The sequence below is a fragment of the Solanum verrucosum genome, unplaced genomic scaffold, assembly GCF_900185275.1.
Source record: "Solanum verrucosum unplaced genomic scaffold, falcon-dt-bn FXZP01000017.1, whole genome shotgun sequence".
NCBI classification, from domain to species: Eukaryota; Viridiplantae; Streptophyta; class Magnoliopsida; order Solanales; family Solanaceae; genus Solanum; species Solanum verrucosum.
In genome coordinates this window covers 40,765-112,853 of record NW_026020078.1, presented here as the reverse complement: position 1 = coordinate 112,853, position 72,089 = coordinate 40,765, and the positions used below count along the sequence as shown (strand labels likewise).

The window sequence follows — 72,089 nt, the reverse complement described above, 5'->3', positions numbered from 1 at the left end:
GAGGAAAGCAATCCAACACTTCAAACTAGCTAGGAGGGATCACTTGCCGGAACCTACACTTATAGTAAAAATATGAAGAATATGGGTTAGTACACAAAATGTACTAAGCATGATGACCATGCAAAACATGCTTAAAAAGGGACATTTTAGTTAGAAACCATGCATTATGCCACCTTTTTGAAATATCATGAACAATAGCATAAAAGACATACAAGACAAGCATAACATCAAGTAAGTCATAATATCACCTTTAAACAATATCAACATGAAAACCTTTACCTTGGACCTTCACCTCAAGAAACCCTTATGCTATACCTCGTGCAATGTATGGATGACGTCCCATACCACCATCCATACTAAGGCACCACATTTAGGTCACTTAAAGTAACTTATCATTCCTTTCTTTCACCTTTGCACAATATTCATACATAAGAGGTATATCATTAATTAAGACATGACAAGGGAAAATAACTTGTAATATAACCCAAGTATAACATGCATAACATATTAAGCATTTAAGAACCAACATTCTTTAATAACCTCATTTAGGGTACATTCATATCACAGTCATTAGGATTTAGAGAAACTCACTATGACCCTCTCCAAGCCTACTCGTGCAATGTATAGGTAGCATCCCATACTACTACCTACACTTTGTAGAATCTGTCAAGAAACCATAATGAAATCTCACATGATGGGAAGTAAGCGTTTAACCGACATAGACCATGAGAGCTTGTCATGGAATCCGGTGTCATGAATCCCCACACCGAAAAGAGATGGTCTACTTGCCTAAGGAAGATCGGTATATATAGCTTAATGGATCCACTAGCTTCCTAAGCGGGCACATAATTTATGGGATAAGGTAGACGATCATTGAAACTCATGCCTAACTGTCGGGGGAGTTTCCATCTAACCAAATCCGCTCGGTGCTTAGCCTACATTCCCATAGAATAGTTCATTACTTTGACATCATCACACATGAAAGGGTGCCATAAGCCTACCGATTCAAGGTACATTTAGGAAAGCTCATTAACTCCTCTTGAAAGGGTGCCATGGGCCTACCGATTCAAGTCTCATCATTAACCTTTATGGAAAGGTGCCATAGGCCTACCGAATCCAAGGTTCATTACTTATCATTAATGGAAGGGTGCCATTAGCCTACCGATCCAAGGTTCATTATAAGCATGTGTGGAAGGGTGCCATAAGCCTACCGATCCAAGGATTCAACAATCAACAATATAATCATTTATACAAGAAAATGATGCATAAGCCCTACCAATTCAAGGTATACTTTATATTGAAGAATCCTTCATATTATATCATCAACATTCATGAGTGTCATCAACACGTCTCTGGATTTCCATACATCTCATAACTCAAACTTTAAAGCATCGATTCATCAATTCTCCATAGTTGGACATTTTGTCAAACACCTTGAAGGCATGTAATGGAATCAAAGAGCATGGAAAATAGGGTAGTAATTATGCAACCAAACCAGTGAACAACCTACAACAACACCTTTACATTCATAACATGATCACATTATCTTCATTGAATTCTCATTCGTATAATGTCATGGTAACACTCCAATTTCTCATACTATGCCTTTAAGGCCATAAGCCTCACATACCAATACGCCAACAATACACCATAAAATAAGCATGAGTAATGACATAATTCAACAATCTAAAGACCTTTAAACAAGTTTGATTCATATACATTCATTATCTAGCAACCCACTTCATAAAGGCATAAACTAGGAATAGAGAGAAATCATGGGTTCATGGAGTATTTTCATCTTAAATCGTCAATACAACAACAATATAACCATAAAGTGCCATTAGAAACCTTTTAAAACCATTTGGTGGAAGAACCCATGAGATTGAGTGAAAACCTAGATTTTTCATACTTTGAAATAACTTTGGATTTGGCTCCTTGAATGGAAAATTAGACAAGGATCAAGACCACCATACCTTTGCTATGATCTCCCACGAAATTTGATGAAGAAAGCCTTGAATCCAAAGCCCTAGCTCCCACTTCTTCTTCTTCTTAAATGGAGGATTGTAGAGAGGGAAATGTTTTTTAGGGATGGGAATGAACTAATGGTATATAGGAAATAATATAAGTCCTTTGAAAAAAATGGTTCAACACTTAGAAAAAATTTCAGGCGGGTGAACAATCAATGAACAGTAAAATCAGCTACTGGAATTTGCCTTTTTCTGCCGGACAGATTTTACGAAAATGGGAATAACTTCTTCGTCCGAACTCCGAATGAGGTGAAACGAAGTGAGTTAGGTAGCTAACTCAAAGGGCTTTCCATGGATATATTATTGGCCACCCAAATAATTTGTGTGCTAGGAGATATGACCCTCCAAAGTAGACCCTCGAAAAAGGCTTCACTTGGAAATTTCGGATTTTGATACGGTTGCTCTAAAATTTGGGTTAGACCCATTTCCCACTCAATTTGACCCCCTAAACAAGAATATGAAGTCGGATTTTCGAAAAACGAAACGGATCTTTTAATATACAGCTAAACAAGTTTCCGGTAACTTCCGAAGCACATTTTTAAGAACTTTTGGGTCAAATTCAAATATAATCATTTCATTAAGTTCTCGACTCCAAACTCACATGTGAGGCTCTAGTTTCACTCTATCATTTTCCGAGTCGTTACAAAAAGCCACTAAACCTTATGGAGATTCCTCACGAAAATTGAGTGGAAAGATCAGTCCTTCAACCCTAAAACTTGACTTCTTCTTCTTCTTCTTCAATGGAGGTTTTTAGTGAGAGAAATATTGGAGAGGGAAGTTGGTTATGATTTGAGTCTTGTGAGTTATGAAGTAGAATAGGTTAGTTAATGGTTTAAAAGTGCTTATGTATGTCTAAATAAACAATACAAACCGTACCCACCCTTAAATTATTAAAATAGAATTTACTTAAAACAATGCACCTTTGGCGAGATTAGGGCAGCATTGCAGGCCCCCATCCAAGACCTTCACCCACGGGGCGTGGATGGACCCACAGACCGTGTTGGTCACTCGTGGGTTGGGGTCTACAACTCCTCAACTTGGCCAACCTCACCCCTCACTCGCAAGACCTCACCCACGAGGCATGAGTGGGTCCACGAACCGTACTACATATTCGTAGCTCAGACAGAGAATTTGGCAAGGTAAGGGGAGATCCATCCTTGACCCACGACCCCACCTACGGGGAATGGGTCCGCCCACGACCCATGGGTGCCCATTTCGTAGGTAGACTGCCTCTTGATAGGTTTTTGGCTGCCATCAAGGTCCTCCTCAAGGACCCTTGGTTGGTCCTTGGGGGGGTCATGCCTTGACGTTTAAGTCCAAAAACACTTGTACTAATTAACAGAGGTTATTTTATGACTCTAATCTTTACGTTAAACCCCATTTAGGCTACAAGTTTACATATTAGGCTCTAGCTTAGTTTATTAGTTTTCCGGAGTGTTACATTATCTCCCCATTGGGATCATTCGTCCTCGAATGATGATCTAGAGACCAAACTAATATAGAAACTCGAGACTAGCAGCCCATCATGCATGAAACATCAAAATATGCAAAATTTACAAATGCACTATTCACTTCATGCACTATTCAAAAGGAGGAAACTTCAACTCCTTCTCAAGACATGGTCAATGCAATACAAGGAAGTAGGAACTACATCTACCAACCCAATATGCATGAAATTCAACATTTCTCATGTTCATAGGAAGAACTACCTTCTCCAACCAAAAGCAAGCTCAACACAACAACATGGAGCCAATATGTTATTATATAACAAGCACAACAAAGCATGTTCATCAAATCACCTGATGAATTCAAATATGACATCATCATACTAAAATGCACAATCAACATGAGGGACACATAAAGCATAAAACTCATTTTTCTTACTAAACATGAATTTCATCAAGAACATGCATAACATAAGGAAATCATGGAAAAACTCATACAATACACATGACTCCCAAAACACTAAAACTCAAGAGGAACTACTTACCTCAAGCTTGAATAGGAGTAGAAGGAAAAAGATGAGGCTATCGGGACTTCATATCGGCCTCGGCCTCCCAAGTAGCACCCTCAACTATATGATTTCTCCATAACACCTTAACTGAAGCTACTTCCTTATTTCTTAATCTCTTGACTTGCCGGTCAAGGATCTCTACCGGAACCTCCTCATAGGAAAGACTTTCATCAACACCTAACCCTTCTAGAGGAATAATGGATACCGGATCCCCATCACACTTTTTGAGCATAGAAACATGAAATACCGAGTGAACCGGAGACAATTCATTTGGAAAGTCTAACTCATAGGCAACTTTCCCAATACGCTTCAAAATTTGATAAGGGCCCACATACCGGGGACTAAGTTTCCCTTTCTTGCCAAACCTCATCTCACCTTTCATAAGTGAGACTTTCAAATAGACCCAATCATTGACTTCAAATTCTAGATCCCTCCTTTTAATATCGTCATAAGACTTTTGTTGACTTTGGGTTGTCCTCAACCTCTCTGTAATGAGTTGAACCTTTTCAATGGCCTCATAAACTAGTTCGGGACCAATTAGAGCATTTTCACCTACTTCAAACCAACCAACCGGGGATCTACACCTCCTACCATACAATGCTTCAAAAGGAGCCATGGCAATACTTGAGTGGTAACTATTATTGTAGGCAAACTCTATTAATGGGAGATGGTCATCCCAATTACCCTTAAAGTCTATGGCACATGCCCTCAACATGTCTTCTACGGTTTAGATGGTGTGCTTCGCTTGACCATCCGTTTGAGGATGAAAGGTTGTGCTAAGCTTAACCTTAGTACCAAGCCCTTTTTGGAATGCCTTCAAAAAGTGTGAAGTAAATTGATTACCCCAATCCAAAATAATAGATAAGGGAACCCCATGCAACTTCACTATCTCATTGATGTACAATTTGGCATAGTCTTCCGTCGAAAAGGAAACCTTAACGGAAATAAAGTGGGTGGATTTTGTCATTCTATCCACAATGACCCAAATAGAATCATGTTGCCTTCGGGTACGAGGCAAACCCACAATAAAATCCATATTCACATCCTCCCACTTCTAAGTGGGAATATCTATATCTTGAGACAAGCCTCCAGGCCTTAGGTGCTCGGCCTTAACTTGTTGACAATTCGGACATTTGGCTACAAAATCCACTATATCCTTCTTCATACCATTCCACCAATAGACTTCCCGTAGGTTACGACATATCTTGGTGTCTCCCGGATGAATAGAATACCACGAACCATGAGCTTCTTCTAAAATTTGCTCTCTAAAGCCATCAACATCCGGAACACATAATCGACCTTGGTACCTAAGCACCCCATCTCCCCCTTGGGAGAAAGCCTCAACGGACTTTTTGAGTACCGACTCTTTCAACTCCACTAATATAGGATCAAGGGCTTGCTTTGCCTTAACATCCATTACAAAGGATGATTCGGAACCATTTTGGACCGTGACACCACCCTTGGTGGAATCCACTAGATGAACACCTAGTCGGGCCAACCTATGCATATCACGAACCAATCGTTCTTTTCATCCTCTATATGAGCCATACTACCCATGGACAATCTAGTAAGAGCATCCGCTACAACATTAGCTTTGTCGGGATGGTAAAGGACACTCATGTCATAGTCCTTCAATAAATCTAACCACCTTTTTTGCTGGAGGTTCAAGTCTTTTGGCTAAAAACATTTTGAAATGTTCTTGTGATCGGTGAACACATCAGCATGCACCCCATATAGATAATGCCTCCATATTTTAAAGATAAATACTACCGCCGCTAATTCAAGATCATGGGTTGGATAATTATTTTCATGGATCTTGAGTTGCCTTGAAGCATAGGTAATCATTTTCCCATGTTGCATGAAGACACATCCCAAACCCACTCTAGAGGCATCACAATATACAACAAAACCATCGGTACTCTCCAACAAAGTCAACACCGGAGCGGAGGTAAGCCTATCTTTCAATTCTTGGAAGCTTTTCTCACAAGCTTCCGACCACACAAACTTAGCTTTCTTTTGAGTTAAGGCTGTCAAAGGAGAAGCAATAGAGGAAAACCCTTGACAAACCTCCTATAGTAGCCGACCAAACCCAAAAATCTTCTAATATCGGTTGGCGGTAGAGGTCTAGGTCAACTCTTGACCGAGTCCGTCTTCTTTGGATCTACCTTTATACCCTTGCTTGACACAATGTGACCAAGGAACGCTACAGACCTTAACCAAAACTTGCACTTGCTAAACTTTGCAAAGAGTTGATGATCCTTTAGGACTTGCAATACTATCCTCAAATGGTCTGTATGCTCATTTTCACTTCTTGAATATATCAAAATGTCATCTGAACACTATCACAAACATGTCAAGATATTGTCGAAAAACCCTATTGATAAGGTCCATAAATGTCATCGGGGAATTAGTTAGGCCAAATGACATCACAAAGAATTCATAGTGCCCATATCTAGTTCAGAAAGCCGTCTTGGGAATATCAACCCCTCTCACCCTCAATTGGTGATAGCTCGAATGTAGGCCAATCTTGGAAAATTAGCTAGCCCCTTGAAGTTGGTCAAATAAGTCATCAATTCTAGGAAGTGGATACTTGTTCTTAATGGTCACCTTGTTCAATTGCCGATAATCAATACACATTCTAAGAGTTCCATCCTTCTTCCTAACGAACAATACCAGAGCACCTCATGGAGAAATGCTTAGTTGAATAAAACCCTTGTCTAGCAAATCCTTTAGTTGCTCTTTCAACTCCTTCAACTCTGTTGGAGCCATTCTATAAGGAGGAATAGAGATAGGTTGCGTATCTAGGATAAGGTCCATAACAAAATCTATTTCCCGTTAGGGAGGAATACTAGGAAAATCATCGAGAAAAGCTTCCAGAAACTCTTTCACTACCGGAACCGACTCTAGGGAGGGGTTTCAGATTCAACATCCTTCACCCTACAAGATGGTAAATGCACCCCTTGGAGATCATCTTTCTAGCTTTAAGACAAGAAATAATTTGACCTCTAGGCATAGAATTCCCCCCCTTCTATTCTAAAATAGGTTCATTTGGAAATTGAAATTTAACCACTCGAGTTCTACAATCAATAGAGGCATAACATGCATGCAACCAATCCATACCAAGAATCACATCAAAATCTAACATGTAAAGTTCTATCAAGTCAACAAGAGTAACTCTATGGGACAAGGAAATGATACATCTTCTATACACCATCTTAGCCACCGCAGAGTCACCAACTGGGGTAGAAACCGAAAAGGGTTCTAATAAATCTTTCGGAGGAACATCAAACCTCATCGCCACATAAGTCGTCAGAAAAGATAAGGTGTCACCGAGATCCAATAATGCATATACATCAATAAGAAAAACTTGAAACATACCGGTAACCACATCCGGGGAGCTCTCTTGGTCACCTCGGGCTTGAAGAACATAAAAGTGGTTGTTCTTGATAGCATCAGAATTTGAACCACTTAGAGGAATTTGTTTGTGTTCTCTCCCCTTGGTCGTACGTGTTGGGCAATCTTTCAATTGATGACCACTCTTACCACAACCATAGCACACACCCATGCCGGCAAGACATTTACCATCATGTTTTTTACCGCACTTAGCAAAAGTAGGCCTTACCATGGAAGATCCACCACTATTGCCTCCTTGAGGCTTAGGGTTAGACACCCTATCTTTGTTGACCCTTGAAGCACTAGAGGAGCCTTGGTTGGAGAACCTTCTCTTGAACCTTGGCCTACCTTGACCCTCAGATTTACCCTTGGAAGAGTTTCCATCATCGATTCTAGCCCTCTTTACTTCCCTATTCACTTGCTTGAGCTTTTGTTCCTCAATTTGTTCGGTATGAACCATGAGATGTGAAATATTCATACTTGGGATAAGCATTACCGAACGACATTCATTGACTACCAAGTCGGATATCCCCATAACAAATTTGTTCATCTTGGCCCTAGAATCCCCCACTAAGGTTGGAGCATACTTGGACAATTGAGTGAACTTAAGGGCATACTTTTTCACACTCAAACCCCCTTGTCGAAGATTTATGAACTCTTGCATTTTTTTGCTCGCTCAACTCTAGGGGAAACAATCTATCAAGAAAAACCAACTTAAAAAATTCCCAATCTACCGGGTCCGTTCCTACGAGTCTCTCACCCTTCCATTGCTCATACCATACTAGAGCCACATCTTTCAATTGGTAGGCGACTAGTTCCAACTTTTCTTGTGGAGACACTCCCATAGCATCAAGCATTTTATAGACCTCATCAATAAACCCTTGTGGATCCTCTTCCACTTTTGAGCCATAAATCATGGGAGGATTCATCCTTGTAAAGTCCCTTTTCCTTGAAGAGGTCGTATTCACATTTACATTAACCGGAGCAACAACCTCCTTGTTAGCTTGGGCCGTCATGGCTTGGGCTTGAGTTGTCACTGCTTGAGCTGTCATGGCATAGGTCAATACTTGGAGAGCCGACCTTATTTCCATATTTGTCATAGCCCCCGCATCAATACGAGCTTGAGGGTTTTGAAAATCTTGGGGACCTTGGGGAGGAACTCCCTCATTCAGATTCTCCTCTTTCATCCTTCTTGTGTTCTCCCTTCTTGTATTCATATCCTAAAGACATAAGAGAAGGGTTAGGAAAAGGACTTCATAGAGTTAAAAATCTAAGGCATGACTAAAGAGTAATGAAAGAAGTGAAATTTCCTAAACATCTTATAGCCTCTTATTCATAAATGTGGTGTGCTTCACACTCATGAACAAGACTCTACCAGACGTGGTTTATCAGACATCAACCCAAAATCATCCAAAAACCTTATGCTTTGCTACCAAATTTGTCACGGCCCAGGGGTACCCCCTAGATGTAACACGACGTACTTGACCCACGACCCCCACTTATGAGGCGTGGGTCCACCCACAGCCCGTGGGTTCCCATTTTGTGGGTAGGTTGCCTCTTGATAGCTTTTTGGTTGTCATCAAGGTCCACATCAAGGACCCTTGGTTAGTCCTTGGGGGGGTCATGCCTTGCCGTTTAAGTCAAAAAAACACTCGTACTAATTAACGGAGTTTATTTTACAACTCTAATCTTTACATTAAACCCCATTTAGGCTACAAGTTTACATATTAGGCTCTAGCTTAGTTTATTAGTTTTTCAGAGTGTTACAGGCTCGTGCCAAGGCAAAAGCTACTGCCTTCCTGTCGCTAGAGGCATTTTCTGTGCGGGCGTCTGAGTCTTTTAAAAACCTCCAACTATGTAGTTCACCTCCCTAGTTCATAAATTTACCTTAGAAAGAGAAGTTTTCAAGAAACTAACTTACTCCAAGGTTCATCCATCATTCAAGGTAAGATTTTACCATAGAACTTCATAGTTACTCCATCTTACCACGAATTAATATATCCTACTCACTAAATTAATAGTTTTTCAAGAAATCTCCTTAAGAACTCATCTCTAAGGTTCAAGAAATAAATTCTTGCTATCTTTTCATCCAAAGATCTGTAACACCCCGAATTTAGTGAGTTGAACTAGTGAGTTCTAGAGCCTTGGGTAAGAGTTTTGAAGTGTCGTATGAGGGTTAAGACTTGTAAAAATGATTCACGTACTTAGAATAGGGGTTTTAGGGGTTACACGTCCAGGTACGACCCCCCAAGGACCACCCAAAAGGACCTTGAGGAGGGCCCCAAAATAGTCCCCAAAATAGAATTTTGGTGACCTACGGATGGCCGTCTACGGCCAGTAGATCAGTCCACGCCCATAGGTCATGGGCGTAGGTCAAGGCCTAAGTTGCCGGCAATATTAAGGCCTCAGACCCCAACCAGGAGACCAAACCAGGGACAATAGTCCCATCTACGATACGTGGATGGTACCGTGGATGGGTGGGCATAGTCATGAGCAATTTTCAGCTTTTAGTTTTTAGTTGAGTGTTTAGGGGTTAAGTTAGTTATTAATTAGGGGTTAATGTAGGTCGGTTAATAGGTTATTTAACCACCTATATAAGCTTAAATAAACCCTAAACTAATAATTAGAACTCATTCATCTAAAGACCCCAAAACTCTCTCCAAAAATCATCTCTCTAGAATAAGAATAAGAATAAGAATAACTTAGGGCGATTTTCTCCACTGATTCAAGCTTTGTTTAGGTCTTTTATTGAAGGTATGTGAAGCTTATTCATCTATGGGTTCTTACACCCATAGAACCCTCATAGTTTCCCCCTAATTGTGAACTCAAAAACCCAATTCTAGCTTGGGTTGTGCTTGCATTGTGGGTAAGGTTTGGGTGTGATTCCAATCTAGTGGATATCACCCAATTATGATTGATTTAGCTCTGTTTAATGATATTATGATGATTTCATGTGATTTCTATGGTAAACCCTAATCTAAATTGATGAATGTGATCTTTGTGGGTTTATTCCATTAGAGGCAAAGCTGAAGGTTCATATGTGATCTTCCTAATTCAATATTATGTGTAGTAATTGGTCAAAGTTAGGATCATATAATCATGAATTGAACTAGACTCTATTGTATTTGATTGATCTTGAATTGTAAAGTTAGAATTGAACCTTTATGATCAATTAAGACTAGAATCACCTAGTAATGAGAGATGTGATCAAATTACCTTGAAATCTAGGTATAAAGAAGAGATTAAGAAAGAAACCTTGAGAGTAAGGTTGTGATCATGATAGCTAAGGCTTTAGGGTGAAGTAAGGTGATTAACAATTGATGTTAAGGCTTTGAGAGTAAAGTCTTAACGAGAATAGAAGTCTAATAGGTTGGATTGTGGTGAAAGGCCTATACTCACCTAACCTACCTTATGAATGCTTGATAGATGAAAGTGATAGAATCACTTGAGCATGGATGGATTGTCGAGGACATCCTTCCATGAGATATGAGTGTTAAGCAAGGCTTAACAAGTCAACCTTAGGGTGTATGCTTGGCTTCAAGTGGATATTGACAATGAGATGGAGTTTCACACAAGATAGGGTCCGGACTCCAAGAAGAAATGAGAGCCACACCTAGTTGATGTGAGGACTATCCAAGTTAAAGGGGGAACCTTACGTAGTAGAGTGTGGGTTTTCCCAAAGTTAGGTCTCATGAGATGAGAGCCTTCACATAGTTGAGTTAAGGTTCCTAGTAGCAATCTCCATATCCTATGAACTAATACATGCTTGAGAAGCATGTCATAGGTTCTAAAGCATAATTGAACTAAAACGTACTTAATAAAGTACCTCATAGTGTTCAAGAGTATAAGTGGACTTAGACATGCTTAAGGTAGTATCTCATAGGGTCCATGTGAAGAATGAACTTAGACATACTTAAGAGAGTATCTCATAGTGTTCAAAGTAGAAAATGGGTTTAGACATGCTTAAGTAAGTATCTCATAGTATCCATGCTAATAGTGAACTCAGACATACTAAAGGAAGTATCTCATAGGTTTCAACCTAATAATGAACTAAGATGTGCTTAAGAGAGTACCTTATATTGTTCTAAAGTTAAAGAGAGGAACTAGGTTCCAAACCAAGAAGGGTTAGTATGAGGACCTAAAGGTAGTACTTAGCATGTATAGTATTATGGGGTGCTATGCATGCATTGCACAAGTATGACTTAGGGTCATTAACGAGAAGTCTTGAGATAGGATTGTGCTATAGTTTCCCTTCCTAGTTATAGTTGACTAAAGGTGAGAGATTCCATTAGTTATTAGAGTTAAGCTAACAATGAGGCTAAAGTAGGGTGAATATGACTAGGATGACTTCAAGGCTATGATTAGTGTGAAGGGTAGTATAAGATGCCTTTTATGCATTGCACAAGTGTGTCTTGAGGTTACTTAGGAGTATGGAACCCTTATGGTAGAGAAGTTAAGAGTTGACCATGTATGTAGACTATGATTAAGATGACCAAAAAGGGATACTTGGCTTGGGTGGTATTATAGGATGCTATTCTTGCTTTGCACTTGTATGCTTTTGAGGTTACTTGAGAATGGTGCTATTATGGTAAAGGGGACTAAGAGTCTATTATGCTTATATGAGTATGACTATGTCTTATGTTGACTTATGTTTATATGAAGCTTATGTTGATGATTATGCTATGATTATGATGATTATGTTATGACTATGCTATTATCTCTTATGCTTATGTCTTATGTTGACTAACCATTTGAGATGATCCTATGATGTTGTGCTAGCTTTCATACTTGGTACATTTTGTACTAACACATATTGCCTACATTCTAATCAAATGTAGGGTTGGAGACTTGAGTTGCTTTGGAGGCTAGGTTTCTAAGGTGCAAGAAGACTTGAAGACTTTGTGAGTCCTCATAGCTTTGAGGACGAACCCATATTTCCTTTATGTTATTTCTTTATGTTTTAAATTTTGTATGGACTGCGTCCCAAGAGTTTTATTCAAGAATTATGGTACATGGTTTGAGACAAAGATTTTAGTAAAGACTTCTGTTTGCTTATTAAAATGTTTTTGATTGTATGGTCTTAAAGAAGTTTTAAATTTTCCATACTTTTCTATTACCTATTTTATGATGCTAAGGGCTTGTATTAGACCCCTTCGGGGTCGAGTACGTCGTGTTACGTCTAGAGGGTACCCCTGGGTCGTGACAAGATCTCACATTTTCTCAAGAATTTGGAGCATATAAGGTATGTAAGACCATTCATAGTGTTGTACTAGTTCGTCCTCATGCCCTACATCTCAATTTCGTTAGTAGAAAGTTGAATCTAGGGTTCTACCCTCAGTTTTATGAAATTCTTGATATGGGTTATGTTCTTGTTATGATTTCTAAATTCTTATATTATGAGATTGCAATATTATGTGCATTGATATCCTTGAGTTGTTGTTCATGCTTATATTTCACATGAACCTTAGTTGATGAGATTTTTATTGTCATCCTTTGTGCATTTATTTTCATGCATTGGTTTTGGAATTTTAAAGTGAGTTCAAGAGTATTTTTAAGGATCTTTTGAGAAGAGTTTAAGGGAACACAAATGGTTCCAAAAGTACTATTTTCACATTGAGAAAAGAACTACTATAAGAAGAGCATAAACAGTTTTCAAAAGCGCCAGATAAAGAGAAGTTCAGTTGCCCCTTAAAGAAGGTATTATTTTTCAAATTGAAAAGAGAGTACTAATTTTAGAAAAATATAAAGAGTTTTCAGAGTATTTCAGAAAGATTGAGTACATTTTAGCTACTCTTAAAGAGGCCCTTTTGAGTAAATATCTCAACCTAGTATATATTTTTGGAGTAGTATTGAACGCTGATATGGGGAAAAGTTTAGACAACTCACAACCCCCATAAACTATGTAGCCAACATAGATAAGATCGTACCACAAGACGGGCGACTCTTCACCTGCCTTGAGAAGGCTTTTTAGTAGATCCATTAGTTGAGTTGCGTTTTATACTCCGGCAAGGTATAGGGTTGCTCTAACAACGTGGGTAAGACATTATATCATCACAAGGCTCATAGTGATGGTTGTTGGTTGAAGAAACTCCCTAGTAAAGTAAAGTATATTTTTATATATACATTTCAGTTCAATATTTACTATAATTGCTTTCCTACAGTAAGAGCTCAAATGATTTTCATCATGATTTATACTCTATTTCATTTGAGTTATTTTTAGCCTTTCTGTTAAATTATTTGTGTTATTCAGCCCTATTACATGCAAAGTACATTCAATGTATTGATGTCATTCAACTTGCATTGTTTCATGGTGCATATTCAGGTACTTAGTATCGTCAACATGAGATCCGTTGAGATCACATCATCCACTTATTATCTTTTGGTGATACCTCCTTGCTTTCAGAGGACTCTAGTTTTATTATTTGTTAGTAGTAACACTTTGAAGTGTCGTGGGTCTTGTTCCAAAACCTCTCTTTATACAATAGATGCTTCATAAATAGGCAGAATTGGTTAGTCTTTAACTATTCAATCTTAGATATTTTATTTATAACTTTATTTTTAATACTCAGTATTTTTAGATAATTTTAAGATTTAATAAGTTGTTTTAAAATAATTCTTCAGTTTTGATGTTTGTGTATGCTTGAGTTAGTCTTTTTCTTGTATTCAGTCATGATGAGGGTTCTCTTGGGGACCAACAATGGTTCTCAAGTGCCGTACACATCCAGGGTGTAGGCTCAAGTTGTGACAATGATCATCAATAATTGGTATTTGATGTCGTATAATGATTATTTGTTTGACTTGCTTCAGGGTGAAACAATGTTCTCTGAGATGGATTTGAGATCAAGCTACCATTAGTTGAGGATTATGGTAACGGACATCTCAAAGACGCTTTTAGGACTTGTTCTGGTCAATATGAGTTTCTAGTTATGTCTTTTGGTTTGATTAAAGCCCAACAAAATTTATGGATTTAATGAACCGTGTGTTCAGGCTCTATTTGAACTCCCTTGTGATAGTATTCCTTGATGACATCCTAGTCTATTCGAGAAGTATGGATCAATATGAGCATTTTTTTAGGGTTGTGCTTTAGATTTTGCGCGACCACCAGTTGTATGTAAAGTTCTCTAAGTGTTAGTTTTAGTTTGAGTCCGTGATATTCTTGGGGCACGTGGTGTTCAAGGATGAAATTATTATTTAAAAATAATATGCTCTTGTTATGCTTTACCCAATCACTAAATTTGTTATCTGTGAAATCCAATTAGTGGTAAAAGATTAATTGATATCAAACCAAACAGTAAGAAGTGTTCTAGTTAAATTCAATAGGAGCAAAAAAAGGAAAAAAGTAAATTAACCCCTGTTCGCTGGAAAAAATGGTGATTGCCACCGCCACTGATCGATTCTCATGCAATGATTTCCCAAATTAGATTATAAGCTTCAAAATTAGACCAAAGTGTAAACAATAGTTTTGTATATCTTTATTCTAAAGGGAAAAGGTCCAAATTATACAAAATATGTTAGATTATATCCTCAGAGGTGTTTCTTCTCATCATCAACAAATCCATCATCAAAATTTAGCAAATAACTCAACATAAAACTCAATAGAAGAGTGTTTTTTGTGCTAATTCGATCCATTTCCGACAAAGTTAGGTTATGAGTAGTTGATTCAATTTAATGTTGGATTCTCATTGAAGGATGATGGTAGAGAATGAGGACGACAGTGAGGGACGCAACATGAGAAATAGATGGAGTTCTTCAGCTTCTACTTTAGAGATGAAGGTGAAGTAGGTAAGGAGAAATAATTCATTGAAGATGACATGGATATATCATATATCTGCCACTATTTATTTTATTTTATACATTTGGGTTGCGAGTCAAATTTAATTGAGAATTGTATTTAAATGGATAATTTGGGTTGAAATTGAAGATTCAAAGTCAATTTAGGGAAAATCGTTTGTTTGGAGGGTACACGTGTGACACATTTGTAGACGGTGAGGGCATGAATGACCACATAGTATAACAAATGATAAAATTAATAATTAAATGAAAGCTGAGGGGTATTCTCGGCCCTTTTCCCTAAACATTTTGATTTATTTTTAGGAAACAAAATATTTTTAAGAAACAAAATATTTTAAAAAAAATGTCCATTGTTGTTATACATTCGTTGTATTGTGGATATTCATTAAATATTTTTATTTCACCCAATAAAAAGATGAAAACTACTAAATAATATTTTAAAAATAAAATAAAGATGAGTGGAGTAATTTTAGCAAAATAAGTGTATGGGGATATTTTTAGAGCTTTTTCTATAGTTCAAGGGTATTTTTAAAATTGTTAATAGTTTGGGATAAAATTAGTAATTCTTGTCAAATTTATGGGTGTTTTTAACTTTTGACTCAACATTTAATTAAGAGTTCTATGCTCTTACAAGAATTTGAGATCACTTGCTTTGTCATGCGATATATTGAGGGTGTATTTAAGTTCAGTTAATCAAATAAATGGATGATTTCAATGTTGTAAATAGTTTAAAGACGAAACTAATAATTACGTTGAAGAGTATTTTCAAATATTCCTCTAAAAAAGACAAATAAATCATATATATATATATATAAGACAGAACCCAGGCCCGCCTACGTGGCGCCACCACAAACCAGGATTTCCTTTTAATTTATTTATTTTCAAAACTAGCCTTCCTCTTTCATGATAAGTTGTGACTTTTATGAAGAATTGAGACTTTTATGAAAGGTTGTGACGTTATGAAAGGTTGTGCCCTTTCCTAAGGGTTGTGACTTTTCCAAAGAGTTGTGACCTTTCCGATAAGGCACAATAAGTATTTGTTCACACTACCCTTTGTTGTCTATAAACAGATGAATTTCCACTCATTTTCAAAACAACGAAAATTCTGAACTTCTTCTTCTACACAATTAAATATTCGTGTACTTTGCTCCTGTTGAGTAACTTACTGACACCATTGATTTTATATCAATACGTTGGTGAATAAAATAGTTCCATCTAAGCGGATCTAATTCTTTAAACCTCAAGTATTAGAGGAGAATAATTTTCTTAAGGGGATACTGCGCATTTAGTGGACTCAGTTTTTCTCTTTTTATTTTATTCTATTTTTACATATCCTGGTATTTTTTTATAGTCATTAATTTATGCTTATGATGTTAATTGTTGTTTTTTAGTACATGTTTTAAACTCTGTTGTTTATGTTTCTGCAAAGTTAATGTCTCCAGTTATATTGAACATATTCACATATAGTAGGTATATTCATTGTGCAGAAAATAATTATTGTACTCAGTTCCAAGAATTCATGTTTTCATATTCTATATAAAATTCTATAGCTTAAAAGTACTATATATAAGCTTACATATTATCTATTTTAACATAGATATGAAGTTTCTCACTTATCAATTGAAGAAATTCATTATGCAAGTTCAAAAATTATAATTGCTTTCATGTTCAAGCATAATTTCTTTTTTGAATCTGTTAACAAAATTTTGAATTTTTCTCTGAGACATATATTAGAATCGTATAATCTATGCAACTTAAATGTGTTCTTTTTCTTACGAAATGCCTTTGTATATATATTCATATTTTCTTCTCTATTTTCCCTTTAATGTTGATTAAAGAACCAATGATTTATTATTTTATGAATAATTCATTTATTAGAGGTTCTTGAGTTATGTGATAATGACAAATAATCACATTCATGTTGGAATACTGCTAATATTTTTTTAAGAATCTATTTTTTCCATTATTTTTAATGTATGGATATTAGTAAAGAATTATTTACATGTTTAATGCAATTATTATTTATGACTGCGCGAAGCGCGGACAAATTACCTAGTTTAAACTATAAAAGGAAAAAGGTGCAACAAAATAAATGACAAGAGAAAAGGAAATGGTAAAGCACTTTCCTTTTACTTCCGTGTGTTCTTACCATTGCAAGTGTAGGCAGGAAAAATAGAGCTGTCAATATGGGCTGGCCTACCCCATCCGGGCCAACCCTTACAGGCTTTGAAATTTGACGGGCTAGCCCATTTTTTGTGTGGGCCAGAAAATGGTCGGCCCAACCCACAAGTATGTGGGCTACGGGCTTTGTCGGGCCAACCCTCTTTTCTTAAAAATATATTTTTTATAATTTTTAAATTAATTATAATTTAAAAATATTATCATAAATATCGACAAGACAATATTACATGGTGTTAGTGTTACTACTTGTTAATCAAATACACAAATAAAATTATCTTTATGATATTTATTAATTTTGATTTCAAGTAAAAGCATAAATAGTTCAATTGAAATATTAACCTAATTATTTTCCAATGATCATAATAAAACACAAAAACTATGACAATATTCCATAGGCTATGACCTATGTAGTGATTCTCTATAAATTTTAGGAAATTTTTATTGTATGTAGTACATATTTTTTAAACATAATTTGTATTTAAATTGTAATATTTCAAACTTTAAACAATTTTTGAGTTTAGACTTTTGTTATTTTTAATAGGGAAAATTGTACATAATGGCAAAACTATTAACTTAAAATAAATAAAGTAGCTACCGTTTTATTTATTTCCTTTGAGGAGCAAAGGTCTCGGTCAGTTTGGTATTAATGGGCCCCACCGATTTGTATAAGTATAAAAATAAAAAATTGATGTTATTCCTTTTTATACAATCTCTTCATCTCGTTTATATCCCATATTTTCTTCAATTTCTCCCAAATTTTCTCCCCAAAATCAATTTGAAAATTCAAATCTTCACCACCACGTTCTCACTTGCAATTTCAAAAATTCCAGGTACCGCCAAAACTTATCTCAATCGATTAATTTAAATTTTTGTATATTTTTTTCCAATTTTTTCAAGCTATTTTTCACATCAATTCATCATCCATACAAAGTTTTCATTCAAACAATGGATGCCAGTCTCCATCTAAAAGATTCACAAGAGGTATACTCTTGCATGGAGAAAATATTGTTGAACAACCATCATTTTCCTTGAGTCTAACTCAGGATTTTGGGGAGGTTGCAGGTTCAATGTCCAAATCCAACGCAATGCAAGAGATCAGATCCAAATTGAAAAATGACCCAATCAGATTGGAGGAAATTAGTGCAAAATCGAAGCAATCCAACATCAGAATTTGTGGAGGGAGGTAAGAAAGATGAGTCTGATACTGGGTCAAGTAAAAAAAGGAAAGAAAAAACAACTAATTATACAAATGACAAAGCAAAAAGAAAGGAAATGGTTGTTTCTGGCTCATTGGAGCATGATGTGGTATTTGTATAATCATTATTTTTGTATATGTTACGATCGTATATTATTCTTATATTTTCTCTGTTGATTTATGTCTTGTATTCGTTTGTTTATACAATTGTGTATAATCACTATGTTAATATCCAAACTAAATGTATAAAATAGAAATATTTCTATACACATACAATGTAAACAATTATACATTTGAAATTGGGTGTATAATGTATAATATTAATAGTTATTGTATTAGTAGCTGCACAACAATATCTCTATATATACATTATACACATTTATACATTTGATACAATTTTGTGCATTGTTTATGTTTAAGTTTTTGCATTTGTATAAGGATACTTTTTGTATAATGTTCATTTAGCCATATACAATTGCACACACTTATACACATACATAAATTATTTGTATTTCACTATACATACTATGTGAACAATTATACATTTGAATTTGTTTGTATAAGTATACTATCAATAGTTATTGTATTAGTAGCGGTACAACAATTTATCTATATATACAATATAAATATTTATACAATTGAAATCAGTTTGTATAATGTATATTTTCTTTATAAAACTTGTATAGTCATTTAAAATCTATTTCATACATTTTGATATCTGTATTTGTGTCTTAGTTATGTATACATGTATATTTTAATAAAACTGTATATGCATTTTTTTTAGGCTGTTAAGTTTTTAGGCAAAAGAGAACCAACATGCACACCTCACATGCAGTGTTACACAAATATTGAAGTAATGAATGTGTTAGCTAAAAAGCTTTTTGAAACTCAGTATAATCGATTTTGTGGAACCACATGTTTTGCCCAATTGTCTAGCATCCGTAGGTGTCATGTTCAAGCACAACTTATTAGGTGCATATTTTTGAGAGAGATTGAGGGTAGCTCAAAAGATGCAATTCTGATACATGTAAATGGCACCACTCTTCGATTCACCAGTCGTAACTTTGCTATCATATCTAGGTTAAAATGTTCAGACAATGAGAATGATTTTGTCTTTAATATTGAAGAACCAAACATGATTATTCTTCAGTATTTTGGTGTCGGAAAAGCCATCACTAAGAAACAATTGGTTGACAATTTTCTAGCAAGGTTTGGGGGGATAATGATGATGATGTTGTGAAGTTTGCTAATTATTCTACATACATTCATTCATCCATTCTGAAGAACCAACAACTACTATAATTGATAGGAAAGACTTTGATTTAGTTGAATCAGGCAAGTACATTGACTACCCATGGGGTAAAAAGGCTTTTGACCTTCTGATTCTACATTTGCACAACAAGATTAAACATGATGGGAAGTATTACAGGTTATATGGTTTCCCACTTGCTTTGCAAGTATGGTTTTATGAATGTTGTTCGAATTTTGATGAGGAAAGTGTTGTTAAAGTATCTGACCACATCCCTAGGATCCTCAACTGGAATACAAAAAAGGATTTCCCTCATCTAGAGTACTTTGTGAAGGGCATGTTCACAGATGACAACAATTCGGTATGCACTGTATAAATATGTGTATAGGTTTGTGCTCTGTATAAATATAGTATATCTATAACTATATATATATATATATATATAATTGTATAAATATATGTATCAGTTTGTGCTCTAGGAAAATATATGTATAAATGTGTGTCTTGTATTAATATATATAAGTTTTTGCCACTGTATAAATATACCTATATGTTTGTGAACTGTATAAATATAGAGATTCCATAAATATATCTATAAGCTTATACACTGTATAAGTATACGTATAAATTTGTGCAATGTATATATGTATGTATAAGTTGTTCTTGTTTATGTATAAGTTTTTGCATTTGTATAAGGAAATTTTTTGTATAATGTTCATTTAGACATACAATTGCACAAAATTATACAAATGCATACATCATATTTGAATGGTTTATTAATGAATATGTCAATATGAACGTGTCTATAATTTACAGCTTGTTTCAGAATCTAAGTCCAACTCCAATGGAACTTAAGATTCTTGAATTGCCTCCTGAGTATGTTCAATCAGATCAATCTCCAACAAAAATATCAGCTGCAAATGATTCGGACGATGATTTTCAGGATCCTCCACGTCTAAAAAATAATAAAGGGAAAGAAAAAGTTGATAGTTGTTCGCCTCCTCCTAAGAAGAAATCAAGGCAGACAGTCACTCGTATTCAGAAGAAGACACCACCCAGGGTTATTTCAAAGCAGCCTTGTTTAAGAAAATCTCCTCGACATGCCAGTGTTACAAAAAGACCCAAGTCACCACTTCCGAAGAGGCAAGCTAAACAATGTACTAGTGTTGCTTCCTATACAGGCATTAAGCAAAATGTTGAGATTAAATAAAGTGTTGCTTCTGAAATACCATCCACCAGCAAGTCACCTGATTTTAGTATATCGCGCGATGAGTTTGATCAATTCAAAATATCGGTATTGATTTTTTTAATCTTCTTTTTATTCAACTACTATTTAATTTGTATATTTAACATTAAAGTTACTTATATATGTCCAATTTCAGATGGAGAAACAGTTTACTGATTTAAGGAACTTAATTGAAAAGAACTTCAAAGTTGTGTTGGATTCTATCAAAACCAAGAATGCGGAGGATAAGATTTATTAATAGAGATCAATACATAGATTTTTTACATAAAAAATAAATATACAATTAATGTTTTCACTTCAGGGCGATGGTGTAGAAGTTACACATAAAGTGTCAACAGTCAGTGTCGATCAGTCCGAAGAACTTTCTCGACATTCACCTTCTAAATTGAACTGCCAATCTGTTTATAATGATCTAAATGATTAAGAGGTATTATACTTATTTATCTTGTTGATCATTCAAATTTTTATGGCGTTTTGTATATAATGTACATTTTCTTAAATATTCTACAGAAGGTTATTCGAGTAGCAGTTCCATTATTTAATCTAGAAGTTAGTATTCACTAGTCACATTTACAGTCTCCAGCTGGACACTCAGGATTTAGCCCTTTAGGTCAGCAATTCAACACTCCCGAGCCACATGTAATTTATTAATTTTGTGTTATAAACAACATTATCAATTGCTATATACAAATAACCTAAACATACATATACAGTTTAAATTTTTTCAAATAAATAACATACATATACATATACGTATACAGATTGGTCAGTATACATATACAATTAACTAACTATCCAACACATGTATAATTGTCACTTGTATAATTTAATATCAACATTCAATTTGTTTAACAAATTGTATAATTATGTAGACATAATTATTATTAATATACCAAGTGATATTTGCTGCAAGTTCACAACAATTTTGAGATTCGAATCACTTTTGAGGTTCAGAACACTTCAGAATTTCCAAACATTTCAGAGGTTCAAAACACTTCTGAGGTTTGTCAAGATATATAAATATTTGTTTATACTACATCTATTATATATTTATAAGGAGGATTGTCAATATGTTCCAATTGAAGTTAACAAAGAGGGATACCAATTCATGAATGATCAAGCAAATTTCAACAATTCATCAGTTGTATGTAGTTCTCAATTTTTATCTTCATAAATTTGACTTTATAATTATATATAATTTGATCATTTGAATTTTTTTTTGTTTATTATTTTATAACAGTAGGATTTATTGAATGTTATATACGACCAAACTAAAAAGATGGAAAAAGAAGAATTTACAGATACAAACAAACCAGGATCATCCGATGCTAATAAATTAGTTGTTGAAGGAGTTTTCATGTGTCCAACACCTCTTCAGATGGTACATGATGATCAATCAAACCTTAATTCAGAAAGAAGCATAGTGTTACATCCTTTGTTAGTTGTGGACGAGCACACACCATTACCAATTCCTAGGGAAAAGCGCCTATGCCCATTCAACACATCGCCTTATGTGACATTATTCAATTCAGAGTCTGGTACAACAAAATGTATTGTTTGCACAATAATACAGACATACCAACAAATGTTAGTCATATAATGATTATTTCTGACTTTATACATTTCAGGTAGTTCATCAAGGTTTCCTTTGACGTTTGATTTGAAGCATCCTTTTGTTTAAATGTCGGATGTGGATCTTACAACTCTGTATATGTATTTATGGAAATGGTTAAATGAAGGCAAACTTGTTAAGCATAACACAAAGTAAATCGTTTTGTACCTACTAGATATATAGATTTAATTATATATACGTATATTTGTATCAAGCGTTACCTTGATTTTTATTTTCTTAGAAAGTACAAAGAAGACCGATACAAAAAGAAAAAGGCTGTCTTAAAAATGTGATTTCATTTTGGAATTGTCACTATCCAAACCAAGAACTGGTTCTATAAGCTTGCATACAAAGATCAATTGCTTGATGACTCGGTAAATGTGATATTATTTATTTTATTATACAATTGATATATTCTGTATAAATGACAATTTATACAAATTGTAACTACTTATTTTTACAACACATAGATGTCATTTTGTATTACATACGCAAAAGACCCAAGTACTCCAACAACAATGATGTTCGACGTAATCAACTGACACCATTTCAGTTCAAGTGTCAAACGATCGCGTGTAGTGATATAACCCAACCAAGGGTTGGGATCGTTCCCACAAGGAGTGGTTTTGAGAATTAGTAGAAAAATAAAATCAAGTTCTAATTAGTCATAGGTATAAATATTAACGAATAAAAACATACTAAATCTAAGGAGTGACGCAAGCGTCAATTACCAATGGGGGTTTGTATTAATTAACAACTAAAAAAAGAGTAAAAATATAAGGAAACGAGATTCTTGGGATGTGATAGGAATACGGGTTAAACTAGACTATCGGGTACATGCTTTTGATAGTAAATTGTTGAACATTTGTGACTAGGCTAGACTATAGTGGGAGTAAATTCTCTCTTGAGTAACTTATCCCGAATCAACTCAGTTTCTCTCGAACACCGAGTTGCCGCATTAAGCACAACCTCCACCTTAACCTATTCACTCTCTCGAGCTGAATGTGTGGGAGAAGGAATAGGATTCACTCTCTCGAGCTGAACCCATATCGACCTAATACCACCAGCTATCAATTTAGTAGTCTTAGATTTACGACCTCTCTCTCGAGCAAGCCAAAAACACTAAGATGAAATTGTATTTGCAACTACAATCCCATTAAGTTCATACACAACTACTAAACGAAATCACATTTAAACAACAAATAAACCATCAACAAGCAAGAACCAACATATAAATTAACCCATATTCACAAAATCACACCCCAAGGATTGGGGTTTTAGCTATACATGTAAAAGAGATAAAAATTTATACCAATATCAGTTTCCATCAACTGGGTATGAAGAATTAAGTCTTAAAACACATCAAGAGTGAAGAATCTCCGAGACCCACGTCCAATTTCTTGGAGTTGAAACCCTTTGAGTCTTCAAGGTCTTAGAACAAAGTCTCCAAAACCCTCTAAAACTTAAAACTCTCCAAAAACTGTAAAAAGTTCAAATAATAGAAGTGATATGCTATTAGAAATTTAAACAAGTATTTATAGTGTTTGAAAATTGTGTTGTGGAGGACCATTCGGCACAGTTAGTCGGGATCGCCGATGCGCCTTTTGGTCGATTTCATCGCCTTTCTATTTTAGCCTTCAGCCTCTTCGTGTTTTGAGTCGTTGGGCGATATGGTACTGCTTCGCGAAACTGATTGGCGACGCGCCAACTGCTCCATTTCATCGCCAACTTGACTTTTCCTTCAGGGATCAGCACACTGGAACAAAAGGCGATATCCAGGCCCATCGGCGACTCGCCAACTGGGCTCGACGATCTTCAGGCCTTCATTTCTTCGTTCTTTTCAACCGCCTTGTTCCTTATTACCAAGTAGTGTCCATGCTTTGCCTCAAACTCTAAATACCTAAAACTTAAGGATTTTCATCAAATATTGAGACAAAATATGCATTTGAGGACACTAATTCTATCAAAATATAGCCCTAAATGAGTCCAATTTGTGGACTCATCAACACCCCCAACTTAAACTTTTGTTTGTCCTCAAGTAAAACTCAAGTTCAGCAGTTCAAGAAGGATGTCTCAAACAGTGCTACACAAGACTCAATCATGAATGTACACAACAATACTCAACTTAATCATGCAAGGATCAATTGTATACTCAAAGACTCAAGTTGTGACACAGCATTATCAAAGATTCTCAAGCTCACTATACTCGCTTCAAATGCAAGTTCGAGCTCAACAAAGGTATTCAAATATCCTCACACAAAGAATGATTCCATATTCATATAATGGTTTGATCATTTAAAGTTTCAGAATCAAATGCGACGCTAACTCTCACAAGAAGAACACAATGCATGCTTCACCCATAGGTTTGCCCGTATTTTCCAATCAACAATTGTTTCAACTCACTCAAGATCAAAAAGGTCTTTTCAAGGCTTGTAATGGGGAAAAGTGCAAAAGTATGGTCATTTAGGCTCAGTGACTTTCATCCTCGTGAAATGTGGTGCTTTCAACACCCTATTTCCTCTTCTTTCATCAATTTCTTTAGTGCTCATAAGTTATCCCATTATTCACTTTCCATGAATTGCTTAGGAACCCATTTCTTTTGACACTTCTCATAACTTTATTTCACAACTTTTTGTTTTTCTTTTCTCTTGTCTTTTTCTTATTTTTTATATGGAAAGGTTCCATTTTTCTCAACACCATGGGTTAAAAGAGACTTTTCTTGCACTTCTTGTCTTGCCTTTTCTTTTCAACACACCCCCAACTTAGGCTTTTGGCCTAAGTTGGCTATTCAATCAACCACAAATCACGAGGATTATGGGTAGTGGATTTAATAAAGGTCATGTTTTCATCAAGTTTCTTTCAAAGAAAGGTAAGGCTCAAGGGTGTTCAAAAGAGGTTCACACACTCACAAGGAAGGCCACAAAAGAGGTATATGTAAATTGGTTCACACTCTTTCAAAGTTACGTAAGATCATATCAAGAGATAGCCTTACTTAGTCGACCGGACCAACGGGGTAAATTCTAGGTGTTGTCATGCATGGTTCACAGTAAGCTCATCACACAAGGCATCGACCAGAGTCAAACAAGACTCCACACTTTTGCTAGTGTGCAACATTCATCACAAGAGAATCAATTCGATAATTGGCTAGTCACAACGAGATGCAAAGAGTTCACATATTGATTATGTAACTTAACTTGGTCTCATCATAGCTGCACATTCATGTTCGTTTGATTATGAGCACTATTTGAGTCATCGATATTGATCAAAACCGAGACTCAAATCTGCTAAAGAATAGCCACATTCCACATGTACAAAAGGTGGCAAAAAATTTTCATTTTTTTTCGGAAGGGTCAAAATCATTTTCAATTTAAAATAAAAGGAGTCACAAGCTCAAACATCCACAAGAAGCAGTATAAAACACAATTTTAAGCACAACGACCTAAATTTATAAATAAAACATGAGCATAATCGGCACACAAAGGTGGGCCTCACCCACCACAAACAAAAAACCATTTGTCCTCAAATGCAAATAGGAATTATTCAATAGTGAAGTAAGGCAAAACAGAGAGGGAGGTAAAGAGGGGATCCTGTCTATGCAGTCTCTCCATTTGTCTAGGCATCAGTGCCCGATGCCTCACCCTGATCTTGGGCATCAGTACCCGAGGTTACCTCAGGAGGAACAATAGTACCAAATTCACCAAGTTCTATTGAGTGTGAGTTCGCTAGAAAGACATGCACCGCCCTACAGAATCCCCGGGCCCATGAAGGAATATTAGGGTCTAGGGTAATGGTTTTCCTGGCAGAAGTGGCCCTCTTGCCATTGCCTTTACTAGTAGTTGTGGGTAGTTTCGTAGCTTTGCCTTTCGACGTAGCTGCATCCTAATTTATCACAATCCCTTTAGACTTCTCTTGGGCTGGTGTTATTCTTTCAACAACTTTTGATTTAGCCATGTCTGCAAAATCTCAAAGAGAAGTTAGAAAAACTTAAACAAAAGCACAACAAAACAGTTTCAGACAGGTTCGCCAAACCGGAGGGAGAATCACCGAATTTCTAGGGCGAGCTAGATTGAGCTCGCCGAAGGAATTAGCTCTAAAAACTGCGGCAAGTAGGCGATGGGGGGAACCACTCGGCGTGTCGCCGATATCTTTCGGCGAACGATGATAGGCCCGCCGAAAGTTCCAGTGCACAAAGGTTTAGGGGTGCAGACAAAAGGCGAATGAAAAGCCTTTTGGCGAGTCGCCGAGTGCTTTTGGCGACCTCATGCTTCTCGCCGAAAGTTACAGACTTCAACTACTCACTTAGCAAGAAATTAAAAGAGAGATGGGGGCACTAGGCGAACCGTCGAGTGGTTTGGCAAGCTCGACCCAACTTGCCAAATGACCCAACGTGCCTACCTTCAACCCACTTTCTCGAATTCAACCCCGCAACCCCTAAAAATAAAATTAAAGCATGCACTAGTTCAATTAAGCTCAAACCCATCACACCCAAACACGACCCCTCAAATTTTAATCCAGTTTAAGGCATACAATTACGAGATTTTAACAATCACAACTACTTGAGCAAGATTATCAAATTAAATCATGCATGTAAACAATCTACTCCTATTAGGTAGGATCAGCACACTCTAACAAGATCAGGCTATTGCAAATGAGTATAATGTTTGATAAAATAAACTCAGGGTTTAGAAAACCAACCTTTTTTTTTTTTTCTGATAAAGAGAAGATTGAAACGCTAGGCGGAAATGTAATGCAACTCCGAGCACAAGTCAACACTAAAAATACTCTAAAAATGTGAAAATATAGGAACTGGCGTGCGGGTTTGAGTTTGGGAAGATAAAAAGTGAGGGAAAGTGAATGAGTTTGAAATTTTTAAACCTTTAACCTGCAAAACCGTCCAGTTTTTTCCCATTCAGCGACGTTAGTCAAGCTCGCCTATCCTCTCGACGATTCGCCGATAGTTCATTTACCTCGCCGAATTTTACAGAACCTCCAGTTAGTGTGGAGGTCTCAACGACGGTCTCCGTTAAGATCGCCGACCATGTCGGTGATTCGCCAATAATTTCCTAGGCTCGCCGAGTTTTATAGACTCCAATTTGAAGATATCTTGAGTCAAACGATGGATTAGGTCGGGCTCGCCGACCCCTTCGGTGACTCACCGACTGGACGTATAGCTCGCCACCCTGCACTTTTTCAAACACTTTTCACAATTCAACTTGTACAAACAACACACCATTATTTTACCACAACACAAATAAAAGCAATAAAAAGGGTTTTGGGTTTCCTTCCAATCATCGCCTTAGTTAACGTCGAGGCACGACGCAAGTCCACCTTCAAATCTCATTCTTGGGGTTAGCCATAGTATCACTAGGAAAACTTCCCTGCTGTCTCAGATTGAGATTAGACGATAAATGACCCATTTGGGTCTCCAACTGCTTTATCGACATTGAATAGGATGTGACAGTCTGGCTAAGGGTGGACACATCTTCTTTCATTTCTTTCAAAATTTTGTCTGACCTTTCAACTTTGTTGAGGATACGAGAGAGCATATCCTCAGACCTACCACCTTCCGAATCCTTCGGCTTTTGGCGCTCATGGGGAGGTACATACCTGTCCTTCTCCCCATCTTTCCAGTTAGAATTTCGGCCCCTCCATTCTCTGTCGCGATCCTTCCAACCATCCTCTCAAGCCCAACCTTGGTTACCACCCTGCCTTGGGTAGTTTGAACAATAACCATCGCCTTGGTTGGCTAGAAAATTTACCTCCTCATTATACAAGGTTTTAAACTTCGTCTCCTCAGGATTTGCACACCCGATACCCACAACATTGACACCCCGAGCACCAGCTCCCATGACATTTTTGGATAAAATGTCAAGTTGTGTCATGATCTTAGCCATGTTTTGGTCCCTCTCCTAATCTTTTTCCATCTTCTCATTGGTTAATTTGAATGTAAGAGGGGAGACTTAATCTTTATGGGTGTACCAAGCCCGATTTATCGTGGTCATGCCATCCAATTGCTGAGCTGCTATCACATAAGGCTGTTGCATCAATCCTCCTAGAGAAAGTTGGTCAGCAACGCCCTTGTTCACCGAGTTTAGGCTCCGATAGAAATATTGCAGCAATACGTTGTCAGGCAAGCCATGAGTTGGGCATTGGAGCACCAACTTATTGAATCGCAGCCAAGTCTCATGAATTGGCTCGCCATCCAAACGCTTAAAGCTTTGGATACTGTCCCGAAGAGTCATCATCTTCGAGGGAGGGAAAAATCACACATTAAATGCGGTGACCAACTCCTCCCACGAAGTGATTGAGTCGTGTGGCAATTCAGCTAGCCACTTGCATACTTCTCCCATCAAAGAGAATAGGAACAATCGTAGATGAACCGACTCTTGGGATATATTTTTGAAAGAGAATGGTTCGCACACATCTACAAAATTTCGAATGTGCTCATGAGGGTCTTCATAGGCCAAACCACTGAAAGCCCCTTTAGTTGCAAGAGTTGCAATATGGTACTCGTGATGTGAAATACAACATTCCCTTCAGCCGGAGGCAAGTGAATGGCACCAATACCGCCCATGAGATGAGGGTCATTAACATGAGGCTCATTTACATCCTTAAGGTTTCCGATGTCGTCTTAATGGCCTACTTGGCTGCCATTGCTGCCGTTCACTCTCATACTTCCTGAAATATTCACACAAACAAACAAAATAAAACTAAAAATTAAGTAAACTACGACTAATAAGAACGAAAATCCTACTTAACTACAAATTCTCCAATAACACCACTCCCCGACAACGGTGCCATTTTGATGTTCAACATAATCAACTAACACTATTTCGGTTCAAGTGCCAAACGATCGCGTGTAGTGATATAACCCAACCAAGGGTTGGGATAATTCCCACAGGGAGTGGTTTTGAGAATTAGTAGAAAAATAAAATCAAGTTCTAATAGGTCATAGATATAAATATTAACGAATAAAAACATACTAAATCTAAGGAGTAACGCAAGTGTCAATTATCAATGGGGGTTTGTATTAATTAACAACTAAAAAAAGAGTAAAAATATAAGAAAACGAGATATGGAGACGAGATTCTTGGGATGTGATAGGAATACGGGTTAAACTATACTATCGGGTACATGCTTTTGATAGTAAATTGTTGAACATTTGTGACTAGGCTAGACTATAGTGGGGTAAATTCCCTCTCGAGCAACTTACCCCAAACCAACTCGATTTCTCTCGAACATCGAGTTGCCGCATTAAGCACAGCCTCTGCCTTAGCCCATCACTCTCTCGAGCTGAATGTGTGGGAGAAGGAATAGGATTCACTCCCTCGAGCTGAACCCATGTCAACCCAATACCACCGGCTATCAATTTAGTAGTCTTAGTTTTACGACCTCTCTCTCGAGCAAGCCAAAAACACTAAGATGAAATCATATTTGCAACTACAATCCCATTAAGTTCATACACAACTACTAAACGAAATCACATTTAAACAACAAATAAACCATCAACAAGCAAGAACCAACACATAATTTAACCCATATTCACAAAATCACACCCCAAGAATTGGGATTTTAGCTAGACATGTAAAAGAGATAAAAATTTATACCAATATCAGTTTCCATCAACTGGGTATGAAGAATTAAGTCTTAAAACACATCAAGAGTGAATAATCTTCGAGACCCACATCCAATTTCTTGGAGTTGAAACCCTTTGAATCTTCAAGGTCTTAGAAGAAAGTCTCCAAAACCGTCTAAAACTTAAAACTCTCCAAAAAATGTAAAAAGTTCGAATAATAGAAGTGATATGATATTAGAAATTTAAACTAGTATTTATAGTGTTTGAAAATTTGTGTTGTGGAGGACCATTCGGCGTAGTTAGTCGGGATTGCCGATATGCTCGACGATCTGCCTTTTGGTCGATTTCATCGCCTTCCTACTTTAGCCTTCAGCCTCTTCGCGCTTTGAGTCGTTGGGCGATATGGTACTGCTTCGTGAAACTAATCGGTGATGCGCCGACTGCTCCATTTTATCGCCAACTTGACATTTTCCTTCATGGCTCAGCACACTGGAACAAAAGGCGGTCTCCAGGCCCATCGATGACTTGCCAACTAGGCTCAGCGATCTTCAGGCCTTCATTTCTTCGTTCTTTTCAGCCGTCTTGTTCCTTCTTGCCAAGTAGTGTCTCAAACTCGAAATACCTGAAACTTAAGGATTTTCATCAAATATTGAGACAAAATATGCATTTGAGGACACTAATTCTATAAAAATATTTCCTTAAATGAGTCCAATTTGTGGAATCATCAAACAACACATCCAGTTTTATCATTGCAGATTGCAATTTCAATAATTTGATTCACAACATCTGGGATGCTTATTATAACTTTGAAAGTAATATCAATAAGGACAGTACGAAGGAGTCGATTCTTGAGTACATTAATGGATACAAAATGCGTGTTGTTGCACCCTGGCACACAATTGATAACATTCTCATTCCTGTTAAAGTCAAGGAGATCTTTCATTGGATTTTGATCGTTGTGTCCTTTAATGATAGATGTATACAAATTTATGATTCTCTAAGTGGTGGTGCACTACATGATTCAAAAGTTGAAAATGAGATCAAGAAATATGCACAACTTATTCCCATGTATCTATCTAAGTCTGGTTTTTATGGGAAGAAAGACATTGACATATCTTCACACCCGAAATACAAGTCCCCACTCTGAGTTTGACTCGTTTGAAATGATTTATGTCAAGGATATACCACAACAAACTGAAGGAAGCCTGTAAGTTTTATTATGGTTATTTTTATTTCTATTGTTATTGTTAATTTTATACTGACCATAAAATTTGATATGTTTTATTTTCAACGATTGTGGACTATATGTTGTTGCTTATGCAGACCATATCAGTAATGGAAATAGGGTTTCAAATTCCTTCGATTCAGAGTTCACACGTATTCAATATGCTGCATTATTGTGGAATTATGGAATGCAAAAGATCCAAGCCGATGCAACTAGTGACAACGAGGCACCAGAAAGACCAATCAGGATTCACAGGGATTGCGATAGCAGTGAAAGGATCACAATTACTTAGAACAGTAGTACTAAATTTTTGTTTTCTTTTGTATATGCAAATGACATGCATAATAACCTTGAATGTTTTGAACTTCCCAGTTTTTTTATTGTAATACACTTGTTTGATCATTTAAGTCTTTTACTTCTTTGTTTTTTTTGTTAATTTCATTATATATGCAGTTTAACACTTTAATAATTGTACAAACCAACTTATACAATGTATATTTATATATTAACTGTATAAATCTAGGAGTACGTTTTATGTTGAGTGTATATATATATATACATTGTTAGGCTTATACAATCGGTCATAAAGTATAAATATACAAACCACTTAAATAACAACGTATAGTTATACATTAACTGTATAAATCTAGCCAGCTTATACAATCGTTCATAAAGTATAAATATACAAATCACTTAAATAACAATGTATATTTATACATTAACTGTATAAATCTAGCCAACTTATACAATCGTTCATAAAGTATAAATATAGAGTGTACATATACATTTTCTGTTCAAAAAGAGGAAAATATTTCAATATAACAAATACACATATAATTATTTGTACTAGCATAAATACAAAGAGAATAATATGTTCAATATAACTTATACATATATAATTTCTGTATATGATGGACCATATATACGACAACGATAACTCATACTATATACAAGAGCATGAATACAAAAAAAAAGAACAAAAATGCTCACTGTTAATAGGACATAACAAATTTATTCCATCATCACCATTCCAACTCATATAGTTTTAAACACAAAATCAGTTGCGAATAACATTGAAGTATCTATAAAAATCAATATTACACTCCAATATAATCGAAAGAGCTCATTAAACTTCTTGATGCATGTTTCTACATGACCGCCTATTGTGACCTGCAACTCCACATGTACTACATGTATGCTTCCCTTTGAGACCAAGCAATTCACGTGTTGTTTTTAGACGAGGTTTCTTTTTTGGCCTTTATAGAAGTCTTTTGAATTTTGGAGGCCGAACTTTATCATACATTATGTATTCAGGTATCACCCATTCTGCTACATCAGGCAATGGATAAATCGGTATCTCATAAATCTTCAAAACTGTCATTGGTTTATACAAATCCGAGCAATATTCATCAGCTACTAGACTTTTTTGCTTCAGCACCGCCCAAGCATGTTCACATGGTATTTTTTCGTATTGAAACTTTCCACAACTGCATGTTTTGTTCTTTAAACAGACCACAAAACTCCTACCATCATCAACCACATTGTGTATATATTCAGTCGACGGCACAACCTGTTTCATACAAACAGATTTATGTATATGTATAAGTTTATGCAATTGTATATGTATTAATTCTAACTGTGTGCATAACTGTCTTTATACAATTTTAAAGCAATTAATTACCGATTAATCAATATTAGATATACATAAAACATATCCCCATTCGTGTGCTCATTGCTTCATTTTCAACCAGTATATTCTGAAGTTTTCCAATCAACGGAGTAAATGTGCATGCTGCCTTGTGTTTGTTGTCATGATTCCATCTCCCAAACATCAGTCTAACCTCTTCCAGAAAATTAAAAAATGGTAATTCCCTCGCAAACACTAGTGCAGTACTTATACTCTCTACAATATTAGACGTTATAGCCCATCCCCCGATGAGTTTCTGCATGACACCTAGACCACTTATCATATCCAGTCAACTCCAAATATTCTTTAACACCTACATCAACCTTGTCTACGGTATTCGGTAGCCTATCAAACTCAAGTTTATATCACGTCTTTGTCATTGTATAAAATACAGGACATAGCTCCTTGGAGGACTTTCTAAATTTCTTTTCAACATTACCCCACAAATGCCACATACAAGTATAATGCGGCACATTATTATACACTCTTGTCACTGCCTTTATAATGATCTCATTTCTATCAGAGATAACACACGTATTACTCCTTTCCCCATAAGCCTCCCTCAGTTGTACAAAGAACCAAGTCCAAGCAGTGTCATTTTCCAAATCAATGATACCATAGGACAGTGGGAAATTATGTCCTACATTTTATTTATATACAAATTAACATAAAATCAAAAATATACATTCAAAAACACACTGAAACATACCTGCTCCATCCATTGTACTTGCAACCACAAACGTCCCATTATACAGTCCTCTTAGGTGACTTCCATCAACAACAATTACAGACCTGCAATGGTCAAAGCCTTGTATGAAACTATTCAATGCAACAAAAAGATATAAGAACTCATTTTTGTTGATTTTCTTCAGACGTATATGTGAGCCTGGATATGTAATATCCATCATATACAAGTATGCAGGAAGTTTGCTGTAAGATGCAGAAGTGGTGCCCCTCAAGGAAATCAAAGCCTTCTCTCTTTAGCCCTCCAAGCCAACGAGTAATTAATATCAACTCTAAGATATATTTTCACATCACTTCGAATATAAGAAGGTGTATATTTTCTCTTGTGATCAACAAGCTTAGACTTGACAATTCCACCAATCAGCATGCTTGTTGCATGTTTTTATGAATATACTTTATCATTCAAAGGACAAACAACTATGATTTGTATTAAATGCTCGGATCCTAAACATTCCATACTTGTTGATATTTGATGCTTTCAATAACCACTCACATTCATTAGAAATACATTTCAGCGTATAACTACATCAGATAATAGAGCATAAACACATCAATATACGAATAATTAAAGCAAAATATACAGTTATGTATTTGTATGTACAAACTATTTACCTGATTGCATTTGACCTCACTGTCTTATATTGAAATCTCTTTTCAATTGCATATCTTTCCATCACAGATTTCAAAGTGGCTTTGTCCTTATACACTTGGTCAACCTCCATGTACTTATTACATGGATCTGAAATGACTCCATTGTAGCTCCCTGACCCCAAAACACAAAGCGACTCTATTAATTCACCAATTGTCATCTGCCTAGTCTCAAATTCAGCAATACCATCTATACAAACAGATCTAACCATACCCTTCTCCTGATTTGAACTTTCACACAGTTCAGTGGTATTATTACTATTATCCAATATGCTTATAAAAAATGGATACTTGTTGAAGTCATTTGCAGCCTTTTTAAGCATTATATACACTCTAACACCCATGTCGTTGTGAATCAACATTGGTGTGTTGCTCTCTTCAACCTTATACTCAATTTTCAGCTTAATCACATTCATATCAACCCCGAGTTGCATTGCAATAACATTATACAACTCCTTATACGATGAACTTTCTTTAGAAATCACCCCCTCAATTGTATAATCAACGTAACAATTGTCACTGTCCCATCTACCAGAATGCATAATCAACACAACTAATGAAGCCATTTTTAGAATTTCTGTATAAAAAATCAAAAATATATATACATACACATTTATATGATTGAGAATTGCAACAACAAAAATAACATATACTTATACAAATTATAGCGAATTCAATTTTTTAGTTATATACATATTCCCAAAATATACACTTATATAAACGATTATATACACAAATTAAAGCTCTATACAAATATACAATTGACAAACCTAAAATAATTGACATATACATATACCTATTATATATAAATATACAGAATCAAATATCCAAAATAAGGAAAAACCTGCACTGTATAAATATACAAATTCGAATAAACTAGAGCAAATTCAGTTTTTTCATATTCTTATACAACTCACAACAACACTAATAGGTATATGTATATAACTTATAGCGAATTCAATTTTTCATTTATATACATATTATCAATATACACTTATATAAACGATTATATACACAAATTAAAGCTTTATACAAATATACAATTTACAAAATTATATAAAAATATACAAAATCATATATCCAAAATAATGATGAAGTTGCACTGTATAATTAAATATACAAATTCGAAACAAATAGTCAACAATTTCATATACGAATTATACATCTTACTGAATCATGTCAAAACACCTATACGTATAATTTCTTATCAAATCATAATACAATTTCATCTTCATTCATAGTTTTGACACCAAATATACAAATCCGAACAAAAATATTACTGTGAAAAAAGCTAATCTCCGATAAAAAAATTCAAAATAATCAACAATTTCATCCAGAATTCAAATTAACTATACAAATCATAAGTGTTAAACTCTATTATGAACAAAATATTCACTTCTGAATCTACATTCAATTGAAATTGATGAAAGTTTAAAAGGAAATCTGATTTTGAATACACGTTGAACACCAATTTCGACCAGAAAAAACAAAATTAGAATAGTTTTTCATCATGAAATTACCTCCTGTTGTTATCTCTAAAATCAATATGATCTCGATTGTTTGTATAGTACCGTCAACAGCTTGATCGATTTTCTAAATTGAGTTACAATGGAGTTCTTACTGTTGAAGAAGACATAGAAGGAAGGAAATTCGATTGAAACATAATGTGCGTGACTTCAACGATTTTTCCTTTTTTTCTAACCGAAATTACCACCTTTTTGTTTAATTTTTTTGAAAAATCAAAATGTATATTAAAATGAAGGAATACCGAGATATACAAAAAGACAGCTTCATAGCAAACACAAAACTTGCTATGGAGTGCAATTATATAAACTATAGCCATAACATATAATTATGAATTTTATAGTTGCTATACATAAAATTCTCTTATTAATACTCTATTTTATTTTTATGTTTTAATTAATTTTTATTTGGCCCACAGGCCGATCCTATCCATATTTCTCAAGCCCCACAAATCGGCAGAATTATTCAAACCGGGCTAAAAAATCCTTTACTTAAATGAATTCCAAAAATTATAACTTAGCCCTATCAAATTACGGATTAGATCAGGCCGGCCCAACAGGCCTAACCCATATTAACGGCTCTAATGAAAAGTGAAGATATGGGCTCCACTCTCCAGCTTGAGCACCCACCCTCGGTTTTTTTTTGACGAGAGGTTGTTGCTTGAATGGTAAGCATCCCTCACTTTCAACCTGAAGGTTACGAGTTCGAGTCACCAAGAGAGCAAAAACCTGAAGGTTACGAGTTCGAGTCACTAAGAGAGCAAAAATGGGTGGGAACCCTAAGGAGGGTTAAAAAAAAAACAAGCTAGTTTTTCTCCAAGCGTCTCATTAATAAAAAGGGCTGGTGGAGTGAGAGGAGAAAATAGAGTGGCGGAGTGAGTGTTCCACTCCCCTCTTATGCTTTAATTCACCATCTCCTCACCGAATCTTATGATGCAGCGGCAGCAAAGGCTAAGGCAAAGTCGGAGCCCGGCATGGGATAATCTACCCAACACAGCTCTTGTTATTATATTCTCCAAATCCTCCCTCAAAGATCGTATATACAACCTCCCTTTGGTATGCAAATCCTGGGCTAATACCTCTCATCACCCTCACTGTTGGGTCTCTTTTACTGTCGCTCCTCATGTTGATGCCTTTGTAAAATCTTCACCAGCTTTTCTAGACCCTTTTGATGGTAGACGCAACACCGATCCCCAAATTGGCATTCATGCCTTTCAGTCTCTTATCAGTAAAGCTGCTGGCGGATCCGCCTTGACCTCTCTCTATTTTTACCCTTTCCTCACTTCTCTTGATGGCTCTTCCAATGACGATGCCCTTCTTAAACTCATCACTACATCGTAAGCGCTCTCTCTCTCTCTCCATTTTACAATTATTGCTGAATTTCCTCAATTAATGTTGTGTTGTTATTTTTCCATAGCTGCCCCAATTTGAAAAACCTATCATTTCATGGATCCTTCAATGCCTCTGAAGAAGTTTTATTTCAAGTAGTACGGAGCTGTCCAAATATGGAGCTTGTGGACTTTTCTGATTCACCATACTTTATCCCTGCGATTTTACAAGAGATGGAGATTCACTGTCCTAATATTAGAGGCATTAGACGAAACGGATTTGTGCAACCTTTTCTCTCATCAACCCTCATAAAATGCTTCCCAGGTTTGAAGCTTCTAAACCTTTCTGATTCAAGCATTGGTGACAGAGACTTGCTCACCCTTGTCACTGGTAATTCTAGACTTGAATATTTGGATATTATGCGCTGCCAAAGCTTGATGCTCTACATGCACATAATTAAGGGAGCTCATCGTCGAATTGCTGAAATTCACTATGATTGAGTTTCCAACTCTGCTGGTATCTTGCCTAATTTGGATCCTATTGCTGTTGTACTGCATAATCAGGGTTGAACGTATTTAACAGATTTGTTTTCTGTTGATTAACAAACAAGTTGGTGACCATGTACTATTTACTGTTATTTGCTAAATAGATTGTTAACTTGTAGCTTAAACATTTTGCATTAGGAAGCATGAATGTGAGGAACTGGTTAGGAGTTGAACATGCTGGCTATAGTATTTTATTTCAATTCCATCCCCAAGTGTTAGCATTCAAACATGTAGACTTGAAAGTTGGCAGAAGCCTATTTTGTGAAAGGCAATTGCCTCGTCACCAATGGTGAGAGGCGAGGCGTGGCGACCCTTCATCGCCTTTAGCTTTGTGGCGAGGCGATATTCAAAAGGCGACGCCATGGAGAGAAGGTCGAGGCAAGAAAGCCGTCGACTTTTGTATTTTCTTAAAAAAAACAACCAATCTAGGATTTTAAAAGGTAATTTTAGGGGTTTCTTGTCAAATTTGCTCAGTTACACTTTTAGACTTAAAAAGGTAATTTTAGGGGTTTCTTTTCAAATTTGCACAGTTACACTCTTAGATTGCGACTGCAATTCCAACCAGTTGACTCGACTAGACTTCTCCGGCAATCAGCCAAACTTTTCTGGCAACTCCAAAGTCCAACCAATTCATATTTCTTCTTTTCTTCTTCAGATTTCTTCGTCCTTTGTTTCTTTTTCCAGCTTCTTCTCCAGACTTCAGTGTTACTACCTCTATTTTTATCTCACTGTTTTGACTTTTGTTCTTTTATTTTTTCTCATTCAAGTTCTAGACTTTTAGTATGTTCTATCTATTTTTAGTTTTTGAATTGAAATATTTACTAATATATTATTGCTATTGAGATTTTGATTATTTACATATGCAATTAAATATTTTAATTTTTTGTATTTATTGGAGCCGCACTTCAAAAAGGTGAGCGCCTCGCCGTTCGCCTTGTGGCGAGGCAGACCCTTGTCGCCTTTTGTCGCGTTTTGCCATCGAAAACATTGCGGCGGGCTAGAATTTTAGACACTGAAACCTGTTGAAGTTTGAGGTTGAAATAAATCATTAGAATATTGAAATTGTCCTGCCAGATTTCGTCTAGCAAGGACAGTAGCCTAACCCTTGTGCTTTGATTTTTTCATCAACAACTGTTGAAGATCATGTTTTACTTTTGCTTTGGTACTTGAAAAGAATGCTAATGACATTCATAAATATAAGTGGACAGTGATAATAGAATGATTTTAACCTTGAACGTTCTGTCTCTTTTGGGATTTTCTTTCTCTTCAATATCCCAGCTTTAGATATTAGTGTTTTTTTTTAGTGTAATGATATCTTGAACCTTCTTAACTGGATTAAATGTTTCTCACTGATAATTTGTATTCAATAGCTCTCTTGCACAAGTTGTTTACGAATAATCAACAGTGATAGTTTTCAGATACTCTCTGGGCCGAGAAATTGTTAGATCGTTTGCTTGTTGACACTTTGTACCTATCTTGTAGAGTCGTCTCACGTTCAATACACCACTGGCCTTCCTTCTCATTTGTTATCTATTCTAATTTAGTTTTGAAACGTGTTTGAATAGTGGCGTCTCTCATCCTCCTTAGGTCAGTTGGAGATAGCAGTTGGTTGTTAAGACATGTTTTCCCTTTGACAGTTGCTACGAGTCTCAACCATGCTATTGCTGCTATTAGATGCATTTGGCAGTTCACCGTTAATGCGATTTCATATACAATACGCCAATTTCTATTTCTTTTGCTTTGCCATCGGATGCTACTTGGCTTTCTTTGAATCACCTAGAAGTTGTATACCGTCAGTGCCCGTTTGGATTGGCTTATTTCCAGTGCTAAGCCAAAATAGCTTTTAAGTAGTTTTGAAACGTGGGTAAAGTTAAAAAGTTATAAGCACTTACTTTAAAGCCAAAATATAATAAATTAAGCCAAAAATACAAGTTAGAAATCCTAACTTATGGCTTTTGACTTATAAGTCATAATCCAAACAGGTCCCGAACCTGGCAAACCTCAGCAAACTATATTAGCCTTCACATTAAATGATTATCATTCTCACTTCTGGCAGAATGAATTAGATTATCTTTCATAGTTGGAAACTGGGAAATCTGTTCTCTTTAGCAGTTCAATCTATTCTTATTTGTTGTAAGCCTATTTTACACCATTCATGGTTTCATAAAATAGAGTGCCAGCCAGTGCCAAACAAAAGAAATCTCTCAAACCATAACAGCTAGTAGTAATTTAACTGTTGTAATCAAGACATCGACAATTAATGATTACAATATTCACTAAATTGAAAAGTGTCTCCAGTTACATAACAATTAGACGTTCCGAGTGATCCTGCCAGAAATGGCAAAACTATCAGTCTATGGGATGTTCGTGTAGGCTTCTCATTTTCTGGGTACATCTACTATTGTCTCATCTTTATCCCACCCAAAATTTGTGTCTCAGCTGCTGCCCTTTCAATGTCGTTACCGTCTTGAGGTGAGAGGAATTACCTTTATCATTGCACTGGGAATAACAGCTATCAACTGCATACACGGAAAACACCTGTGTTACAAGTTGAATACACATGAAAACTGATTCTCCTCCGTTTTGATTTGTTTGCCCTATTTTGACATGACAGGAAGTTTAATATATATATATATATATATATATATATATATATATATATATATATATATATAATATTTTATTTTTTTTAATTTTTTTTTAATCTTGTGGTGTAAAATTTAAGACATGTCAAATGTAGCAAAATGTCATCTGGATATCTTAAACACTTTATGTGGAAAGTTTAAATTAAAGAATTGCTAAAAGAGAAAGAGACATTTTCTTTAAATGGATGGAGTAGAAGATTGCATCCAGTTAACTGATCCTCATCAATCAATAATTTCCATAATAAGTTCCATAGATATAATACTTACCCAAGCAAGGCCAATGCACAAGATGCTAAAACCAGGATATCGAAAAGGAGGTTTTTCTGAAAGGAATAAGGCTGCAAAACAAAAAGTTGCAAGTGTTAGCTTTATGGGGATAAAGAAATACTTTGCTATGGCATAAATATCAATTCGACTTACCGGTAAGAGGACTATATATGAAGGGGGAGAGGATGTTGGCTATGGAACTTATGCTTGAAATGCACCCTTGAGCAATTCCCTAGTAGAAGAATGAGAAACATCGTACTTGTCAGAAAGCGCTTTTTTTGCTATTTTAAGTTTGATGCTGGAAGCTTTTTGTATATCAGGCATTAATCAGTCAAATTCGCAGAATAGAGCGACTAGTCACCTGTTCACTAGGCCCAATTTGTTTTGAGACAATGCTTTGAATCTGCAGTTATTAAACATCCATCAATGGTCATAGACTCATAGGAGTAGAGGAATGAAAAAGGAAAATATTGAAAATAAATCTGAGAAAACTCACAGAGGGTTTCACGAGGGAGGTGAAAATAGGCAACAATGCAGCAGTATAAGGAATCTGAAAATCAGGGAGTTAAATGCACTTGAAGCATAAAGACAGATAGAAAATTCAAGCTCAATGTTTTAGAATTTACCCAAATTTTTCGTGCTACACTGTCAATAAGAAGCTGCAGATTTAGGTAAAAATTAGTCGTTTGCCCTCGTCTAAAGAGGAGAGATCAAATCAAATGCTGACATGGTTAGTGTTCCGTATGAGGATTAGTTGGAATAAAAAACTCCTGGAAAAGTACATTTTAAGTGTTCACATACATTTGTAAATCCAGCAATCAGTCCTAAGCATAGCAGAACCTCCTCTCCTATAAGAGGAGCCAACATAGGCATGAGGAGCAACTGCATGATTTGAAAAATTAATATATGAAATATAACCATGAGGAAGAAAATATAAGTTTCTCCGATCCATAGCAAAAAGTACCTGAGAAGTTGCTGAGCAAATGTTGGCTATAAGCATCACATCAGCAAAGTTATCTTTTTAAAAATGAAATCGAGCCTTTAAGAAGTACTGCAGGGAAATATTTAAAGACGCTATCAAGTTAACCATATGGTTGAAAGAAGTAAAATTGGCCTTCCAAAAGCTCCCCTTGCTTCATACTATCATGTATCGATACTCCAGCTTCTCTCAAGATGAACCAGTTTTTGACATGCCAAAATTTTACAGCAAGGACTTATTTTATTCTAAATATGATCGATGGTTAATACGTACTTAGGTTGTCATCAATGAATGCCCAATTAACACTTGAAAAAGGAAAAAAAAAAGTACCTGAAATGGAGCTTGTTCTCCTCCTTCTGCTAGGCTATTCAAGAAAGCAACAGATGCTGCAAGAGAAGAAGTAGGACTGCAACACGACATCAACAATTGTCATCATATCTCTTCTTTTGTTAGAAAATTTGATGATAAAATAGCTCTTGTACCATCTGCTTACCTCTTCCTAAGAAAGCAAATGATATCCTTGAGGGATGGAACTTTCTTGAACACCTTTATATTCTTTGTAGTCTCACAATCCAATTCAGTATCTTCCATTTCATTATTTCTCAAAATTGGCTGGTCCTCAATAGAATACTCTTTAACGTGAGTTGTATCCTCCAGAAAAATTTGCATGTATACAGCAGCAATTGTTGATGCAATTGTTGCTACCTTCATCAATAAAGAAGATCATAAATAGAACAAAACTAGATCAGTCAAAAGCTAAAATTCAGAGAAGAACCAGAAATATCTGAGAAGTAGAGAGGAAGTGATCAGCTAAGGTTCCACAGACAAATGCAGCAGATCCAACACCAGCCAAAATTCCGATTGCGGAGGCACGCTTTGCCTGTGACATATGATCTGCCTGAAAACACAGAGGTTGAAACAAAATGTTATTAATAATTGCATTGTTTTTAGTACTATATATTGTTTATGTGGATAAAGTATACGAATATAGGGTGTAAATAGATTATGAGGCAAAGTGATGTAAAAAGAGAATGTATTGGAGAACAATAATTACCACAAAAGCAAGGGCCACACACTGAATACCACCATCACATATCATGCCAGTGAGTGTCCTCAACACATAGTAGACATAGTAAAATTTCTTGGTCCTCCTATATGCCAATATGATTGTCAAATGTGACTTCCATCAGTTAGTACTTCTTTTTTCTTTAAAATGAGAGGAGTATTGAAAACAATCCTAAACTTGTTTCTGAACTATTGTCAGCCTTAAAAATACCAATTTACTAGACTAATTGAGCTTAAATACACCACTGATCTTGCCACGTGGCTGAAATACACCCCTAAATTCTCGCCAAGTTTATGGATATTTTTAACACTCCTCTCAGCTTTTTATCAAGAATCTCACGCTCTTACAAGAGTTTGAGATCACTTGCTATGTCGTGTAGTAGATCGGGAGTGTATTTAAGTTCAGTTAATAAAATAAAGAAGTGTTTTTTGGATTGTCAATAATTCGAGAACAAAACTAACAATTCACACCAAATTCAGAGATGTTTTCAATACTTCTCTCAAACAAATATTAAACAAGTTGGATGATGTAAGAACCTGGGGGAATGATGGAGAGAGTGACTGGGACAGTGAGCAAAGGTTTCCAATACACGTCAGACAAATTCCCAATAATTGGCATCATTACCACTAAACCAATTCCAATTGTCTACATGCGTCATCACAAAATTCAATTGAAAAACTACCATATCAGTTAACAATTAGTTATTATGATTAATTGCAATAAGCACTGCAAACACTTCCTCTTTTATATTATGAAAATTCTACCAAAATATATTTTTAACTAAGTATATTAAATATAATTATTAAAAAATAAATTAAAATTAGAAGTATCTTTTACATATTGATTTTTATCAAATTCAAAAAAGAAAAAACTTCGTGTTGAAAGTTTTTACTGTGCTTTGACTAAAAAGAGAACAAACATTTATTGAAATTAACTTCGAAAAAAATTATGTGTGTATTTATCTTGAGAAACTCGAATATAAGTATCATGCACCCATATGGAGATCAGAAGTCCACCTTGGGACGCAAGTTTAAGCCAGTGCACCCTCCCGCCCGACCAAGGGTTGATTTATAACATCGAAATTGCTAGATAGGGAATTCCAACTCAGGGTCGTCTTAACCCCTAGGCTAGATAAGCCATCGTTTGAGCCCCCATACTTTTCAGGACCCATTTTTTTTTTTAAAAAAAAGAGTACTTATACATATATTTTAAAAAATAAAATTATATGTACTTCTAAAATATCTTTTAAGAAAAAGGTAAGAAGTAATTATTCAAAGTGCTTAATTTCCACTTTCCAAAGGGAATTGAATAACATTTGGGAATTATTTTTCTTATGTTGGAAACTTGTACTTCCTTATTTATTTCCTAATAGTTTGATTATTTACCATATGTTCATCTTTATTATTTTCTATTTTATTATTTTTATTTTAAATATTGAACCCTCTCCTAAAAAATTTATTGAGTTACTGTTGCTTACAAGTTACAAAAGAACAAATCTACTTTTTGGTGTCATCTTCAAAATTTCAAGAAGTACAACAATCATTATGTCGAAGGAATGCAACACTATCTCAATCTCTTTATATCAACTTATCAAATTCTTGAGTCATACTTTATTATTTTTCTTGATTATTTGTAATTGTTGATATTCTTAGTTCCTAAGTATATATATATATATATATATATATATATATATATATTCACGTTTTAGTTATTATTAAAATTTATTCAATTTAAATATGTCAACAAGAAAAAAATATTTCAAATTTACAAAAAAAAAGAGAAAAAGAAAAAACTTGAATAATTAAATAAATCTAAAAAAAGAACACTTTCATAGATTTTTAACAAATAATAAATCTTGAATTGAAAAATATGGGGATGTTCTTGAAATAAACAAGTCATTAATAGAGTTGAGTTAGATGATAATAACATCAAAGAAGAAAATCTAGAAGAAGTTGGTGAAAAATGTGGCATAGATCCTAATAATCAAGAATTTCTAAATAATTTAAATCATTGCATCCCAAAAAAATATATGTGACAATTTTTTTTAAATAAAAAAACTAAATAAATAAATATTAGGGCCCTCTCTAAAGTTTAACTTTATGCTCCCAATCTTATTGAGTTTCAACTCATGACCATTCAGTGCAACAAATCTCTCTAAAACTTGTCTGACTCCAAGGCCTAAAAAGATGGTGCATTACAGGGATATTTAGCGAATTCGGCTTCTCTCCATTTTTTCAAAGTTTCTACTTGAATTGATGATACGTGGCATATATACTGCTTAATTTGATTATACTGCTTTACTACTTAATCGCAGTGCTTCGATTAGATTCATTTATCCTCCATTATTTATCTGTTACGATTGATTTGACACACAATTTTTTATTTTATTATTACATCATAAAAAAATGTCACCAAACCTAATGTATGGACACCCTAAAAAAAGAAGACGATATCTAATTAAACTTGGCGAAGAATATGTGTTAGGTAAAACAGTAAAAATAAAGGGCAGAGGGAAATGGCGAGAACACTCATCTTGAGTACAAATCGCTTGTTGAGTGACTTTCTAAGTCAAATTATTCAAAGTTTTACTCTTTATAAGTGAACAACTCAGAAAGTTTAACTATTCAAAGTTGAATGACCATATTATCACTGTTAATAATAGTAATGCATAATAATATGTAAAAAGTACAAACCACTTGTTGAAAACCAGATAGGTAAATGACGAGAGAACACTCATCTTGGGCAGGACAGAATAGCATCATAGTTACATCTGGCATCGCCGGAGTTGCAACAAATATGGCCAACTGCGACATAAAAATCGTCACAAACAAGTGCTTTAACCCTACAAACTTATCCATCAATATATCCTTCTATTACCACTATACTATACTATCATTTCTTATATATCAAATTCTATAGGTATACGTGCTGAAGAATATAGTATAAAATTAAAAATAGGTAGGGCCGTGCAGTGGACACTTGTTCACCACCCACAAGCTCATCATCAATTCTTGTCCCTTCTTTCTTTTCTACTATTCTACATGTTGCAACTATGTCAAATCAATTCTTTCTATTTATTTTAATTTTATATGTATATATATATAAAGTATGTTTTATGCTTGTCTACTTCTACTTCAATAAATTAAGATTCAATTATTTTTAAAAAATAATTTATCCTTATTTTTAAGAAATTATTTCCGCATTTATCCAAGTACTCTCTCCCTAATTATTTGTCCACTTTTAAATTGATACACCTATTAAGAAAACAATAATTGATATAGTGAGTGTTATTTTACTCCTATTAATTATGAAGTGGATGAATTAAAAACTTAAGATTTTCAAGAAGTTCTACATTTTTCAAAGTAATAAATTGAGGGTATAATAAATAAATTTTTTTTGTCCTTTCTTGATTTGTCAAAATGGGAAAGTAATTAGAGACAACTAAAAAAGAAAAAGTGGACAAGTAATTAGGGACAGAGGGAATACTAATTACACGAGTCCTTGTCGGTACAAATTTAATATATATTATTTTCTTTATCTTAATTATATTAAATAGATAGATTTGTGAGAATCAATCAATTACTTCGCAAATATTTACAATTTTTCTTTACCGAAAAATAATAATCAAATTCTTCGTAATTTTGATTGTTATGGTAATGCATAAGTTGAACAACTAAAATAAGTTGGAGTTTACATTCGTTGGTTCGCCCACATAGGATGCCATTAATTATAACCCATTTTGAATCGTAACAGAAAATCTATTTCAGCCCTCAAAAAAATATAAATTGAAATGATTAAATCAAACATGCACATAATCAAAATTTAATTAATTTATTATAAAGTTTAAACTTACCCTAAGTAAACTCGCAATATTCCTATAAACATGTTGATGTAAGAATATTACTATATAAGAAAGGAGAACAAGCACACAAGTCATCATCAACGTGTGTTCTTTTCAAAATTATTATGTAAGCTTGAGGGTTCATTTGTTATTTAACTTTATTTTACAACTTTAGATTTTCAACTTACTGCCGCTCTTTTGATTTTCTGAAATTCTCAGCCAAATTTATCCTTTGCTTACGTCATCTATCTAAGTTCTTATGTGAGAATAAATAATACTTATTATGGGTCCCATCGAACTCTTTTCCTTCAAATTTTGTTTGTTTGTTGTAAAATGGTATTTATTTATATATAATAATTAGGAAGACCTTACATCTAGAGAGGAGACATATCCAACAACTGGGATTCCGTTCTACTAGCTTCAGTAGTAGTAGCTTCTACATTTATTTGGGATTGTTAGCTAGAACATTTAAGTTAGAGTAAAGGGTATATACGCTTCTAGTTTTTGGATGGCAGGGGCAGCAATGTCCCAAAAGTATGAGGAGGGTATTTATATATCATTTATGATAATTCGGGAGTATATTTGTCCTTTGTCCCAACTTAAATTGTTTGATTCTCAAAAAATGAAAAGTGTCAAATAAATTGGGATAGAGGAAATAATTGATTTATATTTGAAAATTTATGTTGATCGATCAAAATTTAAAATCAATTTTGCGTTATGTTTCAAATTTAAAAAATAATTTATAGTTTGTTTTTAAGTTCAATTTTAAGTAACAGTGAATTCAAATATTAATATTATTTGCATATTATAAAGGAAAACCTACATATATGTTTTCTATTAAGAAAATATTTATAATTGATTGAAATAATTTTTTCACTATACACTTGTAATAGATTTATAATACAATTTTAATATATTTTATAAATAACAATGTATTAAACATATGATACAAATTTTGTTTGTGGATATACATTTATCACACACTTTAATATACTTAACTATAGAAAATAAAAAGGTGTGAATTATGGATAATTACTCCTTATAATTTGACATGTGAAAAGTCTTTGTCGTAGTAAATTTATCCGCACTTCGTTAGATTATGAAAGCAGAAATAATAGCTAACACTGAAGTTCCCATAAACTTCAACAAAAAATCTAACAACTAACAATTCGGAAGAATTAACCTAGAACCTGAAAGTCAATGTACCAAAACATCTAACAATGATCCAAGTCTAAACAAGAAAGGATACAACCCCATACTAATGAACTAACTAAAACAAATGTCTAAGTTTGGAAATGGTGGACATAGACGAAAGAAAATCCAATGGCAGCCCGGAAGAATTGGCTTGAATTCGAACAATCGTTGATCTCCTAAGCGAGGTCTGTCAGTAGCCGCTTGAAGATGCCCTGTACTCAACAAAAATAAGAGCAAGTGCAGAATCAGTACACAACCACAGTGTACTAGTAGGATCACGCGGTTATCCCACTAGTGCAACATAAGCAAGTGAAGAAAACATTATAATCACATGCATACATATCAACACATACAATATTATCAACATATACGAACAACGAACAACTTCACATTTTATATCAAATCATTGGTCCTCTCATGGAACCCAAACCCAAACAATTAGCATGTCGGAACGTGGCAACCGATCCCATATTTATGCCGGAACGTGGCAACCGATCTCATTTTTATGCCGGAACGTGGCAACCGATCCATTCAACACACCACAATCACAATCACAAGTATATCATCAATATCATACATTTAAGTCATGATTTCATGGCATTCATCAATTCTCTATCTCATTTACAACAAGTGTGATCAACATTGCAACATTCATAAATATACAAGTATCATAATGAAGCAAGAACAACATACATAACACAATCATAGAATTACAACCATCACCTACCTCGAAACAAGCTTGAAACCCTAAGAAACTTGAACCTTCCCTTTCCGGATTCGTGCCGCTTGTTCTTGGTCTATAAACAATCAAAATAATACGGGAATCAATAAACAATCACTAATTACCCGAATTACTAACAATTCTATGAACCCTAGATCAAACTCATGATCCCAATTATCCAAATTAGGGTTGTTTCCACCATAGAATCTATAAAAAAAACCTCCCCCATCAATATTCACCCATTCTATTACGTTCTACGGATCGAAAAATGGATTCGGGGAGTGAAAAACTTACCTTTAGCCTCAAGAATGGTGAAAAACGAGTAGGAGTCGCCTGGGGTTCGTTCCTTAGCTCTAAAAGTCAAAAAGTGCATAATGAGGTCGTTTAGGGGTTTATTACCGACATTACGTCGGGTCTGGCCCGCCACAACAACTACCACCCCGCCACAGCGGCCCCACCAAAGAGGCAAAAAGCGGCGCTAGGGTGGCATTCTCGAACTAGTGAGCTATTTAAAGAATTCCAAAATTCCCATTCCACAACACACCTCTAAACCATGATGCTTAGTAAATACCCTTTATGCTAAGATCGATTTTGGGAGTTCTACTCGCCCGAATTCAATTTCGTAAAGTCGTACGGATTCTTTAACGAGTTATCTAACTACTCATGTAATGAAAATCATAATTACTTCACCCGATTGTTACCAGATTTCCTTACACCTCAAGGACTCCAATTTCGTCCAAATCTGGACAAGGTTGGGAAAATCCAAATACTACGAAAAAGTTTTTCGGCCCCAAATTTTTCCTTGTTGGCTTTTCTATAATGACGGGAATAGGTCGTTACAAATACATTGTTATCTATAAAATATATTTAAAAATTGTATTATAAATCTACTACAAGTGTCCCAGTGAAAAAAATGTTATTGCAATCAATTATAAAAATTTTCTTAATAGGAAACATCTATGTAAGTTTTCCTTTATAATATGCAAATAATATGAATATTTGAATACATTGTTACTTAAAAATGAACTTAAAAACAAGCTATAAATTATTTTTTAAATTTGAAACATAACGCAAAATTGATTTTAAATTTTGATCGGTCAACATAAATTTTCAAACATAAATCAATTATTCCCTCTGTCCCAATTTATGTGACACTTTTCATTTTTTGAGAGTTAAACAATTTAAGTTGGGACAAAGGACAAATATACCTCCGAACTATCGTAAATGATATGTAGATACTCTCTGTCATACTTTTGGGACATTGCTTCCCCTGTTATCCAAAAACTAGAGCGTATATACCCTTTACTCTAACTTAAATGTTCTAGGTAACAATCCCAGATAAATGTAGAAGCTACAACTACTACTGATGCTAGTAGAATGGAATCCCAGTTGTTCGGTATGCCTACTCTCTAGATGTAAGGTCTTCCTAATTATTATATATAATAAATAAATACCCTTTTACAACAATTAAACAAAAATTGAAGGAAAAGAGTTGGATGGAACCCACAATAAGTTTCATTTAATCTCACATAAACACTTAGATAGATGACGTAAGCAAAGGATAAATTTGTCTGAGAATTCCAGAAAATCAAAAGAGCGGCAGTAAGTTGAAAATCAAAAGCTGTAAGATAAAGTTAAATAACAATCGTACCCTCAAGGTTACATAATAATTTTGAAAAGTACACACGTTGATGATGACTTTTGTGCTTGTTCTCCTTTCTTATATAGTAATATTCTTACATCAACATGCTTATAGGGATATTGCGAGTTTACTTAGGGTAAGTTTAAACTTTATAATAAATTAATTAAATTTTGATTATGTGCATGCTTGATTTAATCATTTCAATTTTTATTTTTTTGAGGGCTGAAATAGATTTTCTGTTACAATTCAAAATGGGTTATAATTAGTGGCATCCTAGGTGGGCGAACCAACAAATGTAAACTCCAACTTATTTTAGTTGTTCAACTTATGCATTACCATAACAATCAAAATTACGAAGAATTTGATTTTTTTTTCTGTAAAGAAAAATTGTAAATATTTGTGAAGTAATTGATTGATTCTTGCAAATCTATCTATTTAATATAATTAAGATAAAGAAAATAATATATATTAAATCTGTACCGACAAGGACTAGTGTAATTAATACTCCCTCAGTCCCTAATTACTTGTCCATTTTGATAAATCAGAAAAGGAAAAAAAAAAATTCTCTATTATACCCTCAATTTATTACTTTGAAAAATATAGAACTTCTTGAAGATCTTAAGTTTTTAATCCATCCACTTCATAAATAATAGGGGTAAAATGGTACACTCACTATATCAATTATTGTCTTCTTAATAGGTGTGTCAATTCAAAAGTGGACAAGTAATTACGGACAAAAGGAGTACTTGGATAAGTGTGAAAATAATTTCTTAAAAATAAGGATAAATTATTTTAAAAAAATAATTGAATCTTAATTTATTGAAGTAGAAGTAGAAGTAGACAAGCCTAAAACATATTTTTCTATATTTATGTAATAATGATAATAATAAATAGAAAGAATTGATTTGACATAGTTGCATCGATCATGTGGAAAAGAAAGAAGGGGCAAAAATTGATGATGAGCTTGTGGGTGGTAAATAAGTGTCCACTGCATCGCCCTGCATATTTTGATTTTATCGTATATCCTTTTGCACGTATATCTATATAATTTGATTTGATTGATATATAAGAAATGATAGTATAGTATAGTTGTAATAGAAGGATATATTGATGGATAAGTTTGGAGGGTTAAAGCACTTGTTTGTGACGATTTTTGTGTCGCAGTTGACCATATTTGTTGTAACTCTGGCAACGGAGGGTTAAAATTATAGGTGCTAGCCTCAGAGGCCAACCACAGCCCGTGGGTAGGACCACAGACCGTAGTGTGGACTGTGGATTGGTTACCCCTAAGGTCTGCAGAGGCTGAGAAGCACGACCTGACCAACGGACCGTAGGTTAGACAACAGTCCGTGGTTCACTGGCCCAAAAAAAACCTACTGACCACGAACGATGGTCGTGTAGGATGTCCCGTCGTCCTGACCACGGTCCGTCGTCAGTGGTCCGTGGGTGGTAGGTCGATAGTTAAGTTTAGGGGTAGTTGGGTCATTTCCTAATTAATTAATTCCTATACTAGGTCATTTTACCCTGCACTAAGACCCCTATATAAGTGATTTCAAACCCCTAATTAGCCCATTCACTTCATTCTCTCCAAATTCACTAAAAAGAAGAACTCTCCAATAATTCTCTCTCTATAAAACTTGAAGAAGAAGGATTCAACCTAGGGTTTCAAGTCAAGCCTCAATTCCTCCATTGAAGATTAGCAATTAGATTCAATGTATGATAGTTTTCATCCATGGATTCCTTCCATTCATGGAGTTCCCAAATTCTCCTATTTTCAAAGTTAGAAATCCTCATTGGAGTTAGGGTTTTCTTCAATTGTCATGGGTTCTTTTGATTATTGATTTAAGTGATTGAATTATGATCTCTTATGCATGAATGACGAAATACTATGATATTATGATGATTTCCCCATGAACCCATGTAATCCCCATGTTTTGAAGTTATGATCATATGATGTGGGATTTTGATTATAAAGCAAGAGTTTTATGAAATTGAGCATGTATTGATAGAGTTACATGAATTTATGATGAAATCCATAGCTAACCCATGTTTTCTATAGGTTGATGATTGAAAGTGGGTTTTGAACCTTGAAAATTAAATTATGGAATTATGCATGTTCTTATGAAACCTATGCAAATGTTTTAAGGATGCTTTCAGAGTAAAGTATCAATGATGATGTTGTTGTTGTGTTATTGAAAGAATTTTCTCATAAACACATGAAAACATGATGTGAAGGTTTTCTCACATAATAAGGATTCTAAGGTTGAAAGGTCTTCTCACCTAATTGAATCAAAGATTAAGAGCTATCCTAATGAAACCTAAATTGAATCAAAGATTAAGAGCTATCCTAATGAAACCTAGCTTAGATTGGTTATTGAATGATATCTTTCCTGATGACTTAGTTTGGATTGGCAAGATGACGTGCCTTTCCATGGACAATAAGAACAAGTAAGAAATGACTATTCTGTGGGATTTATGCTTAGCACCGAGTTGATATTGAGATGGAAGCTCTCACATTAGTAGAGGCCGGGTTTCTAGAAGATATCTCATTATCCCTTACCTATGTGCCCCCATAGGATGATTGTCTAGATAGACATTAGCTAGTGGATCTGCCTAAGCTAGAAGTTCATATATGGTCCTTACCTTGGCAAGTAGGACAACGTTTTTTGGTGTGGGAGACACCGGGGGATCATGCTATAGCTCACATGGTCTCTATGTTGGTTAAGGCAAATCCCCCACAATAATAATGAACTAAGGTTACTTCAAGAAGTATCTCATATGATTTTAAAGACTTTAATGATGTTAGCTTGCATTTACCATTTTTTATGACTTATGTTTTCTAACCCTTTTATATCATATTTTAGCTAGGTCAATTGCATGTCATGAAATGTCCCCCCTTTAGCATGATTTAAATGTTTTATACATATCTATCATACTTGGTACATTGTTTTGTACTAACGCATACTCTTGCCTACATTTCTCCAAATGTAGGATCTGACAATTAGGTTTCTCAGTTCCGTGGCTAGTGGTTGATTATGAGGTTCTCGAGCTTTGGTGAGTCCTCATGCTTCGAGGATGGGTTTTCATTGTTTCAGTTTAATTCTTGTATTTCAGTTTTGGACATGATGTATGGGCTAGGCCCAATTTCATTCTATTGTACTAGATGGCTAATGAGACAAGTATTTTAGACTTTCGCTTTTCTTTTATAAAACTATTGGACTTGGACTATTATTTTACTTCTATTGTTCTATTTCTTATATTATGAATGTGAAGTGGCTTGTATGGGGTATTTCTGGGTCCTATACGCCATGTTACATCTGGGGGTACCCCTGGGTCGTGACAAACTTTGTAATCATAGCATAAGGCTTAGAATGGTCCTAGGATGTCTCATAAGCCACGTCGAGTAGAGTCTTGTTCATGAGTGTGGAGCAGCCCAAATTTATGAATGAGAGTCTACAAGATGATTAGGAAACTCCACTTCCTTCATTACTCTAAAGTCGAGCGATAGAGTTTAACTCTATAAGGTCTCTCTCCTAATCCTTATCTTATTTCTACAGGATATGGGTACTCGAAGAACTTCTTGTAACATCTCGCAAATTGAAATAACTAGGAAGAAGTTAAGAATTGGAAATAGTGATTTTTTTTTTGAAATAATGAAAATCTGGAAATTTGTTCAAGTTACGTTAAGAATGAGTTTTTGTCAATTTAAAACGACCATAAATCCTAACTCAGGATCATTTAGGTGTGTTTCCAGATACCATAGGAAAGATCGTTGAATTATATTTCCAACGCCGCCGAGTTTGCGTGATTCCGAATTTGTATGAGTGAGATATGCCCTTTGGAAGTTGGGTTGTTTGATTAAGGAAAGTCCAATCCGGATTTGGAAGTGTAGTTTGGTCTTTTCCATACCCAACTTAATTAATTCGTTTTAGGTAATATTTCTAAGGGTCTAAACTGAAATTGGTCAGTTTACACTTTTGAAATTAGAGTTAGGGTTTTTGGAGAAAGAACGCAAGAAAAGAGAAAAGAGGAGAAAGGATAAGAAAGTTCAAGATTCGTCGATTTCTTGGAGATTTGCATGTGGATTTCGTCAAGGGGTGATCCCTACGAGGTATGTGAGATCACATAGCATTGGGTTAGTTCACCCACACGCCAATCATGATTCAATTCAACCAAGTTATATAGTTTTGGAAGTAAATCCTATGAGTTCTTGAAAATAATTCGATTGAAATCTTGTGGGTTCTTGTTGTTGAAGTTTCTCGAGTTTGATTCATGATTTTAGTTGTGATTTCGAGTAGAATCTGATGTATTTTGATGGTTTAGTCGATTCTAAATGTTTGGGGAAAGAACCATTGGAGTTTAGAGGGTTTAGAGTTGAAAAACGAGCAAGAAAAATCGTTATGCACCTGGGGAAATGGGTGGGGAGCCGCGCTAGCTAGCGCACCCCAAAAGGTTCTCTGAAGTTTCACCCTTGGGGTTTCGTGCCAGCCAGCACACCCAAGGTCCATCTCTGAATTTTACCCTCTGGCACCCCGCGCCTCTCAGAGCGCCAGGGACGCTAGTTCTTCCCTTTCCTCCCCCAACTTTTCGTACTAGTTTCTTAGCAATGTACCTATGTTTTCTAGTTGATTCCAACACTCTTAGGTACATCTAAACATCATGAAATCATCCATAAACATGATATAATGAACCTTGAATCCATAATTCAATTCAAGGAAAGCTAAGAGTCAAGTCTAGAAGTTAAGAAGCAAGTCAAGAGAAGTTTATAAAGTTTTCAAAAGTTGTTCACAAACATTTTAACTTTGTTTTAAGACTTTAGTTTTAAGTTAAGCAAAGAATAAGGAGTTGAGTTCATTTCTCAAAAAGTTTATATGAGAACTAAGTATTCCCAAAAGTTAAGAAATGTTTTCACATTTGAGCAAGAAAGGGAACATCGATTCCAAGAGAGCTTTTAAGCTAAGTTTTGAGTAATTATCTCAAACCAAAGAAAGAAGCTTGTTTTTAAGAACATAGGAGCTAAGTATATTTTGGGAGTAGTATTGAGCACCGATATGGGGATGCGAGTTCATATTAACTCAAGTCTCCATAAACCATGTAGTCATCATGGGTAGTAAATGATCATACTTTTTAGATGACTCCTTAAGTTGATTTTTAGCATAGACTAGTGGATCCACTTAGTTAAGGCGTTCTATATGAAGGCAAAGTATAGGACAGTTCTGGCAGCGTGGGCAAGACGTTGTATCACCACTTAGGCGCATAATGATGGTTGTCGGTTAGAGAATCTCCCACAAAAACTATATTACTTTATCATATGAGTAAAGTTGAGTTTGTTATTGCATTTTCTTTAACGAACTAAGTTGTTTTCCACTGTTTTAAAAGCTTTCTATATATTGCATATGCTTTATTGCTTTATATTGAGTTAAGTTATTCAGGAGTTGAGTGAAGCCAAGGTAAGTGTTCCTTTCTGATTCTTTTCAAGCATATGTTGTGTTTAGCATTCCAACTCGCATACTCATACAATCAATCACTACAAAAAAATTGCTAAAAAACGACGGAAGAAAAAGCGACGGACAGCGTCGCTCCAAAAAAGTGACGGACTAAGAGATGTCGTCCGTCGCTTTTTAATTAAAATAATTATTTTTAAAATTATTTTACAAAAAGCGACGGACTGCATCTCTTAGTCCGTCGCTTTTTATTAAAAAAAATTATTTATAAATTAAACAATAACCACGCTGTCCGTCGTTTTAATTTATTTTATTTTATTAATTAATTTTTTTAAAAAGCGACGGACGGCATCTCTTAGTCCATCGCTTTTTGGTCAAAATATCTAGTAAAACATTTTTAAAAAGCGACGGACAACGTCTCTTAGTCCGTCGCTTTTTAATTATTTTTTTAATTTTTTTTTGTTAAAAGCGATGGACGGTATCGCTTAGTCCGTCGCTTTTTTTCGCGTATTTTTGCTAATTAATTATTTTATATACATAGTGACACAGTCCGTCGATTTTTATTAAAAATAATTATTTATTATTTTAAAAAAAGTAATGTCGTCCGTCGCTTTTTATTAATTTTAATTGTTTAATTATTTTTTAAATTAGCGACGGACAACATCTTTATGTCCGTCACTTCTTGGTCAAAATATCTGGTCAAATATGTTAAGAAAGCGAAGGACAATGTCTCTTAGTCTATCGCTTTTTGGTCAAAATGTTGGCCAAACATTTTTTTAAAAAAAGCGACGGACATAGAGACGTTGTCCGTCGCTTTTTTAAAAATATATGCACTAGCAGACGCGATTTTCCCCATTTCTCCATATAAAAAAACAAAATTGAGAAATATTTTGATTTAATTTTATTTAAATCGTCTTCCGGATAATGGTTTTGTGTAAAATAAAAAACAAAAAAAATTATAATATCGACTTTCAGATGTCGGTAAAATTAAATAGTATGTAATAAATTAATATTTTCAATTAACTTTAAATAAATCATTCTCCGAATGACGGTTTTATATAAGTTAAAAAATAATTTAATATAAAATACCGACCTCCCGATGTCAATATTATTTAATTAACATGATTACTTTTTATTTATCTTAAAATTTAATGTGATACCGACCTCATAAGGTCGGTGTTTTTTATCATATCTAATTACTTTTAATAAAAGCGACATCCGGAGGTCGGTATGTTTAATATATTTCTATTAATCATAATTTTGCTGTTGTGCATAATATTAAAATTTCATTTTACACCTACGATTAATTGTTCAAAAAGTGTAACAATTTTGCATACTTTTACAAATAAAATGTTAGAATTCGTGAAATAATTTTTTTTTATCTATAATCCATATTTAGAGTATGAAACTACGTTGATATGAATTAGGAGATAATTATACTTATATTTATAGAGTAATGTACAAATCCTATCAGTCCGTCGTCTAATCATAAACTTAATATCTCATGTCATGATGTAGTAGAGGTGAAGAGCTAACTTATAATCCATTCCAGTATGAAATGTGAGATAGTATTATTATATACGTTCGATCTTGAATGGATGTCAAGTGTAGTGATCACCTCCTAATTATGATGACATGTAAAGGATACTTCATCGGAGTATGAAATACGTTGATTAATTATATATATATATATATATATTCCTCGAGTAGTTTAACAAATCAAGTCTTATATACTAGTGGTTCAGATATGAAATACATTATCAATTAAAGAAATATCGATGATCAATTCAAGGAGATTTATATATTAAATTTGATATTGATAAACTTTTGTTGATCAATAAAATTAAATTTATATAATTAGAAGGTATATAATTTAAATTTATAAAATTAACTTGATCGATATATATATATATATATATATATAAAATTTAACTACACATCAACAAAAGTTTAATTTAATAAATTTAATTTATCGATCAAGTTAATTTTATAAATTTAAATTATATACCTTCTAATTATATATATGGCCAAACACATATACAACCCCTCTAACTTGTCCACATTTTTCATTTTGGCACTTTATCTTAGCCTTGTTCCATTTTAACCCTTGAACTCCATTTTTTATGTTCCATTTTAACACGAAATACTATTTTTATGATTTATTTATTTTTATATATTCTTCAATTGCAACTTCTTATTTTAAATCGACACGTGTCATTTAATTTTAGTTAAAAAATTAAAAATTAACAAAAAATAATTCTTTTTTTAAAATAATAATTTCTTTTTAAGAGTGTTATGTATTTTTGTGTGAAAAATAACCGACGAAATTGTGTTGGTTTTCTTTCTTTAAAATCACTGACAACCTTATAACAAAGTCAGTCGAGTCTTTTTGAAGATGGGTTTTTTTATTCGTATTGATTTATATTAAAAATTAAAAGTGAGTATTTGCGTTAAATTTAGATAGCCTAGATGATAAGAAAAAAATAAATAAGTAGTGTTATTTAATTTGATTGAATGTTTAAGAAAGAAAATCAAAGAACTTTCGTCAATTTATTTTCATGCAAAAATACAGAGAAATATCAAAAAATAATATTATTGTTTGAAATTTTTTATGTTCGTTCGCGAATGTTCAACTTTTTTAATTAACAGGCACACGTCTATATGTGTTTGGCCTATATATATATATATATGTATATATGTATGTATGTATGTATGTATATGTAATTTTAATTAATAAAATCAGCCTTAAAAGGTGAGTTTATATTAAAATAAATTAATAAATACTTACCTAAAGAGGTTGGTATATTTAAATAATTATTTTATTTAGATAATATCGACTTCACGATGTCGGTATGTTGACACCCAATTTTGACAGACCTATAACCCTTTCGGAAGTGCTATTTGATTAAATACGTGTTTTTTTAAAAAATATTCTGAATTTAAATTTTTAATCAATTTTTTCTAAAAATAATATATTTTAGCTTGCATGCTTTATAAAATTATCGTAAATATTTTTAAAATTATAAGTAAAACTCGGAATAATTAATTTATTCAAATGTTTTAAAATTTAAGTGATTTTTATTATATAAAATGTTATAATATTTGTAGTATTTTAATTGGATAGCATTTCTTTAATTTTTCTCGAAATCATTTAATTTTTAGCCCATTCTAATCTAATTCCTTTCAATTTTAGCTTTTCCCTTATTCAATTCATTGCAATTCTAGCCACCTCAATCCAATTTCGTTTTTCAACTATAGCCTCTTATATCAATTTTAGTTGCAATTTTAGCCATTCATTCATTGAAATTATAACCCTTTTTGTCCAAATTTTGAAACATTAGTGTAAATCTTAACCGTTCATCCTTTAAGTGAATCCTAGATCAAATCCTAGCCGTTCATCTTAACTAATCCAATGGCTCAAATTAAATCTACCTAACCTTCCTATTTTTGACCTAAAAAAAGACCAAACCCTCTAATCTCTTCTCTCAAGCAGCCCTAGCTCCTCCTCCCGTCGCTCTCCCCCCGCCGCCCTCCTCCCGCCGCCCTCCTCTTCTCATCTCTTCTCTCCTTGCTCCCTCCCATTTCTTCTCACCGGCGAGACAAATCGCCGCCTATCTCTCGTCTCTCCAATCAACATCAACAGCCGGCGAGGAGAGCAACATCTCCGGCCAACTAACCCCGACGTCGATCCACTGCCCTTCTCCTTTAATTGAAGGTGAGGGTTTCATAATATTATTTTTAATTTCTTTCAATGTGAGTATTGAATTTATTAATTAGTGTATTGAATTAGTTTTTTTATTGATTGTTAGTTTGAGTGATTGTTAGTTAGTAAGTGAATGATTTAGGGGTTTTTGATGGTTAGTTTGAATTAAGGATTATTTGATTGTTAGTTTGTGTTTGTTGATTGTGAAATTAAAATTTTAATGTTGGGGTTTGTTTGAATTAGGGTGTCTTAGGATTTGTTTGAAATTTGGTATTTCTGGAGTTAATTAGTTCGATTTTGGAATTGTAAGATTAGATTGAATTATGGTATTTAAGGAGTTGTTTGAATTTAGGATTTTAGCACTAGTTAGATTTTGGGATTTTAGGACTAGTTTGAATTTGAGATTTGAAGACTAGTTTGAATTTTGAATTTAGGACTAGTTTGAATTATTATTGAAGTTGAACTTAGAATTTGAACATGAACTTGAACTTGAACTTAGAATTTGAAGTTAAACTTAGAACTTGAACTTGAACTTAGAACTTGAACTTGAACTTAGAATTTGAACTTGAAATTAGAAATTTATCTTGAACTAGAACTTGAACTTAGAACTTGAACTTAAACTTAGAACTTGAACTTAGAATTTGAACTTGAACTTGAAATTAGAACTTAAACTTAGTTATTGAAGCTGAACTTAGAATTTGAACATGAACATGAACATGAACTTGAACTTGAAATTGGAACTTGAACTTGAACTTGAACTTAGAATTTGAAGTTAAAATTAGAACTTGATGTTGAAATTAGAACATGAACTTGAACTTAGAATTAGAACTTGAACTTGAACTTAGAATTAGAACTTGAACTTGAACTTAGAAATTGAACTTGAACTTAGAACTTGAAATTTGAGTATTGAATTTGTTAATAAGTGTATTGAATAAGAACTTGAACTTGATCTTAGAATTTGAAGTTAAACTTAGAACTTGAACTTGAACTAGAACTTGAACTTGAAATTAGAATTTGAACTTGAACTTAGAATTTGAACATGAACTTGAAATTAGAACTTGAACTTAGAATTAGAACTTGAACTTGAAATTATAAGTTGAACTTGAACTTAGAACTTGAAATTAGAACTTGAACTTAGAATTAGAACTTGAACTTGAACTTAGAATTAGAACTTAAGTAGAACTTGAACATGAAATTTAACTAATTTTAGAACTTTTCGTGGTAGGCAACTGAGGAAGCTCAACATCTAAAAAAGTTGATACAAGACTATATTGCTTCTTTCATCAAAGTAGGAGATAAGGTTGGTGCTTCTAAATTTCTGAAGTTCAAGTACAATTGTTTTCAATAATGTGTTTGTGTCCATCGATTGTTTGTTAAGCATAAGTACCAACACTAGTTGATCCTATTGATGACAAAATTGATTTTCTGGCAAGATCGATTTTTGTCCATCTAGTGTTGACACTTAGCTTTAAATTTAGAAATAATATATTTGTTAAGCATGAGTACCAACACTAGTTGATCCTATTGATGACAAAATTGATTTTCTTGCAAGATCGATTTGTGTCCATCTAGTGTTGACACTTAGCTTTAAATTTAGAAATAATATATTTGTTAAGCATGAGTACCAACACTAGTTGATCCTATTGATGACAAAATTGATTTTCTTGCAAGATCGATTTGTGTCCATCTAGTGTTGACACTTAGCTTTAAATTTAGAAATAATATATTTGTTAAGCATGAGTACCAACACTAGTTGATCCTATTGATGACAAAATTGATTTTCTTGCAAGATCGATTTGTGTCCATCTAGTGTTGACACTTAACTTTAAATTTAGAAATAATAAATTTGTTAAGCATGAGTACCACTACTAGTTGATCCTATCGATGACAAAATTGATTTTCTTGCAAGATCGATTTGTGTCCATCTAGTGTTGACACTTAGCTTTAAATTTAGAAATAATATATTTGTTAAGCATGAGTATCAACACTAGTTGATCCTATTGATGACAAAATTGATTTTCTTGCAAGATCGATTTGTGTCCATCTAGTGTTGACACTTAGCTTTAAATTTAGAAATAATATATTTGTTAAGCATGAGTACCAACACTAGTTAATCCTATTGATGACAAAATTGATTTTCTTGCAAGATCAATTTGTGTCCATCTAGTGTTGACACTTAGCTTTAAATTTAGAAATAATATATTTGTTAAGCATGACTACCAACGCTAGTTGATCCTATTGAGTCAAAAGTAAACTAGTTCAAGTTATAAAGTTGTTAAGTTGTTTAAATAAGTTAAATTAATTAATGTGGTTTAGTTGGTGGATTTAGTGTTGTATTAAATCTTAACTAAACTAGTTAAAGTTGCTAACTTGTTTAAATAAGTTGAATTAAAAATTGTGGTTTTGTTGATGGATTTAGTAGTTGATCCTATTGAGTCAAAAGTAAACTAGTTCAAGTTATAAAGTTGTTAAGTTGTTTAAATAAGTTAAATTAATTAATGTGATTTAGTTGGTGTATTTAGTGTTGTATTAAGTCAAAACTAAACTAGTTAAAGTTGTTTAAATAAGTTGAATTAAAAAATGTGGTTTTGTTGATGGATTTAGTTGTTGGAATTAAGTCAAAACTAAACTAGTTAAAGTTGTTAAGTTGTTTAAATAAGTTAAATTAAATAATGTGGTTTTGTTGATGGATTTAGTTGTTGGAATTAAGTCAAAAGTAAACTAGTTCAAGTTATCAAGTTGTTAAGTTGTTTAAATAAGTTAAATTAATTAATGTGGTTTAGTTGGTGGATTTAGTGTTGTATTAAGTCAAAACTAAACTAGTTAAAGTTGTTAAGTTGTTTAAATAAGTTGAATTAAAAATTGTGGTTTTGTTGATGGAATTAAGTCAACACTAAACTAGTTAAAGTTGTTAAGTTGTTTAAATAAGTTAAATTAAATAATGTGGTTTTGTTGATGGATTTAGTTGTTGGAATTAAGTTAAAAGTAAACTAGTTCAAGTTATAAAGTTGTTAAGTTGTTTAAATAAGTTAAAATAATTAATGTGATTTAGTTGGTGGATTTAGTGTTGTATTAAGTCAAAACTAAACTAGTTAAAGTTGTTAAGTTGTTTAAATAAGTTAAATTAAAAAAAATGTGATTTTGTTGATGGATTTAGTTGTTGGAATTAAGTCAAAACTAAACTAGTTAAAGTTGTTAAGTTGTTTAAATAAGTTAAATTAAATAATGTGGTTTTGTTGATGGATTTAGTTGTTGGAATTAAGTCAAAAGTAAACTAGTTCAAATTATAAAGTTGTTAAGTTGTTTAAATAAGTTAAATTAATTAATGTGGTATAGTTTGTGTATTTAGTGTTGTATTAAGTCAAAACTAAACTAGTTAAAGTTATTAAGTTGTTTTAATAAGTTAAATTAAATAATGTGGTTTTGTCAATACTAAACTAGTTTTAGGACTACTACTAGTAAAATTATTATTAAATTTTATTTATAATATAATTGAATATCTATATTTTTGTTGATGGATCATCGTTTGTGGATGTATAATATGCATTATGAAATTGGTTCTGGTTTGAAACCTGAGTTTATTGACAGTGTTAGAAATTTTATTGAACATACAATGACACTTGACATTTTCAAGATTAATGGATTGGTTAGGTGTCCTTGTAGTGTATATAAGCGCTTAAATTTTTTTAAATCAGATAGAGTTATGGTTCATTTGTACCGTAATGGATTTAAGCCTAGATATTTTGTATGGATTGATCATGGAGAAAGTGATGGATTGGATGGTATCTTTTATAATTCGATGCTTGTTGATGTATATAATATGGTTGCATCACATGGCCAAATTAGGGTTGAACAAGTTAGAGTTGAACATGATAGGGTTGAACATGATAGGGTTCATGAAATGATCAATGATGCTTTCAGGGTTCAAGGTGGGATGGAACCGGAACAATATTTTGATGAAGCTCCTAATGAAGAAGCAAGACACTTTTATGATCAATTAGAAGAGTCTAGTCGTCCATTATGTGAAGGGAGTCCGCATTCTGCCTTGTCAGTTGCGGTTAGATTAACGAATATTAAATCAGATTGGAATGTTCCTAATGCTGCTATGGACTTAATGGTTGATCTTTTGGGTGAACTAGTTAATCCGGAGTTTAACATACCAAAGAACTTCTATCAGGCAAAGCGTTTGGTGTCCAAGTTAGGATTGACGTATGATAGAATTCATTGTTGTGTTAATGGATGCATGTTGTTTTACAAGACTGATAGTGAATTAGAAAATTGTAAGTTTTGTGGACATACTCGTTATAAGAGGACTCCGGCTAGAAAGATGGTCCCAGTTCAGGCGATGCATTATCTACCTCTCATTCCTAGGTTAAAGAGGTTGTATGCATTGATGAGGTATGCCCCACATATGAGATGGCATCGTGAATATAGAAGGCCGCCGGGTGTCTTATCTCATCCATCTGATGGTGAAGCATGGAAGCATTTTGATAATGTATATCCTAATTTTGCTAGTGAACCAAAAAATGTTAGATTGGGGTTGTGTTCAGATAGCTTCACACCATTCTCTAATAATGCTTCGCCTTATTCATGTTGGCCGTTATTTCTTACTCCGTATAATATTCCTCCTGAAATGTGCATGACCAGTCCCTACATCTTTCTAAGTTGTGTTATTCCAGGTCCCCGAAATCTAAAAAGTTTGATTGATGTCTATCTACAACCATTGATAGATGAGCTCAAACAATTGTGGTTTGAAGGCGTTTTGACTTATGATATATCAACTAAGCAAAATTTTATCATGCGTGCTTCTTTAATGTGGACTATTAATGATTTTCCTGCATACGGGATGTTGTCTGGTTGGATGACAGCTGGAAAGCTAGCATGTCCGTATTGCATGGAAAATAGTAAGGCATTTACTTTAAAGCATGGCAGAAAAAATACATGGTTTGATTGTCATCGCCAGTTCTTGCCAATGGACCATGAGTTTAGAAAGATGAAAAATGCATTTAGGAAAAATAAGGTTGAAAGTGACCCCCACCTCCATTACTCACAGGGGATCAAATTTGGGAGAGAATTTCTCAATTACCTAAAGTTACAGAAGCTTCACCTTCTAGACTTCCTGGATATGGTGTTGAACATAATTGGACCAAACAAAGCATATTTTGGGAGTTGCCGTATTGGAAGGACAATCTGCTACGACATAATCTAGATGTGATGCCATTGAAAAAAATTACATTGACAATTTGTTTAACACAGTGATGGATGTTAAGGGTAAGACAAAAGACAATCCAAAAGCTAGAATGGACATAAAGGAATATGTAGGAGAAAAGAGTTATGGCTGCAGGAATTACAGAATGGTAAAATAGTTAAGCCCAAAGCCAGCTTTTCATTCACATTGGATGAGAAACGTGAAATTATTGAGTGGGTTAAAAATTTGAGGATGTTAGAGGGCTATGCTTCGAATTTAGGAAAGCGGGCAGATATGAATGAAGGAAAATTGATAGATATGAAAAGTCATAATTGTCATGTGTTCATGGAAACTTTAATTCCTATCGCTTTTAGCCATCTACCCGAAAGGATATGGAAACCAATCACAGAGATAAGTCTTTTTTTTAAAGATTTGTGTTCTGGAAAGTTGTTGGAGAGTTGTTTAGATAGGATGGAGGAAATTATTCTTGTCACTACTACTAAGTTGGAGAAGATATTTCCATGTGGTTTTTTTGATGTGATGGAGCATCTTCTAATTCACCTTGTACAAGAGGCCCGCCTCGGAGGTCCGGTTCAAACAAGATGGATGTATCCATTTGAAATATTCACTAAGTTATATATATTCGCCAAGTCTTTTATATATTAACATATATATACACATATGCATGCAGAAAAATTGGTAGTTCAAAGCAAACGATTAAGCAAAGGGGAAGAATCGAAGGATCATTTGTTCAAGGTCATATTAGGAGAGAAACAAGTGATTTTTATTCTTATTACTTTGTTCATGATGTGTCATGTTGGAGAAGCAGGCCCAATCACAATGATGAAGGCGATATTGATCCCTTATTTCCATCGATATCAATTTTTAATCAAAATGGTCGAGGATCTAAAAAGCGTAGAAAGCGAGGCTTTACTGATATGGAAATGCAATCAGCTGTGACACATATCTTGCTTAGTTGTCCAGAGATTCAATCATATGTCAAGTAAGTGTTAAAAATATGTTATTAAATTACATACTAATAAGTGATCATTAACTAACGAAATACTTGAATGTAAAATGATCAGCTTGTTCGTAAACACATGGGGTAATGAAGCCATCTATACAGAATTTTCCAAATGGCTGAGGAACTATGTAAGTGTGCAATGACTAAGTATTTAATAATATATTCATGTTATACTAAATTATATTACTTGAAATAACAATCGCGTAGGTTTACGATGAATACTCAAGTGTCCAACATTTGCAATTAGTGAAAGAAGTAGCCCTTGGACCTCAATCTCAAGTACTGGCAATGAATAAGTATTGTGTCAATGGTTTTAAGTTTCAAACTGAAGAAGTATCTAGGAACAAGAAAACAAATAATAACGGTGTCTATATACAAGGTGATGTTGATGGTATGGTCAAACTATTGAATATTATGGTGTCATTCAAGAGATTATTGAAGTGAGGTATTCAGGTTGGCCTAGTAAGAAGATTGTATTGTTTCGGTGTGAGTGGTTTGACCCATCACATAGAGGCACAAAGGTGGACCATCAACATAATATAATTGAAGTTAAGCACACCAGGAAATACAGAAGTTATGATCCTTTTATTATTGCACAACATGCTAAACAAGTGTATTACGCTTCATATCCATTGCGTAGAGACAAAGTTGATTGGTGGGTTGTTATAAAAAGTAAGCCTGTGGGAAGAATTGAAATTGACAATGTCTTAGATGTGGCGTATCAAAATGATGTTGCAATTGTTCAACAACAAGTTAATGTTGAATTGGAAACCACACTACAACATCCTCAACACATATTAGAAGAAGTATCTGATGATGAGATATTGAATGTTGAGGAAGAAATATCCAAGAATGAGGAAAATGAATCATTTGATGACGAAGAATGGGACGATAATGAAAATGAAACAACAGAGGAGGAAGAATGGGAGAATGATGGAATTGAAACAAACGATGAGGAATAGTGTAGAATAAAAGCTAGCTAGTACATATGTAAGTGTATTTTACTAATTTTATTTAATTTATGATTTTTATATATATTATACATGTAAATTTGCATACAGATGTCATCAGGCGGTGACGGTGATAGACATCGCAAACATCTTGGAGTTAGCCAGACTAAACAGGCTAAGAAAAAGAAGTCTAGGAGACCGATAGATCCTGAGGATATTGCAGGATCTATTTCTTCTGCGCCAGAGCGCATCAACCATGATACTCATTTATTTGCTGTTCCGTTTTGTACGGCGGATCCTCGACAATATTATCCTAATTATCGTCGACCAGTAGGTGCTTCATCTACTTCACAAGCATTGCCTTCACGACGCTACGAGGACCTACCTTTACAGGCTATTCGTCTAGCACGACCCTTATCGGCAGGTACTTCATCTCCCACAGGTACATCTCCTTAGTTATCTGCCATGAGGCTTGGAGATTCTAGTAGCGAGCAGTCAGATGCTATGGCCGGTACGCCTCCATTGACTCAGCGTTTTGTGCATCCTGATGTATCATCCTCGTCTACAGCTGCACCTAGTGCTACACCACATAATACGATGTCTGCTCTACCTCCTGGCCAGAAGGACAGACTTGGTAGAGTCATGATTGAGCCGGATGGATCATCGTAAGTTTGTTTTGTTATCTATTTGTTAGTTTATTTTATTTATTTCTTATACTTTAATATATTATTCATGAACTAACATATTTATTATGTTTTTTTGTAGGTGGCATCTTGCAAAGGATGCTGCCCGAGCTTTAAAAAAGTGTGTTAGAAGACTCTATACACAAGCTTATCACTCTTGGAGCGAGATTCCAAACAGTATACGCCAGAAGATGTTTAATAACTTTAAGGTATATATTTTTTAGTTAAGTTTAGTATACTTTACTTTTTTTTACTATCGATTTAATTAACGTTATTCAATTTTTTTCAGACTATGTGTACTTGGGAGTTGAGGTACAATTTGGTCATTGGGACCATATTTGAGAGGAAGGCATCCACCAGACTGTCTAGCTGGCTAAAGAGCGTTCGGGATAGTGGTGAACGTCCCGGTTGGATGTTGCCTCATGTTTTTGATGAATTGGGTCAGTATTGGAACACAGAAAAGTTTAAGGCAATATCAGAACAAGCCAAAATTGGTAGAGACAGTCTTAAAGGTGGCTCGTTGCACACCGGAGGTGCAAAGACGGTTGGAACAATTGCATGAGAGATGGTAAGTTATAATTCAAACTTTTAAATAAATAATTAGTTGATACATATATATCGTTATAAATTTCAGTTTTTATTTATAGGAAAAAGAATTGGGACGCACTCCCATTGAGCCAGAGATTTTCAAAAAGACTCATGTCAGGAAGAAAGAAAATGAGTCGGATCCGAATGTGTGGGTGGAGGAAAGGGCCGAACGAACTTTTGTAAGTTATTTAATACGAATAATATATATCAATAGTGAATATATTTATGATATGTATATATATTGATGTCAATATTTATACTTAATATGCAGAATGACTTTCATAAGTATGTCGCTGAGAATCTAGATAGTTCGGTTCAATTGACACCTGAACTGTCCACTCAGATTTGGAAAGAAAAAGTGGTAGGGGGGACACACAAGGGTAGACGCTATGGTCTAGGCTCTCGCAATGATGTTAGACGCCTTCAGTCAGGCGTAGAAGGTATTGGATCGTCACGTCAAGCTGAGGCACTTGACGGTGTTCAGATTGCTGCTATGTCGGATCAAATAACTAAACTTACAGCGGCACTAGCAGAGTCGGAGCGAAAAAGAGTAGCTGAACAACAAAGCATGAGTGAGACCGTTCAGCAAATCAAAGAACAAGTGATGAACCTCGCTCGTCGACCTACTACTTCGACTCCCGATGACACCGACGACGAGAGTGATGAGGATGATTATGTAGATCTCACTCCCTAGTTTAGATCTCTTGACATTTATGAAATTTTTGAAATTTTAAAACGAATTTTAAAAGACTTTATAAGTCTTTAATTTATGATTTAGATACTTTTGAATGTTATTTTAAGTTTGTTATTTTATATTTTGTTTAGATTGTTTATAATTGTGTGTTTGATTGGGCTGAATAGTGTAGAATTGAATTGAATTGAATTTGCAGGTGGGCAGCAGAAGCTGAGATCTGCTACTGTAAAAAATATTGCAGAAAAAGCGACGGACAACGTGGTTTAGTCCGTCGCTTTTTTGGGTTTTAATATTTTTAAAAACCCAGAAAAGCGACGGACAGCGTGGTTTTTTCCGTCGCTTTTTTTGGTGTTTTAAAATAAAATTTACAGAAAAGCAACGGACAACGTGGTTTTTTCCATCGCTTTTTTTGGGTTTTTAAAAATAAAATTTCTAGAAAAACGACAGACAGTGTCCTTTTATCCGTCGCTTTTATGGGATTTTCAAAAAATAAATTTCCAGAAAAGCGACGGACTGCGTCGCTCTTTAGAAATTAAAAAAATGAAAATGAAAATAAAGCAACGGACTCCGTCATTTTTAAAAAAAAATTCAAAAAAAAAATAGTCGAAAAGCGACTCAGTCCATCGCTAAAAGAGACACAGTCCGTCTCTAAAAGCGACGCAGTCCGTCGCTTTTTTAAAAACGACTTTGTCCGTTGCTTTTTGAAAAGTGTCGAGCTAAAAGGCGACGGAAGTGACTGCGTCGCTTTTCCGTCGATTTTGACCAAAAAAGCGACGCAGTCCGTTCTTTTGGCCGTTGTTTCTTGACAATTTTTTAGTAGTGAATGTACTGATGCCAGTTGGCCTGCATCTTTTTATGATGTAGACACAGGTAACCAGGATCATCACCCAGTGCCTCGTTGATCCAGTTGAGCACTCAGAGTCAGTTGGTGAGCCTCATTGCATTCCAGAGGACTCCTTTTGCTTTGCTTTCAGTATTTCATTGTTAGGATGATCAGAGGTCTTGTCCCGACATCCCTCTTTGTTTTAGAGGCTTCATAGAAAATTAGTAGTTCAGTTGTCTTTACATTATCATTTCATATGTTAAGACTTGAGTTGCCATTTTGGCCAAGTTGAATGTTGACTTTTAAACATTCTAAGTTATTTTATTTAACAGTTGAGTAGAGATGCATTGAATCCTTGTATTTATGCTTTTAAGTCTTCCGCTGAGTAAGTAAGCCAGATCAAGGGTTCTCTTGGGGCCAGCAATGGTTCTCGAGTGCCAACCACGTCTGAGGTGTATGCTCGGGGCATGACACTTATGCTAGAAGAAATGTGAGGGATAATGTGTAACAAGAAGCTCCTCCCTAAGCTCCTCCAGTTCTAGTCGATCCTTTGGCCGAGCAAGTTACTAGTGCAGAGTTTAGGGTTGTTTTTCAAGTATTGGCTCAAGCCGTGATGGCCTAAGCAAATAAGGAGGTTGCGGTTCCTGTGAACCCAAATGTGGGTACGTCGGCATCTAAAGTAAGGTACTTCACTAGAATGAATCATTTGGAGTTTCATGGTTCTAAGGTTGAGGAAGATCCTCAAGAGTTCATTAATGAGGTCTACAAGGTCTTGATGGTCATGGGAGTGACGTCGGTGGAAAAGGTGGAGTTGGCCGCTTATCAAATTAAGGGTGTAGCTCAAATTTGGTATAACCAATGGAAAGAAGGGAGACGGGAAGATGCAGGTTCTCCTGATTGGGAGAAGTTTAAAGTCGCTTTCCTTGATAGGTTTTTCCCCTTGAGATGAGGGAAGCCAAGGTGCTTGAGTTCATTAACCTTCGACAAAGGAGTGTGACTGTGAGGGGATATGCTCTAAAGTTCACACAATTTTCTAAATATGCTCCAGCAACGGTTGTCGATTCAAGGGCAAGGATGAGTAAGTTCGTTTGGAGTGTGTTTGAAATAGTGGTTAAAGAGTGCCGAACATTATGCTCATTAATGACATAGACGTCTCTCGTCTCATGGTTCATGCACAACAGATTGAAAAGGAGAAACTTAAGGAAAAGTCTAGGGATACAAAGAGGGATAAAACTGTTGATGGTAATTTCTCTCATGCAAGGTCCGATGGACATGGTCATCCCAGATTTTGACAAAGGTTTTTCGGTCAAGGTTCCTCCAATGCTCCTCCTAAGTTCAACAAATAGAGGGTGTCTAACTCTAAGCCTCAAGGAGGTAATGGTAGTGGATCTTCATTGCCCATGTCTACTTGTACTAGGTGTGGAAAGAAGCACAAGGGTAAGTGCCTAGCCGGCAAGGATGGTTGCTTTAGTTGTGGTAAGAGTGGTCATAGAATGAGGGATTTCCCAATGCTTACGACTAAAGGAAGAGAGAGGAAGCAATCCCTCCCTCTACCATGATATAAATGTTTTATGCATAACTATCATACTTGGTACATTGTTTTGTACTAATGCATACTTTTACCTACTTTTCCCCAAATGTAAGGTCCGACAATTAGGTTTCTCAGTTTCGTGGCTAGTGGTTGTTTACGAGGTTCCCAAGCTTTGGTGAGTCATCATGCTTCGAGGACGCATTTTCATTGTTTCAGTTTACTTCTTGTATTTCAGTTTTTGACCTGATGTATGGGCTAGGCCCAATTTCATTCTATTGTACTAGATGGCCAATGAGACAAGTGTTTTAGACTTCTGTTTTTCTTTTATAAAACTATTGGACTTGGACTATTGTCTTATTTCTATTATTCTATTTCTCATGTTATGAATGCTAAGTGGCTTGAATGGGGTCTTTAGGGGTCCTATATGCCATGTTACTTCTAGGGGTACCCCTGGGTCGTGACAGGGTTTCACTTTCGCGATGGTCGCGGAAGTGAACTTCCTTTTGCAATCGCTATGGTCAGGACACCTGGCCCTTCGCTTTTACGATCAACCCTTCACTTTTGTGAAGGTCATGAAATGGACTAACCCTTCGCGAATGCCAGGTACTACAAATCCCAGGCCCAGAAAAATCAGCCAACACTCAAAACATCGAAATAACCCTTAAATTTGTTCGGAATCCCGTACAAACAAACCATATATGCAATTTCACTAAACTCGGTGTTTCAGACTTAATGGAACCATCGAAATATGAATCCGAGGTGTCTTTGACCTGAAAATTATGAAAGTCTCAAGAAATGAACATAACGCATAAAAAGGCTAAATCAAGCTTGAGACCTTTGAAAATTCAACCAAGACCTCACCGAGGCATAAAATCATTCCAGGAATCCATGAAACTCTTAGAATTCTAATCCGAGCATTTGAACCCCAAATTTTAACTAAAGCGAAATGCTAAAATTTCACAAAGTCCCAACTTAGGAGCTCAAATCCTCAAAAAGACTCCAAATCTGAAACTGACAGTTCCATTAGACCAAATTCCACATTCCAGAACTCATGAAATTGAAAGAATTCGGTTCCAACACTCAAAACTCAAAAAGACACCAAAAACTACTTTTTTAACAAA

At 34.7% G+C, this 72,089-nt stretch overlaps 1 protein-coding gene and 3 pseudogenes across 1 annotated transcript; 2 read left to right on the top strand and 2 right to left on the bottom strand.

Annotated features, from left to right (window-relative positions):
• Positions 1–32,635: 32,635 nt before the first annotated feature.
• On the bottom strand, positions 32,636–33,479 carry LOC125824221 (uncharacterized; annotated as a pseudogene).
• A 3,450-nt stretch (positions 33,480–36,929) lies between these two features.
• LOC125824212 (putative F-box/LRR-repeat protein 19) lies at positions 36,930–38,158 on the top strand. Its single transcript, XM_049503567.1, has 2 exons — positions 36,930–37,448; positions 37,529–38,158. Exons 1-2 carry the CDS (start codon positions 37,042–37,044, stop codon positions 37,938–37,940), a joined length of 819 nt encoding a protein of 272 aa, XP_049359524.1. The 5' UTR covers positions 36,930–37,041; the 3' UTR covers positions 37,941–38,158.
• A 2,126-nt stretch (positions 38,159–40,284) lies between these two features.
• LOC125824210 (uncharacterized) lies at positions 40,285–45,800 on the bottom strand (annotated as a pseudogene).
• Positions 45,801–67,114: 21,314 nt separating this feature from the next.
• Positions 67,115–72,089, top strand: part of LOC125824219 (uncharacterized) — a 7,373-nt pseudogene continuing 2,398 nt past the window's right edge.

Coding starts and splice junctions, on each gene's coding strand:
- LOC125824212 (XM_049503567.1), top strand. CDS start 37,042: ATGATGCAGCGGCAGCAAAGGCTAAGGCAAAGTCGGAGCCCGGCATGG. Junction 37,449..37,528: donor CTTAAACTCATCACTACATC/GTAAGCGCTCTC, acceptor ATTTTTCCATAG/CTGCCCCAATTTGAAAAACC.